Source organism: Myiozetetes cayanensis, unplaced genomic scaffold (assembly GCF_022539395.1).
Source record: "Myiozetetes cayanensis isolate MyiCay16 unplaced genomic scaffold, myiCay2020 scf33, whole genome shotgun sequence".
Taxonomy (NCBI): Eukaryota; Metazoa; Chordata; class Aves; order Passeriformes; family Tyrannidae; genus Myiozetetes; species Myiozetetes cayanensis.
The window spans coordinates 550,337-611,284 of NW_026087555.1; the positions used below are offsets into that span (position 1 = coordinate 550,337).

The window sequence follows — 60,948 nt, forward strand, 5'->3', positions numbered from 1 at the left end:
AGTACATTTAAAAATACAGGGCAGACCCCAAAAATGCTACAATTCTCTCCCTCCTATTGATGTTTTATGCTGTGGTCTGGAAGATGTGGATGTCTGAAATTACTGTATCAAAACAAAAACAAAACAAAACAAAACAAAACCACCTTTGAATTTGGTGATTGTGTTGTAACTTAAGTAAGAGAACAACCAAATTTAGGAAGTGAAGGCTCTCTGGAAAATGTGTACTGATTCAGCCTTGCTGCCTCCCAAGTGAACAGCCCAAGCAAATGGAACTCTTCTGTATAAAACTGGTTGAATTATTCATTATAAATAAATTATCCAATAAATGTAGCCCTTCCACTGATCATAAATAACCAACAAGCCAATCCTAATTTCAGTAGATGTCTTTGACACTCAGAAGTATGTGGGGAAGGGGGTCTTTTCAGGCTGTTTCTTTTTTGGGTACCTCATTAGGTGTTATTGTGCCATTTAGACTTCCTGCTTTTAAGATGAAAATAACATTAGTGACCAGTTGCTGCAAACTGGTAATTCAAGTTTTTCGCTGCTCTGTCTGGCACTTAAGCTCCCCAGTTTGCTCTTCTTCACTTCTTTTCCTCTAGTGACTTACCTGCTGCTCCATCACCTTGTTATGTCTCTGTATCTGTCAGCCCTGGCATGACTTGCCTTTCCTGGTGACTCCAGTCACATTCCCATGTCAAGTCAGAGTGGGAGAATTAGAGTATGTCCAACCCTGGTGGTCTTGAGCAATTATTCTAGTGGACTGACCATACTGGGAACATAAGTCAGACCATTTTCCCTGTGTGTCAGTGATTGATCCAATACCTATAGTCTAATAATCAATAAAAACCCTTCCTTATTTCTAGCCTGATGTTATGGGTAAATTTTAAATGTTGAAATTGTTAGGAATTTTAATTACAATACAGGTTTTTACTAGAAAAAAAATATCTGTCATGCCACATAAAACATAATTTGGATTACATTCTCCCCTAGAAAATTTCTCTGAGGGAGATTGGAATTATACATCCAATTTGGGAAGAGATGGATGATTAGCTAGAGGCTCAGCAGGCAAGGGTGTTTCCCAAAAAAGAAGGGATGTCTGTCCTCACTCCTCAGCTCTGATGTAGTTACTGACTCAAAGCTGAACAGCTCCATCCAGAGAAAAGTCCACACCAGAGCAACCTGCAGCCCAGTGGCAGGAGGTTGCATGGGAGGAGGGAGACATAGGTAGAGGTCTTTGTTTCTTCTCAGGAGGGATGATGAGGCTTGAGCCAGGATCCCTCACTTCCATGATCTCTTCTATCCGCATTTATTTTTTAAATAAACTCTGGAAAAAAAATGTTGGATTTGTCACAGTGTGGAGTGCAAAGTATTATGAAAGCTCAGTAACACATGCCAGATCAGAAATTACCTTCCCATTTGGTTCAGCACTCATAAGCACAGTACTGTGAAGTTTTTCAAATGAGGCTTGTTGTCTCTGTGAGTTGGCAATATCATTCCCAGGAGAGTGCCTCACCATTCATGAGTTTTAGTGGCTTCCATGATCACGCCTCCACCATGCACCATGCACGTGGACACTGAGGCCAGTGTTCCTCAAAGTGGAGCAGTGCAATCCTGGACTCTCTGTGAGGGGACAAGGGAAAGAGTAGCAGGAAACCCAGATGCCCAATGTCACAAACAAAAAAGGAATTTAAATAGACCAAGCACTGTATTTATGCCTTACCAGTGTAAAGCCAGAGGAGGTCCTGTAACCTGATTTGTGGAACTGACAACAAAATTTCTTCTCTGATACATACCTTATATCCTTATCATAAAGGGAGCAGTTAAGAGGTGTATAAAAAAACCTGTCTGTCCTCATTAAAGTTGAGTATAGTGTATTTTTGCTTTAATGCAGTGATCTAATTAACCTTTAGCCAGAATTAAAATGACCTTGAATTGGCCTTGTGACCTCCAATGCTTAATGTTGTTAACTTTAAACAAGCTTTTTGGGGTGGTTAGGAGCAGCATCTGTTAAAATGGGCAAAAGGTCGAATCCATTTAGTTAAATACTGCACGCATTGCTGGTGGATGTGCTGCCTGCGTTTATAAAGGGGATAGAAGACGTAGCTTTGAAAATAATGGGCAGCCTATTTGTGAGAAACAGTGTGAGGAGGGTGAAAAACAGCTCTGAAGATGTGTTTTCACCATCTCGTTTTACTTTCTCAAGCAGTAAGAGTCTCCGAGTTTTAATTTTGAGTTCTGCTGTGTGCAAAATATCACAGTGCAGAAAATAATGCTACTCGGTGGGCTTCGCATCTGGGGTCACTGTTTTCAGAGGAAGGTGTGAGCCAGGTGGCTGCTCACCCAGGGGCAGGAGGTGAGAGGTGTAGCAGAAGTGTCACGTTTTGGGCTGAGATTTACATTCCACTGGGGTCCGAGAAATACATGTCCAATGTCTAAGAAGAAGTAGATGCCCTGTTGAATTCCTGGAACGCAAGGTCACTGACGGAAATTACTTTCAAAAACAAAACAAAAGAAAAGAAAAACCAAACCAACCAAAAGAAAAAAGAAAAAAGCCACCACCAACAACAAAAAAACCCAAACCAACACACACTATCAGGGCGAAGAATTTAAAAGGCAACGTATAAGAAATTAGATGAAAACAATCTGTTCAGACTGATGGATAATTAGGCTCTGGGACGTTCTGTACAGAAGTCGTTTTGGCTCTCGGCGTCCTGCACGGCCCTGCGTGCGGCTCGCGTGGCTGCACCACCCTCAGCAGCAGCAGCATCACTGCCTCCCGCCCGGCCCCAGTAGTCCCGGCTGAGCGTGGGGGTCCCGGGTGGGTGTGGGTGCCCCGCGTGGGGAGGCGGCGGGGGCGTCGCTCTGCTCACTGCTATAGCGATATTACTGTCGTTAACGTTGCCGACATTCCTGTGACCGTCCCGGTTACCGAATCGTTTCTAGAGGCTGCTCGTTCCTTCCCTTGCGCTAAAGCCGACCCTCACACGCCGGCCGTTTGCAGTACATTACCATAGTACATTAACATTTGTAATGCGGCGATTATTTTACATAATCGATACCATCAAGTTCCTTTTCTTGGGGACCCTCGTGTTTATTTACACTTATTCCACACACGTCAGTTTCCATCAGGAGCAAAACCGATTTTCTTGTCCTACGTCTGCTCTCGGGCTAACCTTAATTCACCGTAAATCTATCCGCGCTCCCGCCGCCCGTGAGCCCGGTCCGATGGGGGGGCGGCGGGAGCGCCCCGGCTCCTCCGCCCCGAAGCCGGCCCGGAGCACAGCCGGACGGGAGGGAACAGGGCGGCCGAGATATTAATTGTTGTTATTATTGTTTATTATTATTTATATTGCGGCAGTTTCTGTTTATGGCGTGATGCATTTGAGCCCAAACACATTAGGTGCATTATTCATTGGGTACATTTGTCAGAACATGCATGTGTATAAAGAACTAATGATCCATATTAAATTAATGACGCTATAAAAAAGAAAAATACCCCATACATGCAGTTTATGACGGCAACTCCTGACTTTGATAAACCATAGAAAAGACTTAATCAGATGAAGCATTGGACTGTTCCGTCTCCAAAATTACATTTCTCGAAATGTGCTTGTACACAATGTTGGTTTTATTAAAACAAATTAATTCAGTCATTAAGGAATCATACGGCAAGTGTCTCATAAGTCAGGACCTCCAGTGTAACAAATTGATTAAATGACTGTGTAATAGTCTCTTTAAACAAATCTAGTGTAACAAGTTAATAGATCTGCTCAATTACCATGCTGGGGTGATGAGGATGTGGGCAACTCTCTCATTAAATCCGGGATAGAGTTGGGGGGGCCGAGGGGGCGGCACGGAGGTGAGTGTCGGTGGGGCAGGGCTGCGCTCCCACATCCCCGGCAAGGAAGGGACCGGGAAAGGGGCTGAAGCCGGCTCCGGATGGAGATGGCTCCGGGCTCTGGACAGGGCCGCCCCACGATCGCGCCGGCGGGCTCTTCCTGACACCCCAGCACCGGGGGCGCGGGCGGGAAATCTATTACCCCGCTGCCATTTTGTTAAGTGTTTGCTCCCCGTTGTGACCCTGCCACTTTATCTGTTGATTTTTATTTTCTGAGTGCATGTTGCCCATATGTTACTCTAATAGTTGCTATAATTCTTGAGCAATAGGGCTCGTATTTTACCGAGCTGAATTAAAAAGAATGCACTTTAATAAAAAACCCGAGCAATACACTAATGGCTTGACATTGATGTATTTGCATAAAGATGAATTATATGGGCTCGCTTGACACGACTTTTAATAAATGATCGAGGACGTTATTACAGGGATGCACTTGGGTGTGCGGAAGCGGGTTATTGCCGCGGGGCCAGTGCCAGGCGCTGCCCGCAGCCCGCGGGCCCCGGAGTGCAACACCGACACCGACCGGCCCCGCCGAGCACCTCCCGCACCCCCGGGGCCTCCGGGCAGGGGTTAAACCCCCGGGGGACTGGGAGCAGCGTGGTGCTGCCTGCTTGTGTCGTTGTGTCAATATCTTTATTCTTATCAATCACGTTTGCTGGAGCGCGGAGCCGCTGCCGGGCCCCCGGCGGGTGCGGTGCGGGGTGCGGGGTGCGGGGTGCGGGGTGTGGGGTGCCCGCTGCTCCCCGCGGCAGCGCCGCCCGCCCGCCTCCCGCTCCCCGGCAGATGTTTGCGTCCCTCACGGAGAATTGTAACCGCTGTTCGAGACAGCTGGCAAACGCTGCCAGAAACATGTATCTGGGAAATACCTACCGCTGCAGAAGGTAAAGGCGGAGCTGCAATTAGGAGGGAGCAGTTCATCTTACTTTTTAATTTGCGGGCAGCGGCGCCGGCTCTGAACGCGGGATCCCGCAGCAGGCGCCGATGCCTGCTTCCCAGCGGCCTCGATGCGGGGAAGGGACTCGGGAAGGGAGGGGGGCAGGCCTGGGGTGAAAGCCCATCACCCGCATTCTAAATAAACCCCGGGTTCTCTGGTCTGCGGGACGAGTCGTGTCCCGAGGGAAGGGGTGTCGAAAGCAAAGCCTCGGGGCGGCTGGCCCGGATACAACGAAAGTCCTGCACGAAACAACATCACGGTGGAAAACAGAGGGAGAACGAAGGGAAAACATCGTGTGCGTGATATGAGAAGCGTAACAAATTAATAGCACCGGGGAGTGATGGGCGATAACGGGATTTCAGGAGCTCATAACAGGAGACCACGCATGAGGGGAAGGGTGGGAGAGGTCATTGATAGCTGAAATTGTCGTGCTGTCCCGGTGTGGCTGTCGCTCCGAGCATCCCTCTGTCAGGATGTAGGCATTGCCTTGCCTGCTGTCTGCTCCAAGGGCTCTGGGTGGGAGCTGCTATCGGGATGAGAGAGCACGAGGACCTCGGGGCTGTGACAGCGTTGGTGTAGGGCCTGTCAGGGGCCGGGTGACAGTGGCGTACAGATTAGCATCCCCACCAGCGCACATGCCCCGAACCGAGCGGCCGCTTCATTACCCCACGGGGGAGGGGGGTTCTTCTTCCCCGCTCCCTGCGGCAGCTCCCGCCCGTCGGCCGGCCGCGGCCTTCCCCTTGTAACCTGCATCCCGCGGGTCGAAGCCCGGGCTGTCGACCTCGGAGCCCTGTGGCACTGCAGTGCGGATCCTGCTCGTATCCACATGTCCCGCATCCATATGCATGTCTCCCGCAGCCAGCAGCTGCCGGCCAGGAGCGGGGTGCAGGAGGCGGGGTGGCCCCTGGGACCCCCGTCCTTCCTGTGCTTCCCCTCTCTCCCTCCCTCAATCCATCCCCACAGCCCCCCGGTGACCACGGCTGTCGCAGGGCGCGGAGCGGGTCCTGCTCCTGCGGCGCTTCTGCGAGGGGGAGAAAAAAGTTTTTCCTCCGCCCGCGGTTATAGTCAGTGGGGCTGGGGAGGGACCGCAGCGGATTCCTTTTGCGAAGTAACTCGTCAAAGCAGCGGCCTTGGAAAAGTAAGGGGCATGCTTTGAGCACCCTGGGATTGGACAGCCAAGAACTTCTCCCGCGGTACCTTCTGCACCCCAAAGAATGCACCCTAATGGCAGAGACCGAAGCAAAGTAAACGCAGAAACAGCCGGCTCTGTTTCCCCTGCACCGGGAAATCCCAGAAACAGCTGCCTTTATTTCCGCTGAGCCTGGAAATCCCGCACACACACGCCGAAGGGAATGGGGGTTAAACCCAAGGGCTCTATGACAGAAAGAAGGGAAAGCCAAAAGCTGTTTGTGGAGGGAGTTGTAGGGACCGGCCTGCGGTGATCTCTCACCGCTTAGGCAGGGGCCGCCCGCTTCGCTCCGCGGCCGCGCTGGCGCCCCCTCTACCCACGCGTGTGCGCGGCCTCTTTCTCCCCGCGAGGGTTTCGGCCCGGGCCCGAGTGCGGGGCCGCTACCGGGGAGCGGCTCTGCTGGGCCCCCCTCCCTATAGACATGGTCGTGCAGTACTTTTTTAATGTCGTTATCCGGGAGTTTATACAGTCACGCAATAAATTCCTGCCTGTTTGAAAGACTGAACCGAAACTGCGGCTGATCTCGACCGGGCTCCAGCGCACGGGGGGAACCTCACGCCCCGTGAAGCCCGCTGACATTTTGTCTTCTAATTGTTCACTGCGATGTCCATGGCAGCGATCCCTATTGAATTTCTTCCTAAAAAGTCCTTTCCTGGAGGAGAGTGAGCCCAGCCGGCTTTGGCTTCCAAAACATGCCTCGAGAAGGGGGACCGTGAGCTCATGTGAATCTCCTGCTCTTTCCTCCAGCGCCCGAGACAAAACCAGCCTAACCAAGCGGGCAGCATTGGGCTCTTTTCCCTGCGATTCCACTTTGACGGTGCCAACTGCAACTGGTGGCCAGCTGGGTCTCTGTGCAGAAGTAAATTAACTGGAAAGCCTCAGTTGGTGCTGCAGTCAACTGGAAAAGGGGACGGGGAGGGCCGGGGGCGAGCGGCACTGGCGGCAGCCCGGGGGCACACGGGAGGGCAGGGCCGGGCCCGGGGCCGCGGCCGGGCTGCGGGGGAGCGGGGGAGGCGGGGTGGTCTCTGCGGGAGTGCAGAGGGGCTCAGCACGGCGGAGACCACCGGCTGGGCTCCAGCCGGCACCAACCGGCCCCCACCCCAGTGATTCAGACCCCGCGGTAATTTGATTTCTGCCCCGCAAAACCCGCGGGAAAAACGTAACGGCGAGAGCCGGCAGGGTCCGTTCAGTACTCCTGAAGACAACCGACCTTTCCCTTCCTGCCTTTACAACGAGTTGGGAAAAGTGTGGGATGGGGGTGGGAGCGTCGGTGGGCGATGGGTAGCCCCCGGCATCTCGGTCCGGGAGAGATCTTGGCCCGGCAGCCACGGCGAGACAGTCGCATAGCGCCGGGCTCACTCCCTCCTCCCGGCCTCGGCACTGTATAAGCCAAAAGAGGAATAAAATCCTGCTCCACTTTCCTCCCTCCCCCATTTAGAAAATTATGCTCAAACAGAATACTTATTTATTTATTTATTTATTTCCTCTAGAATAGCTGGTCCTTTTTTCTCCCATGTCAGCGATTCTGTTTGCTCTGATGGTCCCTGGGAGAAAAAACAAGTAAACAAACAAAAAAAATATTCACGATTGTTTCAGGACCGTTTAGGTATGGAAATGGTCGCGTCAGATAATTAGTTTCACTTTAAACCAGTTGTTTTGATATTGGGTCTATTTGTTCTAGACTCTTAGCCGGGCTCTTACTTTATTCAGTTTTCTTCTTGGAAGGTGGTTTCTTTCCCATAATAAAGGCAACACTCTGCCTTTAATAAAAGCCTGCATTGGCCGCCCGTGAAAAAGTTTAAACAGCCTAATTTAGGCTGAGCCGAACCGCTCCAGTGGCCGGGTAGAAAGTGCCTGTCCACTCACGCTACCAAGCAAGCCGCAGCTTATTTTGTATGTATCCTTCTTGAACCCCCATAGCAAAGTGGACAACTTCCATTCTAAAAAAAAAACCAAAAAAACCAAAAAAAAAACCACCAAAAAAACAAAACAAAACAAAAAAAAACCACCAAAAAAACAAACAAAAAAACCCCACAAAAACAAGCAAAAACCCCAAACCAACCAACCAACCAAAAAACCTAAACAAAAAACCCCCACAACAACAACAACAACAAACCAACAAAAAAACCCGAAAACAAAACCAAAAAACCCCACCAAACAAAACCCAAAAGAACAACAAAAAACAGTCCCCTCAAAAAACCCCAAACAGCAAAGAAAACCCCTCAACAAAAGAACCAACAAAAAAAAAAATCTACAAAGACTGAACAAAAGATCTTGAAAATTATCTCTTCTTCCCCCCCCCCTCCTCCTGTACCGTGGTTTCCTTATTTAATCTCTAATGAGATGAGATTATCTGTACCCTTTAGTGAATGCAGCAGACGTCTTTAAACTGGTTTAATTGATTTATCGTTTTGTTGGTTTTTTTTTTTTAAACAGAAAGTGCATTACATTTAACTGGTCTTGCAAAGGGCTTTTCTTCTCTTTACAAACCGAATTATTTTTAATATAAATTAATAAATGTTAGGATGCTATATCACGATATATCATCGTTATTAGCTTTTTTTTAAAAAAGAAAACAATTTACATTCTATAGTATTCCGTATGATACAAAAGAAAACACACTTTAAATTCAAATACAGCAACTAAATGAATTTTATATTTTGACTGACAGTGGTTGTGACAATTCCCACCAGCTACTTTTTTCAACACGCGGTTGATTGGAAACGGTGTAAATGAAAGCAAACTCTGTTCCTCCGCCCTCCCTCCCCCTCCCCCGCACGACGACCGCGACAGAAAGTGTTTCAAAAATACTAATAAATAGCACACAGGGCCGCTGCAGTTTCGGCCCGAGGGAGGGACCGGCGGCTTTTTCCTCGGCGGCCCCTCTGCCACCATCTCGGGCTCCGGGAGTGCCCCCGGTGCCGGGAAGCGCGGGGCGGGCGGGGTGGCGGCGCCCCGGGCCCCCGCTGTACAAAAAGAAAAAAAAGAAAAAAAAAAAAAGAAGGTATTTTACATTTTAAATATTCACAGTTAAGGAACGCCTATGGTCGCGGTGACTCACGGTTTATTTACAAAGGGACGGCAGGACGCGGCCGCCGCACCACCGGGAGCGGGACCGGGGTCGGGACGGCCCCCGCCGCTCCCCGCCGCCCCTACAACAACACGCGGCGCCGGGGGGCGGGCGTGCCCTCTGGGGCCCGCTTTCCGCAGTCCTCTCTGCTCCCCCTCCGGCTTCTCCTCCTCCTCCCGGGCGCGTAGAGTCTAGAAAAATAGATCTGTACATCTCCGAAAGCGGCGGCAGGCGGAGCGGGCTAGACGGAGGCCTCCCCCTCGGGGGAGTGCAGCAGAAGCCCGCCGCCCCCCGGCTTGTGTTTCTTCAGCAGCTGAGTTATTTTCTCGTCGTCCGAATTGGGGTCCAGGGGCTTATTGTAGTCGTCGTCCTCCTCTTCGTTCTCCGAGGCGCCCTTCAGCCGCTCCGTCTCCGAGTCCTGCTTCTTCTTCGCCGTCGCCATCTCCGCCGCGTGCTTCTTCCGCCACTTGGTCCGTCGGTTCTGGAACCAGACCTGCCCCCACCGCCACCGTTAGAAATCAGCATCACCATCACCGGCACGGGCCGGGTCGCTCCCGCCCCGCTGCCCCGCGCGTCCCCATCCCCGGCGTGCGGCAGCGACTCCCGCTTCGCCACCGATGACATAATTTCCCCAACAACGAAAAGCAGCCGAGCCCCGCGACACCGCGCTCCCAGCAGCCGAGGATTCCCGTCCCGGTGCCGGCCAACAGCCGTCCCCAGCCCCTCGAGGCCCACTCCCTGCCATCCTGCTTAGGGCGCGGAAACACACATTTGGGCTGATTCCTTCCGCAGCCCCCCTGCTCCACCAGATGTATTTACTCTCCGGCGGGCGCTGCCGGAGAAGGGGGCATTTTCATTGTAGTAGAAGCTGCAATAATTTATTCGCAACCATCGGGACGTATTTGCAGTGACAAAGGAGGGTCTGCGGATCAGATTGAAAGCGTGAGCACTGGGGAGAGGCCCCTCTGGCCAAGTCGGTCTAGCAAACGCCTCCCCGCACGTTCCCGGGGAGCTCAGCCCGGTCTCCCAACTCTCCCAACTCCGCTTTCCTCAAAGCCCAGAGTTTAAACAAAACGTAGAGTGACGGTGCGACAGTGTGACACCCCAGCAACACCCTTCCCCCGGCTTTCACAACACTTCGGCCACCGCCGTGGTGTTCAGACTACACGTGCCGGGCTTCTCAGTCCTGCTTGGGTTTATTTGGTTCATTTTTTGTTTTATTTTTAGTATGCTTTAAAAATAACCATCTCGTCTCCGCAGTAAGACAATAAGGGGCGAAGTGCCGGTAGCTGCCTCGGAAGCCCCAGTCGTGTGCCCGCAGGTTGGGTCGCCCAGGCCCGCAGCATCTCCACCCGACCCAGCCGGACCCCGTTTCCGCAGCGGGGCCCTTTTGTTCCCCTCTCCCCTAGCCCCGCACCGCTCCGTGCTTGAGCCGCTGCTCTCACCTTGACTTGGCTCTCGGTCATCCCCAGGGAATAAGCTAGCCGGGCTCTCTCCGGGCCCGCCAGGTATTTCGTCTGCTCGAAAGTCTTTTCCAGAGCGAAAATCTGCTGGCCAGAAAAAGTGGGTCTGGTATGTTTTCTCTTTCCGTCCTTATCCAGCAAAATTGAGCCTTGATCTGGCGAAGGGAGGGGGGAGAGAAAGGGAAGGCAGGGACAGACACGTTAATCTACGGATTTGGGAAAGTGCTTCGCTCTCAAGCGGCCCCGAGGGACCGGGGGGGTTCTCTTCGCGGGGGAGGATCTGTAACGAGACTGCTGCCTCGGCAAGGCGGTGGCTCAGGCCTCCCTGCTCCCCCCTATTATTTTTCCTTTAAGGATCCAAAATCTGAGCGGGCAAACAATATTGTTTTCTTAAAAAGCCGCAGCCGGTGTGAGCGGGAAGTAACGAAAAGTCCAGCTCGGGGAAAGTTTGTGCGCGCCCCTAAAGCCACTCCTGGCCGCAGAGTCCCCTGAGGGGACGGCGGCGGCAGCCTCCCTTCCCCCGGGGGCTCCGCTTTTCGCCGGCGATAACCGACTTATTACAGGGTTTCGCGTCGACCGAGGGGACAGAGAAAGCAAAAGAACTTAAGAAACGAAAACAAAAGAAAGCGAGGCAGAGCCAAGCCCCCTCGGCCGCGGCCGGGCCCGGTGTTGGGGGCCAGGAGGGTCTCGCCGCGATGCCAGGGCGCTGGGCCTCCCCAGCACCGGGAGCGGACCTCCGGTGGGGCTCCCCGGGCCTTTTCCCCCGCTGCCCCGCCACGCTGGGTACTCACGAGGGGCGCAGGCGAGGCGGGCGTCCCTCCAGGGCGGGCTCTGCATCACCCCCGGCCAGAAGATGGGCGTCCGTCCGGGCAGTTCGGCCAGCGGCTTGGGGTAGCGCCCGGCGGCCACGGCGGCCGCGGCGGCGGCGGCCCCAGGGCTGAAGTAGAGGGTGGGTGGTGGAGGCGGTGGGGGGCTGAGGCTGCCGAAGCGGGGCAGCCCGGCCAGCAGCCCGGCGGGCGCCGCCGAGGAAGCGGAGGGCGAGGCGGAGGCGATCGCGGCGCCCGGCAGGGGCATGGAGGGCCGGCTGAGGATGTCGTTGATGCCGTGCGGGGTGGCGGCCGAGAGCTGCGGCGGGGCCGTGCCCAGCGCCGAGAGCCCGCCCGCGGCGGCGGCGGGCGCCTTGAGGCCGGGGGAGCCGAGCGGCGGCGAGGGCGAGGCGGAGGCGGGCGAGGCGGAGGCGGAGGAGGAGGAGGCGGGCCCGGAGGGCAGGGGGTACGCGGGGTACAGCGGCGCCTTCATCTCGGCCATGCTGTGCAGGGCGGCCAGCGGCGGGCTGCCCAGCAGGAAGGCGCCCTGCCGGGGCGCGCCGTCCATCTGCCCCAGCGCCAGCATCCCCGCGCCGCCGCCGCCGGGCCGGGGCGGGGGGCCCGGCAGGCCCCTAGCGCCGCGGGGCCCCGGCGGCCGGCCCCGGAGTGCCGCCCGCACCGGCGACGCGCATCCAGCCCGCGGGGGCCACCGCCTCTAGCGGGGAGCTACGCGCCCGAGCGGTGGCCCCGCCGTCCCGCCGGGCATCAGGGCTGCGCCTCGCCGGACGCTTCCAGGGGCGGAAAGCGGTGCTGCTGCCGACCGGTGTGCAGATACGTGTGAGCGCGCAGTGTCCGTGCGCGTACACGTATATACCGCCGCTCCCGGTGCCCGCGGGCAACCGGGTGCTCACAGCGGCGCGGGGGCCGAGCTGCCCTCCCCTGCCTCCTCCCCGGCGCCCCGCATCCCTCCCGGCGCGGTTCCGCTGGCTGGCTGGCCGGCTGGCTGGCTGGCTGGCTGGCTGGCTGTCGGGGCTGCGGGCGCGGCTCGGGGCGCACTGCCGCGCCGCCCCGCTCCCTGCCTCCTTTAGCGGGGGCACGGCCGGCAGCGGGCGCGGCGGCGGCGGCGGCGGCGGGGCGGGGCGGGGCGGCGGCCGGCCCTGCCCACCCGCGCCGCGCCCGCCCTGCCACCAACTTCGGGCTCGCCTGGCTTCCCTCTCCTCCCCTGGCTTTTTCGTTGTTTCCCCCTCTTCTCTCTTCTCCTCACCCCCTCCTCCTTTTCCTTCTCTTTCCGTCCCCTTGTCCCTTCATTTTTCCTTTACGTTTTTCTTTTCCCTTTTCTTTACCCTTTTTCCTCATCCTTTTTCTCTCCCTTTTAATTTTCCTCTTTTCCTTTCCCTTTTTTTCTCTTCCTTCCAATTTTCTTTCTTGCTTTCCCTTCTCCCCTTTCCTTTCAAGTTTTGTTTTAATTTTTTAAAGTTATTTGTATTTCTCTACTTTTTATTTATTTTATTTATTTCTCCTTTTCTCTCCCTCGTTTCCTTTTCTTTTTTCCCTTTCTTTCTCTCTGTTTTATTTTCCTCTCTCATATAATTTCTCGCCCTGTATTTTCCTCCTCTTTTTATCTATTCATATCAACTGTCTTTCCTTCCTTCTTTCTTTTCCCTTCTTTTCTCTTCTTTTTCCTTTTTTTCTTTTTTTCCTTCTTTTTCCTTCTTTTCCCTTCTTTTCCCTTCTTTTCTTTTTCCTTCTTTTTCCTTCTTTTCTTTCTCCCTTCTTCCTTTCTCTCTCTCAGTGTTACTGCCTCTGTGCCCTGGGAGCGACTCCAGGGAGCGGAGCTGCTCGAGTCCCGGCCGGGCCGGGCCTGCCTCAGCGCCTCCCAGGGATGCGGGTGGTGCGGACCGACCCTTCCCGCACGCCTCTGGACCCGCGGGGGTGCTCTCTGTACCCGCTGTGCGGTAGAACCGCGTGTTTTTCCCGCCGGGCCGGCCACTGACCACTGTTGAATACCCGAGCCCCTTCAGACACTTGTCCCCAGCATCCCCGGCTGCTCGCGAATCCTCCCGTCGTCTAAGGCTAGGAGGGGAAAAAATCCCATGTGGCCCCTAAAGAGCGGTCCATGGAAAGAGGAGTGACGCAAAATCACCCTAAACAGTTTTTACCCTCTGCTTTCTGTGCCCGAAGTGCTTGTACCTGTGGGGAACTCGATTTCCTCGAGCGCGGAAAAAGGGGATGGTGTGGAAATTCGATTTTTAAAAAATATTTCTAAGCTGAAACACGGTGATTCTTTGCCTGCGACGATGTTTCCTTCTGTTTTTAAGTAATCCCTTGTTGCTCGGAATCCTTTTAGTTTAATTTACAAAGGTGCAGAAAAAAAGACACTTGGGGAAAGGGTGCACAGGGCAAGATCTTGCCTTAACTTTGACACAGTCACAGGAAGGACACCTCCGGGAAGGTGGGGTTAAGTCTCCGAGTTTGAATTTTTTGTTATTATTAATATTATGACTATTTTGTCCTTGGGTCATTCCTCAATTATTCTAAAAGTAAACCCCCCCAAAAAAAGTCCTTTTCCTGCCTGTTTGAGTGGAGCCAGCGAGCTCTCGCCCGAGGCAGCCCCGCACGACCGGCCCCGCAGCCCCGGGCGCGCCGAGGCTCGGCTCAGGCAGCGGGCATGGGGAGCGGGGAGCCTGCCCCTGAGAGCGACCGATTTGCATTTGAATTAGGGAAAGGGGAGAAATACTAAACCGGGTTTGGAAGCGCTGAGGTAGGCGCTGGGCGGCCCCGCTACGTGTCCAGCACCCAGGGGAGCCGCTTTCCCCCACCCTGCAGAGGAGACGGTGCGGGGACAGGGGCTCCCCGCATCCCCCCGGCCCCACTGCCTCCCTCCTCGGAGCGTCCCGAGGGAGCTCTGCCAAGGCAGCGGCGGCAGCTCCGGCCGCGGGTCCGCGCTGGCGGCGGGGGGAAGCAGGGCCTGAGCCCGCACTGAGGTCCTGAGGAGGCTGCGGTAGCAGCCCCCAGCTCGGCCCGCGGGCAGCGGCACCGCCTGTTCCACTCGTTCCGCTCCCCCTTCTCGACCCGGGCGGGAGTTCGGGGGAATTCTCCAGGGGAAGCAGAACAAAACTATCTCTCCCGCACAAACGCTTCTCCTCCTTTCCTACTGTAAGGAACGGATGGCATCTTGAAAAAAAAACACGGGTGTTTCTTTGGTGATCGCCTCCTGCAACTTCTTTCTTTCTTTCTCTCTCTCTCTTTTTTTTTTTTTTTTTTTTTTTTTTTTTTTAAATAGCATCGCAGGTCGGATGGCGCCCACAGGGCTGCCCGTGCATGAGGAAAGGATTCAAAAGCAGCAGTCAGCGTTACTTCCTCTCTGTCTTTAATAACTGTCAACCAGAAATATTCGAAAATATCAATATTTAGTTCATTTTCCATCCTCAGTTTCTGTTTTCCCTCAACTGTAGCCAGGCGAAGTTACTCAGAGGGCAGCCGGGGGCTGTGCGGTGCCGCTCAGCAACGGAGCAGCGGGTGGGGGTCACCGTGAGCACCCCAGGCAGCGGTGGGGGTGAAATCCACCTCAACAACACACTTCTCTAACCGGGTGAGCAAACCGCAGCCTGAAAACGCCGCAACCAAACTACTCCTTGAGCAGACGGGATTGGGATTACTGGCCCGACCCTCTGCTTACCAATACCCGTCTGCACTTCACCAGTTTCACTGGGTCTCATCGTAAACGCTTCACCGCTGCAGATAAAGCAACTACCCAGCCAAATAATGAAGGAGGGAGCAGCCGCCGGGCGAGCGGGGGGAGCGGGAGGAGAGGAGGAGCGAGCGGCCGACCCGCGGTCGGGGCAGCGGGGAGCAGGGGCGAGCAGCAACCCAGGAGAGGCAAAGCCACGAGAAGAGGGCAACTCCCCTCCAAAGCCCGCTGGGCCTCGGGGAAGCAGCCCCCGGGGGGCGGTAGGGCAGCCGGGGCAGTGGGGTCCCTGTCAGCGAGGGGCGGGGGCCGGCGGCAGGGAGGGGTTGAGGTGCGATGAGGACCCCGGTCACCGCGGACGGAAGCAGAGGTATGAATGAAGTCAGAGGTGCACAGAAGAAGCGTTGTCATAAAAATCTGTTTCTGGTTGGTTGGTTGCTCGTTCGAGGCGTAGGAAGTACGAGTACTGGCTCAGCTGTGCCTCCGAAATTCGCCTAGGAATGGTCCTGGCATACCTGAACGGAGAAAAAAACCAAACCAAAACAAAACACAAAAACCCCAAAAGCAAAATCAAACAAACCATAAGAACACCTAAAATTAAAAGGTCCAGAGTGCTTTGGCGTTGCAGAGTCAGATGTTCCTCAAGGTGATGTTCCAGGACCCACACTGCAGCTCAGTGCACCTCACCGCCTGCGGTGTCCAGCTGTGTACGGGGTGCTGCCTCCGAGGGAGCGCTGGCTCTACCCTACACAGAACTCTTCCAGCCCTCCAGCAGCGGCGACAGGGACCCCAACCCTGCCCAGCTTTTATCTCGATAAGTCATCGTGACTGGGAGAGGGCACTGTCTGAACTAAATCAAATAGTCCCTCTATTTAGCAAATAAACTATTTTGCCGTATGTTCCTCATTGCAAGCAAGCAGTCGGTTACTTTCCTAAAGTAATGGATAGGTATTTAGACACCTTTTTGTTGTAGCAGTACTGTAAAGCCACTGAATCATTTGTTGCCTGCCCTACGTGGTGGAAAGGAACTGAGCCAGGAAAGCCTAATGTTCTTCTGGGTGCTAATTCCAGCTCTTAATCAAGATCTGATTACCAAAAAGGAAGACAGAGCATAAAAACGCTATAAAGATTTAAATTTTTTCTATCTTGACCATAATTCACTCCACAAATGTGTCCATTATGGCATTCACTCTAGCAGGAAAATTGTGATGTTGTTGCAAGATTCCCTACAGCAGAGCTGCTGCCAATGATGATGAATAATCTCGGTCCATATGCTAACTCTATACATCTCTATTGTACCAGCCTGCTCTCATTCTCTTTCTGCTTCCTCAAAAACACGGAATATCTGAAGAACAGTAAAAGCTAATTAAAAATAGTTAATAGGTTAATCAGACTTGGTCTTATATTTATCTAATACAGAGTGCTGATTCTTTAGTAATGTAGCTTGAGGCATTACCACGAGCCAAGAAAATGAATCAGACATTTAATGGAGATGTGGAAACGGAAATTTCTTGTAAGACTACCAAGATCGCACGCCAGTAATACACTAAAATATAATAAAGTTATCATTAAAATTCCACACATGAAATGCTATCTTCTGTGTCCTCTCACTAGGCAATAAACTGAGACAAAGCTGGCCAGAAAAATTTTCAGGAGCCGGGCCTTTGGGAACATCTCACCTGCTTTTTAGCATTCTTGTCCCAGAGTGTCTGCCTTCAGATCTCTGGTGACAGCTAAAGTCAGAGGCATCACTTCGCAGGCGAAACGACTGCAGACTCCCTGTGTTGCTCTTCAGAGTGCCAAGGGTCATGAAATGCTGCCAGCTCTAGCTGGGAGTGTACTGGAGACGTCCTCCTAGGACTGGTATCGCTCAGCGTTACTTAAATGTTCTGACCGCGCAGGGATTGTTCCTGCGGGTAGCAGCTTTCCCTCTCCAGCCGGTGGCGGATGTTGCGAGCTCTGCCTTCCCCGAGGGCTTCCAGTCAGTTCTGAGGACACGCTCCTGTCACTTTGCCGCGCTAACACTGTGGTCCCTGTATCCTATCCGAATTTCTCATTCCATTTACACTGAAGTGTGTCCAGAGTAACTGGGAAGGGAGTCTGAGACTGAGTGGAAACAGGAGTTGGTCATTGCCTTTTCAAAACAGCTGCAAAGAGGAGGGTATTGCAGGCTGATGCTTGCAGTCACCTCTGTTCCCATTTCAATATTTCTTTTGCTTTTCTTAAATGAAATGTTCAAGTATTTTCTGTATCCTCAGTAAGGCAAAATATTTTTCTCCTTTCTGGAGCACTGACAATATTTGCTGCTAAGAGTTATTTTTACTTTTGATTTGTGATCGTTGGTTCAGCCTGACCCCTGCTGGGGGAAAGTCAGGAGGAGAGGATTACAAGTGCTGAGTGTGTCTCAGGGATCCACAGGTTCACCAGAAACCATTCTTGGTGCGGTCCTGCTCCGAGTGCCCCTCCCACCCCCAGTCCCGTTTCCTGCTTAGGCTCTGCCCTCACTGCTTTCTCCCCTCTCGACAGGACAAGCCTTACCTGAAATTTGTCCAGCTTACATCTCCAAAGACTGTCACCACCTCCACTGTTACAATGAGGTGTGGAAACATCATGAAACTATTTAAAGTGGCCGCAGGGGTCTGCTGCAGGTGCACCCACCACTCTGCTGGCATCCAAGCTCCAAAGCTCTGCTAGCAATAGCCCTGTGACATTAATAATTGCCAGGTCTCCTTTTATCCTAGCTAGTTAGTGAACAATAGATTTCTCAGCATTGCCATGTTTGTCTATTCCTGTGTGGTGCTAATGAGAACTGTAGTCACAGAATCACAGAATCAACCAGGTTGGAAAAGACCCCTGAGATCATCGAGTCCAACCCATGACCCAACCTCCATGTCAACTAGACCATGGCATTAAGTGCCACATCCAGTCTCTTCTTAAATACCTCCAGGGACGGTCATCACAGATGTGCATGTGATGTGACATGGCATTCAGACAAGGCATTTCCCTCTAACCACATACTTGCTGAGGACTGGTCCTTCTTTCCACTGGAAATGGGAGTAACAGCACTGGGGCTGTTCCATTTCGAGGTGTGCTTGGGGAACCCCATGAGAACTGGGTGCATAGGGCTGATCAGACACAAGCAGGGAAATTATTTGAGAAACCTGCTAAAGTACCAAAGTGGATGTGTCAGCCAGATGTGTTACAGTGGGAACAAGAAGCACTGGTGCTCCATCTCCCTCTTTCGTCTTTGCCTAAGGGCTGCAAAGGTGCCACACTTCTAAGGTTACCTTCATTTTCTCTTCCGTTGTGCACTGCTGCACAGAAATTTCCCACTGTGTGGTGTATGTGCATATGAGGTGGGCATAAAGACAGCAATTTAGATCTAACAGAAGTTTATCCACCATCCCCCAGCCCCGGCTGGCCAGCTGAGCCTTCCAGACATGCACAGGGCAGTGAGTGTCCCTACATCTGCAGTTATTGGGTATGGGTCCAGGCCCTACCCGGCATCCGTGTGAGCACTTTCTTGATATGGATAACCATGTATACTGTATGGCTAAGAATAATGTCTGGCTTTGGTTCCATATTAATAGAAACAATATATGGAAATGTAACTGTCATAGCTGGAGCTTTTATATAATTTCTTTCACTTTGTATTTCACAAATATAAGTACTGTAGTCCATCGCTGCTATCGATCTTTAAGCAGCCCCCCCATGGAAATCAGCAGAGAGAGCTTTGAAATTGTTGGCATGCGGTGGTCCAGTGTTAGGGAACTAGAAATCGTTAAAGTGATGATCTAAATGGGGGTGGGAGGGAGAAAGTGGTGGCAGTGGCTATCATTATGTGCATATTTTTATGATTTTTAGAAAATCATATGTCAGCCTTTTCCATCACGTCGAAGGCTGATGGGAGCACATTGATTAGCAGGCTTAGACTAAATGACGGAGAAATCACTGAGAGCGGAATACTGTGTAGCACGACTTAGTTTAAGAAAAAGATCTTGCTTGCTCCGTTTCAGTTTCAGTGTAACCGAAACAAGTCGGGGGACATCGGCGTTGTCAGGAGCACGAAGAGCTCTGGGAGCAGGGCTGGGACGCGGTGCGGCTCGGGGAGTCCCCGGCGATCCCGGGGCTGGTTTTCGGGGCCGGTTCCCGGGGCTGCCGTGCTCGCTCCGGCAGCTCCACCTAGCGAGGAGCGTTCCCAGGCTGGTGGCTGGAATCAACAGCGCTGGGTCCGCAGGGCAAGGCAGGTCCTCCGTGGCAAGGACCATCTATCTCAGGCACCCGGCTCTGCTGAGAAGGGTATGAGGAGCAATGTGGCAGCTTGACACTTTCAGCCTCCCTCTTACAGCCAGCCGAAAAACACACCTGGACTTGTCTACAGGGTTTTTATATCAATAATGGACTTTGTCTGACATTGTCACCTCTAAGCTCTTAGCTTAACAAGTGGATGGTTAGTTTTAGTGCACAGATAAATACTGAGAGGGGGTCACTATGTGCTGCCAAAGCCCGCCCCCTGCTCCAGCAGAGCAGCTGGGCAGACCCTGTGCTCCCCTTCCAATCACCACAAAACCTTAATACCTCATGACCTGCACAGAGGCTGGCTGTTTCCTTTGTGACTTTATTAGAATATAGTAAAGGAAGGTACGAATCTATTTGTATAATCACGAAGGACATGATCTTTCTGCCCTGTGCCAGCGGAGGCTGCTGTGACCTAATGGAAGGGGCAAGAGCATCCTCCTGGATGGGGCCAGGGCTGGAGCCTTCACCATTGCTTTTATTGTGAACCATCCCTTTCTTTGGGACCTCCTGGAGCAGAGCAGCCTGACAGCAGGTTGAGCATCAGGAAGGAGTTACTTCCCTCTGTCCCACCGATGTGTGGCACCATCCACAGCCCTGCAAACTCCGGGTCACCTCACTGGCCTCAACAATCACATGGGGTTTTGTTATGGCTATTGCGAGCACTGTGCCATAGACTGAGTGGTACCTTCAGGGGCCCCAGGGAATGTGGTGGCTTCTGCCAGGCTCAACCCCATTCTCTGGGGGAGAGGATGAAGTGCCTCACTCGCTGGCCCTGTGCAGGGAAGCACAGGGTGGCTGGACTTGCTCTCCAGAGGTGTGAGAGAAGGCAGAGAAAATGCTGAGGAGCCTGGGAGCTGCTGAGGAAGCAGGAAGACTGATGGTCAGATTTTTCTGTAATAAACTGAATCCATAGGAGAAGAGGATTGCTCAGGGTTTGGGGTATTTTCCCTGTGCTCTCCTCTCTCAAGCAAAGGATAGGAGATGTAGACCACTAAAAATCCTGCATCCAGGAGGGGCAATTTCCTACTGTGAGAGCTGGAATCCTACTTCTCACCTCAGTTTGCAGTGGCATTGCCAAGAACTCCTGGGATGAAGCGTACTGCCATTTCTTGCTCCTTGGTGGAAACTAATTTTCCTACAATTTTCTCCTCTACCAGCTCCTGCTCTGTTCACATTCATGTTTTCCTTTTCATCTCTCATAACCATGTTCTGCAGCTTGCATGAACTTCTAGTGGCAGTACAGACAGGGCTGCAGGGAATGCTTGGCTGCAGTAAGATACCCAGGTCTCTTGCCATACTATCTTACTTATTTCTTCCAGTACTACCTTTGGTTAGCTGTCATGAGGGCATGAAGGATGTTGTTCAGAACACATGTTGGTACAGCAGTTGGCTGAAAGTGAGTCTTCTTTTATTGCAAACAAGGAATTTCTTTAGTTTGCAATTACAAACAGTGGATCAAAGAGTGAGTGAGCCTGAAAATACAGTTCTGCTCTTCTTTCTCTTGTTTTGGCTTTGCACTGCAGGCTTCAGGTAAGCAGGCACCTGTCTGGCACAACAGTAGAAGCAGTAGAAAGCCACTTGTTGTTGTTGCTTTCCATTCCCATTTTGGCTCCTGCTCTTCTGGCAGTACCTGTTTCAGGACCAGCCAGTTTGGTCAGAGCCTCAGAGAGAGCTAAAAATGCTAAGAAGTAGAACTGATGCCTCTTTTGGGCAACCAGAACCCAATCCTTCTGGTGTTACAGTTCCCTCCTTCACTGTGATCGAGGCAGGTAGCCAGCTGAGGGGTTTGGGGGATGGGGAACAGTCTAGTTGACCCCAGATGCCTTGGACCTTTTAGCACACAAAGCAAGTCTCTAGAAGACGCTGTCCATGATCAAGTGCTTTTCCAATAAATCTGGCACCTTCAAGTAAGAAAAAGAGGCATAAGAAGAATTTGCTGACAGCTGCCTCTGCATATGCTGGTTACTTAGGGAGGAGAAAAGTGAGATCAGGAACCTGAGTGCTGTGGCATACATCCAGAAGTCACTAGTCAAGATTTGCTGAGAGGCTTTCAACCACAAGTCTGGAATCTTAAAAAGGAGAAGAGGCCATGAGTCTCTGTCTTTTGAAGCTCACTTTTTCTTAGATCTTTAGGTAAGGGGAAGACACTTCTCTCAACATGTATCCCCCTAGTAAAGAGCTCAGAATCTTGTTCCAGTCCACAGGGTTTGCAAAAAGATGGCAAAGATGCCAAAGGCATAGCCAGTAATTTCTAGTGAGTGTATCTTTATGACTATCCTCCTGGAAGATAACTCTCAGAGAATTCACCTAAGTGAATATACAGGAACACCTTTTTAAAGTACAAGTATGTACTTCAATCTGAAGACTACCACAAGAAAATGGCAGCAAACCAAGACTTTACTGGGCAACCTTTCCAGATCGTGACTGTAATACTTGGCTTAATTGCATCCTGTTGGCTGATCACCACTTATAAAATACACTTCAAGTGTGCCATAATGCTCCTCCCGTCCCTTGAGATAAGATAGTAAGATGATATTGCTGGCAGAACAGAGTGATATTTCATAAACTGCTAAAAATCAATGGTGATATGCCTGGTCATACCTTAGATGAACTTTTCTTATGAAGTCAAATGTAATAGGGTGGGTAATACTAGAGTTCAATTATATGAAATGACATACAACTTCTTGAAAGTGGTATAAAAAGGCGGTGGTGGGAGCAAATTCAGTGACAAGTGCAAGCTGTGCTCTGTGCACCACAAATCAAGTAAACAGTAAATACTTCACATGGAAACATTACTCTGACATGTGAATAGGAAATGTTGCTGAAACTGCCAAACAGTTTTGCCTCAGCATAAGAAGATGGCAAAATACCCACTGATGGGACCAGGGCTTGCCCTCATATCTGCCATGTGGGGGAGTACGTCTGTTGCCATAGAAAAAAATGTGGATTGCTCACAGTGCGGTAGGAAAGCCCATTCCCTGAGAGCCCAGCTGTCAGAGAGCCTTGTGGTCTGCTCAGTTACATAAACCAGAATGACCCGAGACTTAAGAGGGAAGTAAAGTTTGGGCACAAGCACACTTCCCTTGACATCATACAGAAGGGATTATCTCTTACAGCTGGCTGCAAGTTGCAGGAACTTGCAGCATTAAGGCTGGTGCCAACCATATATATATTAACAGAAATGGTCTTCAGCACCGGTGAAACTGCTGGGGAGTGCACTGGGCACAGTGGCTTTGTTTGGGCAAGATTCTGCTGACAAGAAGGTTTTGCCAGACAGAGTGATGGGAGCTGTGTAGGAGGCAACCGCTCTCCTCTGCCTCTCTCCTGACTGCTGCAGCCTGTGGGTTAGGGCTCCCAGTCTTGTCCTGAGTCTCCACCAGGCGTCCCAGCATGCCCTGAGTCTCCACCAGGCTGGTACCCCTCAGAAGGTGCTGGTGAGCTACTGTGCAGCAGCCCCAGCTGTGGGGACACCTGAAGGAATTATTGTGTATCTAGTGAGGCCTTTCTAAAAGCATCTTATAAAACTTTATGAAGTCTGGTTTGTTCTTCAGTCCTGCCCAAAGCACACACAGGGTAAGCTAGTTTCTCCAGATGCTTTAGGCCAAATCTGCAGGGGAACAGCCGATTCTGTCAGTGCTACCTTTCGTGGGACTTGTCCAGAGTGGAGCCAGCTCCTCTTTTCTCTCTGGCAGTCACTTGTGTTTTGACAGAGCAGTGCTGTTAGTCCCTTTAAACAATCCAGTGATTACCTCTTCAGCTGGAGTTGCAAATGTGTAGTCTTTACCCCTGGCATCAGCCAGTCTGTTTCCTCACCAGTCTTGTCTTCTCCTTTTTCTGCACCCACAGCTCCTTGCAAAAGGCACCACTGCCAGCAGTGAAGAGTTGCAAGCTAATAAATCATGGTATTCCAAACAGAGGTTTCTATGAAAAGAAAAGATCTGCATGGATAATATAACAAACATACAGTGCATGTGAAATTGCACAGGAAGGGTGTGTTGCAGATTCATGGCAAGTTCAGGCAGCCTCAACAAGTTCAAGAATTAATTTCACATGTAATATGAAAACAGCAGCAGCTTGCCAAGCACCCATCACATACAAACCCTTTTTTTTTTTTTTTTTTTTTTGAAAAAGCAAGAGCATCACTGGGATTGTGTAGGAAGGAAGGATCAAGAATAACTCAGTAGCTGTGCAATACTCAGTCATTTGGACCAAACAGAAGGTGACAGCAGCCTGGGGCAAAGCTTTCTGCTGCCAGAGCTTTCACAGCAGTCACTAGATTATGTTCCTCAAACTTCATGCATAACTTGGAAATAATGAGGTCAGTTTGTTTTATTGTTTTGTTTTTTCTGGCATACAAGTGGCCTGTTTTATAAAGTTCAAATGTGCAACTAATAAGCAAATAATCGACCACAAATACCATAGACTATGATGTTTTTATGCCAGACTAGCAAATGTAAACAGATTACATGACATGTTACCTAAACATAAAAGAACAACTCAGTTGATGTCAGTGGATTTAAATTACTAAAATATAGATATATGTACTCTATTCAGGATGTCTTGCCAAAGCATCACTGCCTTCTGACCTGTGTTAAACCCAGGAAGAGAGTATTAGAGTTCATGTTGTATTCATTTAAAGGGGAAAAAGCAGCCTCTTTATTTACTGATACAAGCCTATATTCCAGTGCAGCTTTCCTTTCTTTCAGCATGTGAGTCTAGGGCTTAGAGCTGGAGAAGGATTCATCTCAGAGTGCACATGTTGTGTAATAACGAGCTTCTGACCTGGAATTTCAGCTTCAAGCATATCCCAAGCACCTGGGCTCCCATGCCCTGCTCCCATGTGCCATCTCAAGGCAGCACCAGGCAGTGTTTTCCAGTTCTTTGTTTTGTCAGGGGAGCACAGGGTATTAATAGCTAGTCTTGTGCTTTGGAGAATAAATACACAACCTGATCTGAGCCTGTTGTATCACTGTTCCCTCTGCTTCTTTCTGGCTTGGGGTTATCCTCTTTATAATAATCTAAGGATGCAAAAAGATTACAAATTTATTAAATGCAGAACATTACAATACTGTTCATAATTAATGTTTTCTAAGAGGATACTGATCTGTTGTTGACATGGTTTGACACTGTTGTCTATACTGACCAGTAGGTATTGACATTTTCCATTTATCTCATTTCTGTGCATTAGTAGGAGTCCATTAAAAAAAAAAACAAACAACCCCAAACCTGCAAACCACTTCTGTTTCCAAGAATGCCAGCAATAGGGATCCTCAGTGTTACAGCTGCAGATGTGCCATTCTTTCCAACACATTTTGAGCTGGATATTTTCTGTTCCTCAGCACTGGAGCGGACAGGGAACCAGTTCCTTCCATTTTCTTCTGCTGCAGTAGCTATGAAGCAACTCTGCTCTGTTTGTCTCCCATGCAAGAGCCTTTCTTTTGGTCAGCAGAGACAGCAGCAGCCCCATGCCGGCTGCCTTTCTGTCTGGAGGCTGTATGCAGCTTGTGTAAGGGCTTATATAACTGTTTTAATGTCAGGGCTGTAGTTTTGCGTCTGCCTACAGAGAACTCCTCCTTCTGTACGTAGGTTGAGGAACAGAGCAGAGAAGCAGCTCCCAGCTCAACAAGGGAGATCTGCAGATCTGCCTGCTGTGGATAACTGGAGTGCAGGGCAGGGGGAAGCATGGCCGTGGCAGGTGATGTGTCTTAACTTTGGGCAGCTGGGGGAGGTGCAAGGATGTGCTTGTTATGGGCTTTCCTGCACAGATAATGTTGTGTAGGTAGCTGAGGTTTAGGTTGTTTACTGACAGCTATGAGCCACTAAATTCATGTGGGAATACAAGGAGAAAGCAAAGGCAAGACAGAGCAGCAAAAACACATCAAGATATTGAAATCTATCCAAGAGGGGTGATCATATTTGCATATCAGAAAAGTCAGTGGCTGACATGCTGATACCTTTGTCCACAGAGAACGTGGAGGTTTCTGCCACACGTTGTGAAACCACACAGGGTCACAACATTTGGAGAAGTGATATTACATTCCAGACAGTGTAGTTACTTGCCCCAAAGGAACCTGAGTAACAGGGTGTTGACTTGGAAAATTCCCATCCGACCAGTCTAACCAGCTGCAACTCAAGAGATGTACTGGGCTCCCATGACTGCAAGGTGCTGCAGCTGAGAAGCACGACAACCACACTCCCACCATCTGCTTTATCCCTAAGCCCTCTGACTCACAGCTCTTCTGGGCACCCCCTGCCTCTTTCCTCTGAGAGGCTTGAAAAACTTTGCTGTGATACAGCTACTTTTGCTGTCCCTCCTCACATTTCTGAGCACTCCATGGGTGACAGCAGCAGGAACACCTGTCCAGGAGAGAGAAGGAGTGAAACTAGGGATGGACTCTCACCTGATCCTGCTGGGGCCTGGTCCTTGTTTTTTATTTTCTTTCTCCCAGTGGCCCTGCCCAGAAGATTACTCACTCCCTCACCCCACTGTCACCAGTTGTGCATTGCTTGCTGCCTTTATTATTCCCGAAATGCAGTGACTCATCTTCTTGCACTTACCTTGCCTCTGCTCATTAATATGTTTTCATATTTTTTTTTTCCCCTTTTCCTTCTTTACTATTATTTTTTTCCTTCTTTACCATTATTGTTACTTTCTTCCATCACACTGCTTGCTAAACAACTATTTTTTTCTTCTGAGCTTTTCTTGGTAATTCTTTTCCCCTTCACTGTTTAGGTTAAGGACAGAGCAAAGATATAGGAGAGATGGAGGCTCTTACTCTTCTCCTGGATGGGATGTAAAGATATACTTGATGGTCTTTATGCAGGTATTGAAGTATTGTCTCTGTCCTGTCAACCACAGAAAGGTCTTTTCTGTGGTGAAAGCATAGCACCTAAGCCATAGCATTCTAAGCCCTGTATTTTTCAGGCCAGGTTTACCAGGAAGGGCTATAACAAGACACAGACTTCTTCATCTACACTCAGCTGCTCCATGGTGAATGTAGCTCAGTTGGGGTCCATCCTAACCCAGACTACTGACCCATATGTGGGACCTGCATGCCAGGGGAAATAGCCTGGATGTCTGCTCCACATGTGCTGCAGCCACCATGAGTGGCAAAGCTGCAGAGACCAGACCTCCTCCCATTTTCAGGGCCAACAGGGTAAATTCACATTTTGCACTTGAAGTAAGGGAAACTGGTTTCTTCTGAGAGTTTTGCAGGAAGAACACTTGCAAGAGAAAACTCAATAGCAGAAACATACTGGAAGAGGAGAGAGTGGAAAGAACACCTCATTATCCACTGGGGTCCACTGTGCTGATCCTGTATGGTTTAGGTTTCTTACCTTCTGGAGAACTGTTTCCCACTCTCTCCTATTCAGAGAAAGAAGAGATGAGTTTTTCCAACAAAATTTACCCCCATATTATTTCACTTATGGAGAAATACATTAAATTTGTACTTAGCAAGAGTGAAGTGCTGGAGAGTCCAGGTCATGTGGCCATATCATTGAACAGCAGTGGACTGCCACTGTCACCTTCGTCCATAAGGGACCCAGTGTCAAAAACTGTGCCTCTGGGGTTTGTCTGGCCTGACGTTGTGTCTCTGCTTTGCCTTGTGCTGGAGAAGCCCTTCTCTTAGCACACCAGCTTTTTGCACATGCTTGGGGATGCTGCAGGCATGCTACCTCCTGACATTGTCAGCAGAGCACAGGTAAAACCTTTCACAGAAGCGGCTGTTCTTGCTGAATACCAGAGGGTCCACATTTTTCAGCAGCAAGACTGTAGTCGGTTTACCAGTGTCATAATCTGTGCCCATTCACAGCATCTCACTCTAACTTCCTGAACCATGGCATTTACACCAAAAACATGCCAAGCATACCTTTGGAGGGACATAATAATAGTGTTGTTTACGTAATGAAACAAAACCAATCAAGCTCGGTGAAACCAGTCACCATATGGATAATGTAGGTGACAGCAGGAGCAGCTAAACATTGCCTTGGAAGAGATGCTGGTCCTGTGTTTGCAGGCACAGTAAGCCAGTGTGTGGACACTGAAGTGACATCTAGACTGTGTCTTCATTGGAATACACCAGGGCAGACAGCTGTTGCCATGGCCAGGCAGAGAGTAGGCACAGGCACTGTAACAGGGCTGCTGCAGGAATTCAGCACACGTAACTGGCCTCGCAGGACGTTTTTCTTGATTCTGAGCTTGTGGGCAGGTGTGTTTAGTTGCTGTAAGTGCCGGTGGTACCATACCCGGCAAGGGCGCTTGGCATGGTAGGGCAGGGACGAGCCAAACACCGCAGCTGTCTTTATAAATGGGCACAGAGCAGGTGGGCACGAGTATCCCTAAAGGAAGCGAAGCACTCCACAGACACCCAGCGATGTCCGGCGCGGGCTGCAGCACGGGCGTCCAAGGCCGCTGAGAAGGAGCCGACACCAGGGCTCCGGGGAGATTCCTGCCGCGGTCTCCCAGGGGATCCCACCGACGCACCCGATCGCAGGCACGCAGCGCGACCGCGGCCATTCCGGCAATCAGGATGGAACAACCTGGAGCTCCACGCCCGCGGGGCAGGCGGGGGGGTTTGCGGGCGCCCACCACCACGGCCACCCTGCCCCTGGCGCACGGGGCGCCCCGGTCGGGCACCGAGCCGAGAGCTACGGCGGTCCCGGCCGGCCCCCGCCCGCCCCGGGGCGGTGCCAGCGGCGGGGGCGGAGCGCCGGGCTCACCTGGGCCACAGCGCCCCGCCCGCTCCGCTCCGCCCCAGCCTCCGCCGCCGCCGCGGGGACGCGGCGCTTCTCCGATCCCGGGCCGCCGGCTCCGGCCGCGCCCCCGAAGCCGCGGCGGCGTCCGCAGCCGGAGCACCGCCTTCCCGCCGGTGGAGACAGCCTCGGGCTCCGAGCAGGAGGAGAAGGAGGAGGAGAAGAAGGAGGAGGAGGCGGCGGCGGCGGCGAGCGGGCTTCGCGGCGCGGCCTCAGCGCCCTCCCCGTCCCGACCGCGGCCCCGCCTGCGCCCGCTCCCCGCCGGGTGGGCGCTGCGCTCCCGCGGCGCGATGTCGGCGCGGCGGCGGCGGAGGGCGGCTGCCCAGGAGCAGGAGGAGGAGGAGGAGGAAGAAGAAGAGGAGGAGGAGGAGGAGGCGGGTAGCGACAAGGTGAGGACGCACGGAGGGAGGGTGGCACTGGCGGCTTTTGGGGCAGCGGGGCGGCGCTGCCTCCCCTCCGCGGGCCTGAACCGCGCTGCGCCCCCGGCCCCGGCACAAGGGACTCTGCCCGCTCCCGGCCCGGCTACAGCACCGCCGCGCTCAGGGCAAGGGGCGGAGTGCCAAGGGACCGCAAGGTTGGGGCCCACGCGTGTTCTCACACGCTGCCGGCCCTCCGCTGAAATGGCAGCGTCCGCGCTCTCTCCGGGCCCGCAGCGAAAGCTCAGCGCCGCTGAGCTGCGGGGATGCGTGTCGTAGTTCACCCCTTGGAAAAGGACCGGTGGCTGAGCTCACACCCCCACACTGCCTCCCGGCCGGTGGAATGGCGAGGAGAGTCGGGGAAAAAAAGGTAAAACCTCTGGGTTGAGATAAGAACAGTTCAATAATTGAAAAAAAATAAAAAGTGAAAAGGAAGACAACAAAAAGACGTATAAACCCCAAGAAAGCGTGAGAGATGTACGATGCAGCTGCTCACCACCTGCTCACTGATGCCCACCCCAAGATCGAGCAGTGATCAACCTCTCTCAGCCAATTCCCCAGATATGCTGGGCATGACACTTTATGGTAGAGCCTTTGACCAGTTCAGATCAGCTGTTCTGGCCCTGCTCCCTTCTGGCTTTTTGTGCACCTCCTCACTGGCAGAGCATGGGATACTGAAAAGTCCTTGACGTGGGGTAAGCACTGCTCAGCAACAGTCAACATATCAGTGTGTTATCAACATTATTCTCCTGTTAAATCCAAAACACAGTACTGTACCAGCTAGTAGGGAGAAAGTTAACTCTATCCCAGATGAAACAAGGACACTGGACCAAGCAAAGAACACACTTCAGTGTGGCTGGGCTAGTACAGTAGCACACAAACGAACACAGACTGGTGATCTACTCAAGTTAAAGGCTGTGTCAGCGTTTCCCCAGCAACTGTTTCTGTTTTATGACCTTTTAAGTGATAGGCTTTCACCTCTGGCCTGGAAAGGACTTACAGTATGACATTTCTGCTAAGGCCAGAGATTTTTGAAATACTAAGTCTATGCATCAGGTTCATTACAGTGGCAAAACAGCCACAGTGCTGTTCTTTTGTTTGCTGTGCAGTTAAGGCTTATCTCTACAAAAGCTAAGCACATCACCACATCACAGTTGCTAATTGTTTGAACAAAATGAAAGAGGAGGTCTCGATTTGGTAACTGGAATTCAAGAACAAAAAAAGCTCTCTGCTAAATTAAGGTAGCAATACATGGTGTGTTTACTTCAATCAGTAACCGTTTAAACCTTCATAGATTTCGATGTTGCAGAGTGTGCAGTCTGCCTTAGGCATTGGGATGAGGAACTGGAAAGTGAAACTCAATAGTTTTTATTTTGTGCTTTGGTTGCTTTAACTCAAAGCCAATGAATTTGAAAATTTGTAGTGCTATGCTGCACTGAGGGCTGTGATCACACAAGGTAACGTTTAGACTATAGCTGTGCTGAGACTATTTCTCTGTAGATGAGAATTAACTTTTACACATCGTTTCTTGTAGAGATATCCTCAAAAAGCTCTTTTTTTGTGGAGCTATTCAAGTTTGCTTTATTTTGCAGGCTAAGTTCATTTCTGAGGTGTGCAGTGAGCTGCCTTCAAAGAATTCTCCCTGTTCAAAACCTCTGCTCTCCAGATCTCAAAACGGTGCCCCTAAAACTTGCTAATCTTATTCTTGGTTTACCTGTGCTGATTTTCAGAGAGGAAGATGCTGTTCTTGCCTATAGGCCTCCAGGGCTTTGACTGTAGCAAAGTAGCACAGTCTAGTGTTTCATCCAGTTTCGGAATGATGTTGAACAGAAAGGGCTCTGGTGCTGTGTATGCAGTTAAGATGTTGGATACAGGAGATGTATTTCAGTGTGAATGCATTTATGCTGATCTCTTGAACAAAGGTTGTGGAAAACCGTTTCCACTGCACAGAAGACTTTGGGAGGGATTATTTGGGGCACCCTCAGTGTTCCCACTACAGTTGTTCTACCTGTCTGCAATGTACACAGCACCAGTGCCCCTTGTCATGGCTCACAAATGGCAGTAAGGATTGATTGTGCATATTAAGCTGTCCTTAGTGCCATTGGTAACTGTAGGGATAAACCAGTATTCTGTACTGCTTCTCATCAGTGGGTCGCAGTTGGGACTCCGTTTTGAATATGAGCACACAAGTAATGGCTGCTGTAAATGATTTGATAAGAAACATCTGGCCATCTGAATTCACAGATGTCACATTATACAGCTTCTTAGATGGTTATCATTCTACTCTGTCTCTTGCCTGGCCTTAACAATAAGTGGATACCTTAGTATCCTGTGACTATTTTGAGCTGACCTATTTGGGATGGTAATTGCATATATGGACTCAAAACTGGTTCTTTGCTTCATAACTACTCAGGATGGCCATGATGCAGTGGGTTTACACTGCTTTCTAGTATGCAGCTCACAAATATCACCCTCTTCCTCACTTGTAATGAAGGAGAAAACTTGTTTGTCTCTGTTCATATGGTGTCTGCTCTGTGCTGCTTCTGCTCTTGTGATCCAATTCAGATTTCCAGATATATAAAGGCAACATGCTTTAAAGCACCTTGTTGGCCCAAGGAGAGGACTCCTTTGTGTTTGCTGAAGAACTACAGAAACACTAAATATTTCTGGAGGGTTTTCTATATTGTACTTTTAGTCCTGTTTTCACTATGGTATCTGGTACTTTTCATGTTACACTTACTATGTCGGTAGATGCCCTTGGTTAATTTTCTTCTTCAAGTTCCCAAGTCTGAGGTGCTCACTAGCTTATTGAGCTGATGACATTTTTCCAAATTCCCGTGAACATGCCTTTGCCTTGTAAGGCTTTGCAACTTCATAAGTTTGTTGTTTCTTTATGTTGTACTGTGGCAGAAGTTGTTTTTTTGTTGTTGTTGTTTGTTTGTTTGTGTTTTTTTGGTTGTCACTGTCTCACTTCCTGCTGCTTGCCCTGGGTGCTTTTTTCCTAAGCATATCTGGTCAAAGGGCCTTCATAAATAGTTTGCAGCCCTTGAAAACAAGAGGAATGACTTGGCATTCAAATACTTCGTATGTGTAAATCAGTTAAAGGTTTACATATTGATGTGCATGTGTTCATGCTTCTCTTAAAATTTGAGTTGTTTGCATTCTTTACTAGAGAGCAATTGACTCTTCTTTGAAATGCTTCCAAAAAATTAGTGTATCTTAGAAGTAATCACACAGTTATTCCTCTTTGTACTGTACAGAGCTGTCAGAGTAGGGCAGGGAGGGGGAAGTGGAATCTTATTGCTTTGCTTACTGTGGGAACAAGTACCTGTGCGCCTAGGGTCATTGTTAATTATTTGTAGGTTCAACAAGACTGGAATCACTGACCACTGTTTCTGCTGTGGTATTTTGAAACAACTGTTTCTGTTCCATGGGACAGCCCTTCCAGGGAACCGATTGCTGGATAAGTTGCTCAGACCTGTGAAGCTCACTGGGAGACTTGGATTTTTGATGTCCAAAATGTTGCAAACCTACTGGGAGAAAAATTAAATTCCTGATGGCAGTATGGGTTATGGTGGATTTATCTGTCTGTCGTGGATCACTTAGTCACTTCATTTGACTGACTTCTTTCAGAATATCCAGAAAATGGATCAGTTTAATTTTCATGAAGAAGTCTGACCTCCATACTGTCTACTATAATCATGGTAATAATAAGGGCAGACTATTTCCAAACCTCTGTTTTCTTGGAAATGTTGGTGAATTAGGACTAATGCAGAGAGGAAAGGGCTTGTAGGTTTCAGCCTTTGATTCAGTATGTGCAGGTCTCTCATGTGTGTTTCTGCCTGTGTCAGGCTTTCAGTTTGGAAAAAAAGGTTTAGTTATTCGGGATCTTCTGATACTTTGGTATCTTGAGTTTAGAGGAAGGTATCAAGTTACATCTAATTAAATACGCTCCAATGTGTTCTAACTGAACTATTAACTTCACTGTAAAACTTGTGGGAGAGATTGCAGAAAGGTCAAAGATGGAGGAGAAAACTTTAAGTAAAATTACACAGACTTATAAAATGGCAGTAACTAAATTCTTTTGCTTGCTAACTTTTTCACGTAAGTTGTTCAATGATGTCTTAATTTTCTCAGTTAAGCTTCATGGAGATGCCACATTCTCCAAGAAAAACGTATTTGTTTTTGTCTGCTTGGGAATTCCTTGTTGTGTCCTGGGAGAAATGCAGTGCAAGGGAAACACTGCAAGTGCCTTTGTAACTAGAATAATCCTGGTGCGTGGTTCCCTTGGCACGTGTTAATTGTAGTGGAGGGCATGTGGTACACAACAGTAATTCAGAGGCATATGGCCTTTTAGGTGATGAAAGATTGACATGTCTATTTTTTTAGGCATGACACATGGCTGTATTTTGTGAGCTGTTGTGAAATAGCCAGCAAGCAGAAATCCACATGGAAGCTTAATTTGTGGCAAGATGTCACATGTTCTGAATTCCTGTTGTGGAGGCTCAGGCTCTTGACTGGTTGAGTTCCTCCTTTGTGTGACCAAGCATTTGTGGCCTTGTACAGAAGATTTAGCTTAAGGTTGAAAGACTTGTCTTTTAAGAGTACGAAAATGAAGACAAATCAAACTCCTACAACTAAATAAGCCTTTGTCTCAGGGTACTTTGGAAATGATGAAAACTGATGAGCACTGTAGTGTGTCAGATAGGCATGTTTCTTATGTGCCGAGCTTTTTGTGGTGTGTAGATAACTGTCATGTTGCCCTCCTTCCCTGTTCTTGTTAGTCCTGCATCATCTCAGTCTCGTTGGACTCGTATTTTGTGAGCTGATCAGATGGGTTCTCTTGAAGGAACATGTGCCTTCAAATGATGAGAAGCAAGGCAGTGGTCTTGTTGCAACATCTGCTCATTACAGGCACTTCAGATGTGAATCAAGCAGACAGGAGTGGCACATTTTCTGCAAATAGAAGGCTCTGACACCTGCAGTTTGAAAACTCTAGGAAAAAAATAAAAACAGCTTGGATAAAACATTTAATTTGGAGTTGGGGTTGAAAGGTGTCTTAGTCACTTAGGACAGTACAACCTCTGATGTTTTCAATTAACCTTTGAAAACCTTGCAAATACCCACTTACAGCATGAAACCCATGGAATTTCCCATGGACCTTCACAGGTCCTTGATGTGACTGTGTATTCAGCTTGGCCAGATCTCAAACCTGAAGAGCAGGCAAATGAAGGGGTGCTTGGATTTGTACTAAACTTCAAAACTGCTTCTACAAGGTCAAGCTGCAGTAGCAAGACTCTTGAATTTTTTTTTTTTTTGAGTGCTTTGATAATGATTAACTTAGTGTTCCCTTCCATAATGATTGTTATTATTTGTGGTTATAAACTGGAACGTTTATAATCAATCAGGTAAAATAATTTAGAAAACAATTAGCAAGAAATTCTTGTCCCCCAGTGATGGAGTTCTCTAAGTGCTTAATGACACAGAAGACAATGAACTAGCTTTTAGTGACAGACTTCGTTTTTGGCTTCTGACTTTACAAATGAAATGCCTTATTCAGGAAATTGTTGTGACAGTGATAGCAGTTAACTGGAAAATAAAGTGTTTAGAATGATTTTTGATGTATGTTACAAAGGGAAGTTGAGATAGCTGAGGTGTTGATTCCCACTGGTTATTGTAGCAACGTAAGACTAAAAATATGCACCAAGTTCTGTGCAACTTGCAGGTTGCACCTGCCAAGCTCTCAGTAGCAGCAGGATGAGGCAGGAGCTACTGAAAAACACATTGGACAAACACAGACTCCTTCTTCAAAATGTTTAGATACTCTGAAAAATGCCATGCATCTGTGCATTCAGGTGTTGGAAATAGCAAATTTAAAACACTGCTTATAATGAGGTGCATAAGTGAAGGTTGTATGTTAAAAATCACGGGGATAAAACTAAGTTTGAATTTTTTTTTAATTGTTTAAATACCAGTGGAGTATGGAAATACTCTCTGAAATACCAAAATAGAACAAAAAAGTTTGAAGGTATTAGTTCTGAGTGCTTAAAAGAGAGAACGTCTCTGCTGTCTGCAAGCGGGGATTAATAGTAAAGATGCTAAGTCATGGTTTTAGGGCTGGGATTACTGCCTGTCATCTGTGCAGTGAGTACCGTCTCCTAGAACTGTATAGATAGCTTGCTGCATTCCAGTACAGGTCACAGGAGTTAGAACATGGCTTTGGGAGGGAGCTGTGATTCCCCCTAATTGCATCTACACTTGATTTCCCAAGTTATGGTGCAACATTATGAGAAACAACTTTAAATAAAAGGTGACAGTCACAGTTATTATTTATTTATTTGTTTGCTTGCTTTTTCAGGCTTTTTTTTTTTTCTTTCTGAAGTCTGGACCACAACTTCTTTGCTCTTTTTATTTATAGTACTTATAGATAGTGTCTGTCTAATAATTATTCAGCTTTGGAGTTTTCAGGAATAGGGAAGCATTGGTTATGTTTGTTAGAGAAGAAATGGTGTAAAATCGAGAGTTTCATCCTAAGCACATGTGTGGTACATAAAGTGAATGAGAAAAACCCAGGCCTAACATTTAAAAAAAGGATATTCTTCCTGTTGTTACCCCTTTTTCTTATGTGTGTGTATAGTGCCAGCTCACCTTCTCATGTTCTAAAAGGTTAAACCCACTTTTTTAAGTGGAAAGAGTGGTTTCTTCCTTCCCATCAGTGTCCCTGGAGAGCCTCGGGAGGGTCCATGGTCGGAGCCCGCCTGCAGCACCCTGGTCAGCTCCTCGCCCCCTGCCCCTCCACGGCCGGCTCTGCCCAGGCCCTGGGCGTGGGCTCGGCCTTTGGATTTGGGCGGCCGGCTTTGAAAAGCCTTATCTTCTCCTCTGTGTTGATTGAATAGCCCAGTCACTGAGACGGAGGTTGTACTGAGGTGTAGCTTCCTGGAAAAGGCGATGGCGTGTAAACTGAGTAACCGGGTGATCCGTGACTGGGATCCATGGTGCCTTAATTCTGCCGTGTCTTATGGAGGATAAGAGAGGGAGGATACGCCTCTTCTGGCTTCCAAAGTGACAAAAATACTCAGAACAAGGGAAGAAAAGAATAATATTGAAGGAAAAGTAGGGGGGAAAGTGGAAGTTTCTAATTCTTGGAAATAGATTTAGGAAAAAGAACCGAGATGAGGAAGTTGGAAAGAGAGGGAGACAGAGAAATAGCATACAGTGGTTGAGGAGAAAATTTTCAAGCACGGTTACTTAACAGTTCCAAGAACTGTTAAGAGCTGAACCTGAGGCAGCAGGGCAGGCTGGAAGCTGTTTGGGATTGTAAGGAGGTGAGGCAAGTCAGGGAGGTCAGGAGGAAGTTCAGGTCTCAGGAGAGCTAGACACTGAACTAGAGAGTGCTCTCTGCATTACTGCTGTGCCAGGGCTGAGTACAGCTTTCCAGCTCCCTGGAGCTGTGGTGTTTGCAACATTAGAATGAGTGAAGTCACCCTCGGTGTTGGCTTCAGCTGACGGGGAAAAAAAGTCCTGACAGTCTGCTCTGAGAGTTGGTGACAATTTGTACTTTGTCACCAAAACATGTACTGCCTGTTTTGCATTTGGGTTAGACATGCAGTTTGTCTAGCTGATGTCTTCCCCAGCGGTTGTTAGTGAATACTGAAGAAACAATTGCAGTGCTGCAGTCATACAGAAAATTTTTGAGTAATACTGGGCCCCTGAGACACTTGGTCACTTCACAAGTTGTGTTTGGATTATTCCTGGAGGTTTTGGGGGTTTTTTGTGGTTTTTTTTGGTTTGGTTTGGTTTTTTTTTTGTTTTTTGTTTGTTTGTTTGTTTTGTTTGTTTTTTTTTCTTAATGTGGCATTAAACCACCAGAAGACCTTTCTCCTTATTCCATAAAAGGTTACTTTGAGATGTAGGTGAGGGAATACGTTAGAGGGTTGGGGATTTCTGTTAAACTTGTTTGTTCTATGTTAGCTGCAGTACTTCTGGAAACATATATCCTTGAAAAAGTGGTGCCTAGAATGTGGTTTCTTGAGCACAGCAGGTAAAGTCACATCATCTGAGTACAGGCCTTTTTTTAAACATTTTCTGGCAGACACTTGTCTCCTACAACATTTACAGTTTCACTTGTACTCCACTGTTGTCTTTTAGAAGGTAATGCAGATATTATCAGTTCCTAAAGTAATGTTTATGAATACTGTTTTCTGACACAATAGCTAATAATCTTTAATGTCATGTTAGGTTTTTGGATTTTTTTTTAATAATTTTTTTTTTTTTTGTGCTAGGAAGTTGATTTGGAAGAAAGACTTTGTGAGTTGGACCTTAGAAGTGATTCAGATGTTCCTGATGTTCCTCCACCAACAGACAGCACTCCAGAAATCCTCAAGAGAGCTTTGTCAGGCTTATCTGCCAGGTATAGTAAAAATGAAGAGCTCTCAAATTTAATAGCTGGTGGCTAAAATTCTTACAGGTTATGTTGCAGTTTTAATTCTTACAAATTGTACTGCAGTTTTAAACTTCATATGATAGACATGAAAGCTCAAGGATAAATTTTTAGTGGATATGATTGATTCATTCATGCTGCAATAGTCCTTTTACTGTGATATTTTTTGCTTGTAGATGTATATTGCCCATTGCATACATATCTAAGTAAACACAGTTTACATAAACATGTGCCATTGCTTAGTCTGAGCAGTTGCAGTAAAATATCCTAAAGAATAGTCACTGGGTTTGAATTACAGAATAATTATTTCCGGGTGTTATAATAAACTGATTTCCTACATCCAAGGTTAAAAGAGGGTGTTGGTATTTGTGTATAAATGAAAAGATGTGTACATTCTCAAGGTGAGGTTTGCTAGATTTTTCTAACATTTCCACTTCTAAGTAATTTTCTTTACAGCTAAATACAACATAGCTTCTATTTCCATTTTTTTTAAAGCAACGTTTAATTTTTTTCTGCTGTTTCTTTTAAAACCTAGGTTTCTACCTCCAACCTCACAGAAGCTTAGTGGCTAGGAAATGTGGAGGAATGTGTGTGGATATAGATAGACAGATAACAGACCTGCATACTCATGAAGGCTGTTGGATAGAGTTCCTAGTATATTTTTTTTTATACGGTCCCTTTACAACACTTGATCAGTCAAATCATTTTGGAGCCTGCAAGCTGCATTATGTTTTTTTCACTAATGCAATGAAAGAGCATTTATGTGATAGATCATATGCTCAAAAAACTACTAGTAAAATGATGCATATATACAAGCAATATACAAAGCAATATAAAAGCAAGTGTATATTTCAGATGCAAGTTGGGTCTCGCAAGAGTCAGAAGAAGTATCTGTAATCCACGCTATGATTTAAAAATTTCCAAGTCCTTGTAAAAAATTTGATCTCCAGCAGATATCTCCAATAGCAGTGTGAAATGATAGTTTTTTTGCCTTGCTCCTTTTCTAATCTGTTGTCTGTTTCAGTTGTGATGTCTGTGAGCTATAAACAGATGTAATGTTTCAAGATTTCAAAAAGCATGTTTCTAAACTGCACTGGTTGTGAGCAGAATGTGATGTTCTCTATTGCCATCACACTGCAAGGAATGTCTAGTTTCAGAGTTCCCTCATCATGTTAAGAGTTGTGGAAGTCTCCAAATCAGACTTGTTCCAAAGGGCACGGTGATACCTCAAAGCCTGCAACTAAGAGGGGCACGTGAAACCTTTTCTATTTCACATGCTTGAAATTCTTTATTGGAGTGTTTGCACAAAGGTGTGCAAAGGTGCTTTGAGTGAAAAATTCTCAGTGCTTTATGAATGTTAGATTCAAAATTCTCTGTTGCTTTAGTAGCTAGCAGACCCACCAGAGCTGTTGTTATCATGTGCAATGAGTGAGTTGCACTGTAACTCTCAGAAATATGGTTTTTCTTTGTATTTGAACTTTAAAAGAAATAGGATTTGTAACTTTATAGCAGAGAGGATAAAATAAACTTTTCAGGTGGCTTCCTAGATTCTGGAGCTTGTCTTACTGAAGCTGTCTTTGTAGTGCTGCACTTGCCAATACCCTCAGCATACCATGTGGTATTTTAACATTATTCTTAAAGGAAGCTGAATTCTTCTACAGGACTTTTGCTCACTATGGATATGTCACTAGGAGAAAGTTGCTACTGTGTAGCCCACATCATAGAGGAACAAAAACCATGTTTTGATGAAGCCTGTCGTGCCGCTGTTCTGATACTTAAGGCAAATCCAATTAGTGGCTGTAGCTGACATTAACCTGCCACTGAGAAACACCCTTGAAAATCAATTTAATAAAGTTGAAGTTTACATTAGAACTAGACTGTGATGCAAAACTAACATTATCCCCTGCATCAGGTGTATCTCCTGATGCAGCAACGAAACACAAGACTGATACAAACTGAAACATCAGTAAGAATTTCTTTAGGCCATAGTAGGGGGCTTTGTGTTTATCAGTAACTTGTGATTAGTTGGCTCAGCATACATTTAGAGGAGATGACCTCAACTTGCATCAGGGAAGGTTTAGGTCAGATATTGGGAAAACTTTCATTAGGGAAAGGGTTTGTCAATCACTGGAATAAGCTGCCCAGGGAAGTGCTGGAATCACCATCCTGGGGGTATTTAAAAAATATGTAGATGTGGCACTTAAGGACATGATTTAGTGGTGGGCTTGGCAGTGCTGGGTTAATGGTTGGACTTGATGATCTTAGAAGTTTTTTCCAACCTAAACAATTCTATGATTCTGTGGTAACAGAAATTTTTATTCAGTTTGCCTTAGATAGCCATAAACGTCTGTAAAGATCTACAAGGGCAAAAACGTACAGCTAGTTTGACCCATCATCCCCCATTGCCACATATTGTCCTGTGCTGGTTCCAGTGCTCACAAGAGCACAGGACTGCTTTCAATAGATAACCCTCTGCCCAGCAAAAGAGCTACTTTGCCTCTATGGAAAATTGGTGATCACCTCTTGGGGTTTTTTGTGTGTCTGTTATTCCTCAAAGAATCATATGTATTTTACCTGGCAGCCCTTTTTCATACACAGACCCATACATGGGCTGGGCTCCCATCAGTCTTGTAATGTGATGTTTTTTGAGAGTCCTGATGTATTTTCACAGCAGCTTCAATATGGGGTTGTACCATTTAATTGCAAATGACATTTGGCACGGTGGGGGCAGCATGAGGGAAGAAGAAAGATGGCTGATTTTAATTTCTTTGACTGTGTATCCTCTTTAGTTGGATAGTTGGTTGATTCTGTGCTTCTTGCTGAATGTTTGATTAAACATAAAAAATTTCTTCTACTGTTTCTGATACACTTTAATCTCTAGTTAGCAAACTAAGTAGCCTTTCTTTTCATTTATAACTGCTTGCTTTTTATTATCTTTTTTTAATAGATGGAAAAATTGGTGGATTCGTGGAATTCTCACTCTAGCTATGATTTCTGGTTTTTTTCTGATCATATACCTGGGATCATTTATGCTGATGCTTCTGGTAAGTTTAAGTATATGCTTATGGGCAAGAGTTACTTGGTCTCTTCTTTCATCATGCCTACAACAGCTAGAAGCAAACTGCACAGACAATTCAGAACAACTTGTCTCTTATTTGTATAAGTGTAAATACTTTTGGAAAATGCTGGACACAACTGGAACTTGTGTATTAAGGAGTTCTTATATACTGTAATTATTTTATTTAAAGTGGAAATTAAAGTAACTCTAAGAAGTTGAATTACTGTTGCCTTACTAAACTATCGTCCATTTCATTGACTAGTTTCTATCATCTACTATTGCATACTTTGAGTTTGTTTTAAAAAGTAAACAAACAAAAATCAAAACAAAACCAACCCCAAAAAACCCTCTGGACCCAAAGCCACCACCAACAACAAAAAATCTAAAAAAAACAAAACAAAACAAAAAAAAATTGAGACAATTTTAAATTTGAGGCTAAGGAAAGCAGACAACTCTGGTCTGCTGTCTGTTGACCAGCACTGAAAGGCTTTTCTCAGGCATGCTTCATTAATTGCTATATTTCTCTGTGGAGCTGCCTTGTGGCCTTGGGTTTATCTGTAGATTGGAGCTAGATCCCTTTCCAAGGTACAGAGATAAAGTGTGTTTTATTTTACTGCATTTCATGAAATGAAACACTGATGATGAAAATAATAACAATAATTATAATATTCTTCATACATGCTGCATAACAGGTCAGTCTTTACTGTTTCTTTCTGTCATTTTTATTGCTGGTATTTTTGTTGAATAATGGTTTAATTATTTTTCCCAATCATGGCAAGTAACAGGCAGGAATGTGGTGCTTAAAACACTGAAATTGGTGTTCTAGGTAACTGCTCTGATTTTTTTACTTTAAGATTGTTTAACTGTCAAAATGTGCTTTTGCTTTTTTCATGTCCTCCTGTGAAAAAAATTTTGGATGATACTCCTAGAATCATTTAGATTGGGAAAGACCTTTAAGATCATTAAGTGCAACAATTAACCCAGCACTGCCAAACTACCACTAAACCATGTCTCTAGGTGCCATCTGTACATGTCTTTTAAATACCTGTGGGGATGGTGACTCAACTGGCTGCCCTGGACAGCATCTTTCAATGCTTGATAGCCATTTTGGTGAAGAATTTTTTCCTAATATCCAGTCTAAACCTCCCCTGGCACCAGTTGAGGCCATTTACTCTCACTTGTTACTTAGGAGAAGTGATTGACCCCCACCTGGCTACATCCTCCTTTCAGGTGGTTGTGGAGAATGACAAGGTTCCCCCTGAGCCTCCTTTTCTCCAGGCTAAACACCCCCAGCTCCCTCAGCTGTTCCTCACCAGAACTGTGCTCCAGACCCTTCACCAGCTCTGTTGCCCTTCTCTTGACACGTTCCAGCACCTCAATGTCTCTTGTAGTGAAGGGCCCAGACTGGACACAGCACTTAAGGTGCAGGTAGAGGGAGATGATCACTTCCCAGTCCTGCTGGCCACACTATTGCTGATAAAAGCCAGGATGCCATTGGCCTTCTTGGCCACCTGAGCACACTGCTAGCTCATATTCTTCAGCTGCTGTTGACCAGCAGGACCTCCAAGTCCTTTTCTGCTGGGCAGGTTTTCAGCCACTCTGCCCCCAGGCCGTAGCACTGCATGGGGTTGTTGTGACCAAAGTGCAGGACTTGGCACTTCACCTTCCTGAATCTACATTTACAACTCTGGGGCCCGGCCATCCAGCCAGTTTTTAACCTAGCAAAGAATACGCCCACCCAAGCCATGAGCATCCAGTTTCTCCAGGAGATTGCTGTGAGAAGCTGTCAAAGGACTTAACTGATATCCGGGTAGACAACATCCACAGCCTTTCCCTCACCAACTAAGCAGGTCACCATGTCAGGGAAGGAGATCAAGTTAGCCAAGCAAGAATTTCCTTTCATAAATGCACGCTGGTTGGGTCTGATCTGCTGGTTGTCCTGTATGTGGCATGAGATGGCATTCAAGATGGTCTGCTCCAGGACCTTCCCTGGTATCAAGGTCAGACTGACAGGCCTGTAGTTCCCTGGATCCTCTTTCCAGTCCCTCTTGTAGAGAGGCATCGCGTTGCCTCATCTCCAGTCAGATGGGACCTCCCTGATTAGCCAGGACTGCTGATAAATGATGGAAAATGGCTCAGTGAGCATTTACATTCACCTCAGTACCCTTGGGTGCATCCCATCCAGCACCATAGATGTGTGTGTGTCTGTGTCTGTGTGGTGTAACAGGTTGCTGACCATTTCCCTGGATTACGGGTGGTTTATTCTGCTCCCTATCCCTGTCTCCCAGCTCAGGGAACTGGGTACCGAGAAAACAACTGGTTAAGCTTACCGCTAAAGGGTAAAGGAGGCATTAAACACCTCCGCCTTTTCCTCATTCCTTGTCATTATGTTTCCCCCCATATCCAACAAAGAATGGAGATTCTCCCGAGCCCTTCCTTTGCTTCTGATGTATTTATAGAGGCCATTTTTTTTATTGTCTTTTATGGTAGTAGCCAGATTAGATGCTCGTTGCGCTTTGGCCCTTCTAATTTTCTCCCTGCATAATCTCATAACATCCTTGTAGTCATCCTGAGTCACCTCCCCCTTCTTCCAAAGGTCATAAAATCTATTGTCTTGAGAGACTGGAATGCTGTTTCACCAGCATTATGGTCTACGTTAGAGTCTCTACATCTGAATTAGTCTGGTTTATATTTCCTGTGTTCAGATGAATGACATGACAAACTAGTAATCTGTTGTTTCATTAGTGGATGATTTTCTTTTTTGGGTGTGAAGAAACAACAACAAAAAAAACCCTTTTAAAGTGTAGGTGATTGGAGAGATTATTTGCACAATCTTTAGCGGTCTGTTACATTTGCAAATGATGATTATGAACAAAAAGGACATAATCAGTTTGCAGGGTGATTTGGTGTATTCATGGTTTACTCTGAGATTGCAATCATGGGCAAAGCTGTCAAGTTTTTGTCAACCAAAAATAATGAAACTTAGTATAGAATTGGAATAGAATTCTTCCTCTGTTATACCATAAAGCAAAACCTTTGTCTTTTGATATAATGACTGTTCATAAAGATGATATTTGAGACTAGGTAAAAAGGAGAATGGAGGAAAAAAAAACCAGTTTTGTTCATGAAATATTTAATTCACTAGAATCAAATAACTTATATTTAAATAAGAGTTATGCCAAAACTAAATATTAATACTGAAAATGCCCAGAGGCTTGTAGGAATAGTAATCCAGTGAGGTTTGGAACACAAGCCCTGAGACTGCTTTAAAGAGTTGGGAGGTATGTTTTACATTTGCCTGCTGCTCAGGTAACAGGCACAAGATTCCATGCCTTTGGACTCCAGTGCCCTTTTCCACTGTAAGGTGCAATCCCTTAATGTTGCTCTTGCATTTAGAGTTTTATAACGCAGGGCAAGCAGAAGAAGGAGCATGAGATAGGGGAGCTTCAAAATTAGCTCGCTGAGGTGGTGTAAGACTGTTTCAGTCTGTGTTCACACATTGAGCAAGATGAAATGTATTAATGAATGCAGGTGGTAAGAGAATGCTGCAAAGCCTTGCATGCTGATGCGCGCCACCAGCGTGGGAAGGTTCTTACTCCTGCCCCTGCACGGGATTACCGACGGCCTGTGTTTGGCAATACCGTGTATCTGGATAGGATGATCTGCTTGGTGAATGTGGATTGGACAAAACTGGCAGAGTCCTTTGAAGCCCAAAGACACGACAGGACATACAGCCAGACTCGCGCAGACGAAGCAGGGAACTAGTGAGATCAGCAAACGAAATGAGGGCTGTGGAGGGTGTGACATTCAGACCTCAGTTAGATGAGCTTTGCCTTTAATCATAAATGCTAATTGCCCCTAATGAGATGCTTTGCAAGTGAAAGACCTGGCTGCCCAAGGTGTGTTGCACAGCTAGTTTTTTCCATTGAGCCTAGGAAATATTTCTTGAACTAAATGTAGAGATAAAACTGAGCCAAAAGAAATGGGAGAGCCTTCTTTACAGGCAGCACTCCTGATCTGCTGCTGTCAAACTAATTTAATTAAAAAAAATCAGGAGCCTTTCCTTGTTTCACAAGTACATTCTTGCAGCTAGCCCAATGTGGGGTTTTTCTCATCACGTGTAGTGGTTTGGAGATGTTTTTAAATTTTAAATGGAGCTTTAGTTTTCCTTGTATTTGCTTTGATGCTGTTTTCTGAGTGGAATTTCAGTTCAGGATAATGTCTATCCTTAATGCAGCCTGCATTGCTACTCACTGCCCGTAAGAAGCAACTGCAGCATATTTACATAGTTTTTTATTTCTCTTATTGTAGGTCTTAAGCATCCAAGTGAAGTGTTATCACGAAATCATTACTATTGGTTACAGAGTCTACCACTCCTATGACTTACCATGGTTTAGATCTCTCAGCTGGTGAGTAGCAAGCAAGAACATCAGTAAGTCAGGATGTGAAACTTAAATCTTCATCTTCTTCATATCCTGTTGTGGTGGAACGATAGCTTTGTGGGTCACGTGTGGACATAAAACTTGACATCTGTCTCTAATATAGAATTCTGTAGTTGTGTTCCACCTATGAACTTGGACAAGGCAGCTGACCTTTTATTACTTCTAGTTTTTTCCTTGTTATAAATACGTATATATCTACACATATATGTTTGCATGCGTTTTTGCTTTAAGTCATAATTAAGCTTGTGTAAACTAAAGGTGTGCATAGTCAAATAATCACCTGATGTGTATTACCTGAACTGCTTTGAATTTTTTTTGGCTGTTAACCTTGCACAAGAAATTAATAGAACATGTGTCTTAAAGGCTACTCTTCACACACAGAGAGAATTAAAATAATTGCACACAAGTTCTAAACCCTTTCCAGTCATGCACCTAATCATAGGACTGCATAAATATAGTGTTGGAGGAATCTTCTGAAAGCTAGAAGATGAGATTAATTTTTATGGCAAATCCTGAACACCTATGAAATGTCCAGTTTGTATAGGGCTGGATAGAAGTGGGAAAATCAACTCTTCTTCTGAGTTCTGGGAGGAAAAATAAAGGCTTCTATTAGTCACTATTATGGGAAGGTGTTGGGCACATGTAGTCTTTAGGGCCTTAAGGAGATAATTTCTTAGACATGACCTGTTGTGTTGCCTTGGTTTTGTGTTGTGTCAGGTTTTTTAAGGAATTGAAATATCTAGGTTATTCCCTGTCTCTTGTCACATTGCTTCTTCACTTCTAGAAGCAACTTTACTTTGCAATCATACATGAATGATTCTGCAGTCCTGCCAAAATTTTTAGAGGAGGAAATGTGCACTTTACCACGTATTCTACTTTGGCACTTGACCAATGTCACTTTCTTATGTGGAGCTCAAAATCAACTCTTCTGCACTGCCACACTGGTTAACATCAAAGCTCCTTTCAGTCTAACATCTTGCCACTGATACTAAATACTAAGATACTTCAATGAGATTAGAGAATCCTGTTAATAGTTTGAACATCGACTGCATTTGCTAGTTAGTTGATGGATTTAATGCTGTAAGATTATGGCTCCATCAAGAAGGCTAAAAGGCAGAGTGCATGGTGGAGACGAGCAGGAGATGCATCAGAAACGCTTTCAGATGACAATCCGCAGGCCAGATGGCAAGAGCATGGTTGTATTCAGATCTCAAGCCCCATGTCGGATTCACTGTCATAAAACCTCAGAGGATTCATTTTGCAAGTATCTTTTTTCCAGTTTCCAAGGCAGAAATCACAAACTACCCTTTTTAGGATACAGGAAAAGAATACACAAGACTGCTTGTGCCAGTATTGATGGCAGATACTTGTTCTCTATTTTAGAATATTTGAAATGGTCTTGCATACATGTGGAGTATTCAGTGCCATAGTTTAGGATACAAAGAATTTTCCAACTGCATTCTGAAAAATGTGTGTTTCTAGTGTCATTGCTTTAGAAGAAGTAAATTACAAAAATTGGCTTCTGAGAGGAGACACTGACCCATAAAACTGGATTTATACTTAAATTTTGGTTTTATTGCATGTCTTTTCTACCCTTCTGATTTTTATTTTGTGTGATCTTTTTTGTTGTGGGTTTTTTGTCATTTTTGGGGGGTTTGTTTTGATTTTAAGACTTGCACTTAATATATATTATTAAAATAGTTGTTAACTGTTGCATATTGCAGGTACTTTTTGCTGTGTGTGAACTACTTCTTTTATGGAGAGACTGTAGCTGATTACTTCGCTACATTTGTACAAAGGAGAGAACAGCTACAATTCCTCATTCGTTACCACAGGTTTATATCTTTTACACTGTATTTAACAGGTAAGTGTAGGAAATCACAAAAATGAAAGAATTTTGTGCTACATTTGTTTCTGTACTTATTTAATTTAAAAATATGTATAGTTGCTCCCTATCTTTATGTACTTTCAGCTTCTCTTTCTTCATAATGTCCAAGGAAATTGCATGTTTGCAGTTCCATTTTTTCTGTGAAAAGATGAACACAAAATTTGTGTTCACCAAGAAGAAGAAAGCAGCCTAAACAAGTAGATGATCTTGAGAAAGTTGAGCTAACAGTGCTGAGAAAAAGTTGGCAAACAGTGTCTGTGATCACTGAAGAACTGGGGCTCAGTACCTGAATACATGAACACTATTTCGGCAGACTGTGGAGATGACTTGTATATGTAATTGCTCTGCTGTGTTGATGCTTTACTGTGCAAGTATTCTGCTAGGTCTACAGTAATAGGATTTACTAATATATTTTAAACTGATTAGTCAAAATGCCTGAGTCTTAATTTTGTCTGCAAGACATTCAGATGCTTGCCTTATGGATACATTTCCTCCCTGTCCAAAGAAAGACTTTTTAAAAGCTGTCTCTCTAGGAAGAAGTTACACAAGCTGGCACTCCTGTGGGCTATTGCTTTGTGAATGTGTAAATACAGTCTACAGTGTGTTCAGCAATGCAGTTATTATAACTTTAGCATAAAATTAAATCAACTGAAGACTCAGATGGGCTTAAGGGACAGGGGACTGCTATGGCACAAATACTTATGAAGTGTACTGAGAAGCCTGATCTTTGATGAACTGTCAGTCTGTCTAGCATTTGTTTGTTTTTTTTAAACTAAAGAAAAATTCTACTCAGTGCTTAGATCACAAACTTGAAAACAGCGTTGCAGAACCTGACCTTTTTCAGCTGACTTTGGCTTGAGGAAACTAACTTAACTAATGCCTCATGACCCAGTGAGGGGAGAGATGAGGCAAGCTAGTCATGAGCAAAAGTAAGAGGCAGAGTGTAATTTGCCCTTTGGCACACTGGGACTGGGGAGTTACTAAGGCTCTATCCCCAGAGTTTAGGGTCTTTTGAGGGCCTCTGACCCCTGCTGGCACAGGAAGTTGCCATAGGAGAGAAGAGGGGCTCTATTAGCCACCCAGAAAGTTTCTTTTGGTCAGCTGAATTCTTCAACACCTGTACTTCATGCTTGTGTTGCATGTGGCTGTGTGCTTGTCTGGGGGGAAAGGGGCAAGCTGGTCCTCTTCCTTTTGTTTATTTCTGTTGATTATTCAAAAGCATTTTTTTGACCTGACTTTTGAGTGTTTTTTAAAAGTGATGACCTCCTCCACTAAAAATGGTGTCCATGATGAGACCTTGTATGTACTGAGATGAATGTTCCTTACAGATGGTAACTAAATCTGTGTTAACTAAATCATAATCTTATATGAGAATAATTCTATATGTACGCTTAACTGAATATAAGCAAACACTCCTAGCACCAGAGGGATTAAAAACTGCTTCGAAGGAAGAGAATTACTGGTATATCACAGTTCAGTGTCATTGAATATAAGATGGTACAAACTACACTTGCTTTGTTTTACAGGATTCTGCATGTTTGTTTTGAGTTTAGTGAAGAAACATTATCGTCTGCAGTTTTACATGGTGTGTATTACCCACTTTGCTGTGGTCATTCACGTTATGAATGTCACTAGAAACAGTCATATCCCTGTGTTCATAAAGTAGTTCGGAAGAGAGGTGTGGAAAATGTGCTTAAATTGACAATGCCATGAAATCAAGTGGTGTTGGAATGTTTGGTATCTGTTCACTTTGCAGATTATTATTTTTGTATCAGGGGATGTGACCTTTCAGTCAGTACAAGCTGTCCTTGGTGAGGCCTTGTGCGTGTACAACATGATATGTTTCCCTTAGTGATAGGCTGATACTGAAGAGATTCCTGGAGAAAGGGATATGCATCTGCCTCCCAGGTCTGAAGGCAAACAGTTCAGGGCAGTGTGGGAAGTGGTTCTTGTGACTCAAGTGTTGCTTTGTAGAGGCTCCGCTGAAGTACTATGAAGGGAACTTGATCTTAACCCCTGTGTGGAAGACTTATTCTGTGATACTTCACAGCTGCCCTGGTCTTCTGCTCTGCTATTTCCATAGGTCATTGGTCTATTAGATGAAACCAGCATTCTCATCTCTTGTATTTGTCCACCTAATAAACAGCATAGTAGCTAATCAAGAGCATGAACCTTTTTCTTATATGTATCTTATAGGTCAGAAACTAATTTTATAACATTACAGGTTCAAAACAAACACACAAACAAAAAAATGACCCTAAACAAACTCAAAACACTCCACTGACACCATTCCCACTTCTATATTGGAATAACTAGACACCACAGTGAAAAAGTAATGCAGTGCAGCTCCCGTCTTTAAAGAACTTGAGCAATCAGGGCATTGCACAACCTTAAAGATTTCCTAAAGCTCTGTGGATGCAGTTAACCCCTCCATTTCTACATTGCTTTAGGTAGCACTTTACCACTGAGGATCCCTAATTCTAGACAGGGACTTTACTGAACCCTGTATGAACATGGAAAAAAATCTTTTACTCAAAATAATGTAACCCTGTTTGTGGGAGAACTCTGCTGTCACAAGATGCATTTTTTTTAGGAGAGGGAGTCCTTACCTTCTTTTCCATGATATTTTTTCCTTTTTCCTCTTCTGGAAAGAAGGTAGAGAAAGTGTGGTGTCAGTCATACAACTTGGTGTCTGCCAAGAAAACTTTAAAGTGTGACTACCTAAAAATTGCAATAAAACAGAGGGAAGCCATGCGTCCATGGTGTGGCAACACAATGTTTGGACAGACAAGGAGAGTCTATCACATCCCATGGGAGTGTTCAAGCAGGCTGGATGGGGCCCCAAGCAATGTGGTCTAGTGGAAGGTGTCCCTGCCCATGGTGGGGAGGTTGGAACTACATGATCTTTAAGGTCCCTTCCAACTCAAATCATTCTGTGATTCTCAAAGAGTAGCCATTTGGTTTTATGTGGTGTTCCAATATAACTGTACAAATACTAAAAATTTAGCAGCAGAGCTCCTTTAATTAACCAACAGGTGATACATTCAGAAACCTTTAGCAATTTCTTGTACCCTTCCTTTCAGCGTTCTCAAGTTGTCTTATCTGGAAGTAGAGTCTCGTCTGGCTGCCATGGGAAAACACATGTGATAAGAAAATTAAAGAAGTAGGATATTAAGAGTGTTAAATGGCCCAGACTTTGAGTGCTTAAATTTGGTATATCATAGAAAAACTATCAAATCTTGACTTTAAGTGTTTGGAAAGTAAAATCTATTGTAGAATCTTTACTGGTGAACTGTTTGGAAACTACTTTGTTGCACGCTGGTGCTACAGATTAAATACCAAGTACGTACAGTAATACTGAGGAAAATGACTGTGCACTCAAAAACTAACACTTCATTTTCACTAATCCTGAGAATTTTCATGTTTTGTGAGAGTATTCTGTTTTGAGAGATACCCACATGTGTGTAACATGACTCTTTCATGAGTAATTCATTGCCATTTTATTGTTACAGTTCTAACATGTCTGTTATATGTATATACAGAATATCACATTGCTTACATTTCTTTGCTGCTTTCATGCTGAAGGTGTATGTCTTATTAAATCAGGTGTTAAACTGCACATTAAAAAATTCTGGGTGGAGGTAAGTGATGGGGAAACCTGCTGAAGTTTCAGTGCTTGCTTCAGAAAGCCAGCTAACTTGTGATATACTGTATGCACACATCTCTTGCATTATCACTAGAACTGGTCTTCCCTGTGAGCTCCTAAATAGCTCCTCTATCTGACATGCCAGTATTTATCCAGGTGTATGGGTCGGTGTTTTCACTAACTGTTGTGTTGTTGCATTGTTAACAGTTCGCATGGACTCATGTCACTTTGCTGATCACTGTAACTCAATCTCATCTTGTCATCCAAAATCTCTTTGAAGGCATGATCTGGTAAGGGGACAGTAATAAACTGATTTGTAACTCTATTGTGTTGAAAGGTTGGTTCTTTTACGTGGATCTGGTTAGGGAATAATCGAGGGAACAGTTAAAGCAGTGCAAATTAAAGGAGCGTTAATCTCTAGTTGGAAGGGGAGCTGAAGGAATTGGGAGTGATGAGGTAAAGGATAGAGAAGAGAAAGCAGAAACCTCTTTAGATTGACAGACATGAGTCGGATCATGTCGAACAACTGCTTCATTTACTTGCAAGGAATAATGTTGATTGCATACTTGGTCAAATAGTTTCTGTAGCATTTTGCTGAATGGATAAATATCCAGCAATTCTTTTTCAATTACTTGGGAGCTTCAGGTTGCTCAAAGCTATTGAAGATGGACCATTTAATTTGAAAGCCCCAATCTGGCCATCTTCCCTGCAGCCTTCCCTGTTCAAATAAATGCAGAGTACTTAAAATATTTTGAAAGTTTTAATCTTGGTTATTGCTGGGTCATCTTAGTGCCCCAGTTCCAGCGATACATGAAATTCTGGCAATGCAGTTAAACTTGATTACTTAAAGCCACTCCTCAAAGAGATGGTATGTTTCCCTGCACTTCTTCAGGGACAGGGTAAATCTCAAGTTGGGAAACAAGGAAGAAGCGCATGAAGGATGGTTTGTGTTCTTCTGAGGACATAATGCTCTATGTTCTCCTTTTTGTTTTCCTGATATATGTACATGTGGAGAGATTATTGCAGACAGGGTTATATAGTTAGAAAGAAACCTCAAAGCCTTTGACAAAGTTTGTATATAGAAATTCTTTTCATAGGGATTATGTTCATGTGCAAAAACTGATTATATTTGCCTTGATAATCTAGTATTTCTTATTGCTAGTCTTGTTAGGTAGTTTGGCAAATGGTCACAAAATCTGACTTTTAGCTTATTAATACATCCCTGCTTTGAAAAGGGGGGAAAAAGAGCTTAATGGGCTTGAATCACAAATACAAATGCAGTCTGCATGCAAAGAACACTTAAAAAGCTAACACAGGCTGCTCCAAACTGATGGGGGGGGGAGGAAAATTATTTTTTTAATACATTTAGCTATCATTAAACTTTTTAAGAAATTTGCTTGTCTTGCTGTTTTCAAAAACATTAACATGTTTATATCCATTGATTTCTTCTTAATCGTGGTACCAGTCTTCAAGCCTGATAGGAAAAAAGCCAGCCTGTTCTTTTTTTAACTCATGCACCAAAATAATATTTTAACTTGAACTAACATGAATCTGTAATGATCTTGTTTGGCTGAAGACTAAAACCAGTATAACTAAATATGCTGCTCATGGGGGACAAGGCAAACACATTATGAAACATAATTTCTTCTAAATATTACAGAAAAATTTCCCAGAAGGAAATGTTGCTGTTTGAATTTCTGTTCTGTGTTTAGGTTCAACCAGCTTTTCTTTCTCATGAAACATTTAATGTCTTCCTTTAGGTTTCTGGTTCCAATTTCAAGTGTTATCTGCAATGATATTGCTGCTTACATTTTTGGGTTCTTCTTTGGCAGAACTCCATTAATTAAGGTAAGTACTTAGGCACTTCTAAGTTTTTACGATTTATAGCAATTTTGTTATTTGTTCAAAAACATATTAATACTTAATACTGAGCTGCATGATGCACATCTTTACTAAAAAAGCCCAAATTGACTACCCTCTTCGTGAAAATTTGTAAATGCAAATTGGGATTAATGTGAATGCAATTCACATTACAGGTAGTAATGCAATTGGCATTACAGGTAGTACAGTTCTAGTCTATTGCAACATCATTGATAATCACATTCTTTTTGGGTTTCATATGCAGGTTTAACTGCATGCTTACTGTACAGAAACTGTAATCTGAAATAAACCACTAGGGCATATATACCTGTTCCTCATTTGGTCTCATTGATATAGCACTGAGAAGGGCTCAAGCATTAATCTTGCCATTCTGGTAGAATATGCAAGACTCCATAGAAAACTATGAATTATTGATTAGCCAAGCTGTACACAGGAAGCTGGTGTGTCCTGAGGAGTGTCCCCAGCAGTATTTGTGTCAGACTTCTGGCACGATCCAAATGGGCACTTTCTTACAGAGGTCTCCACAGAGCCAAGATATGCTCCTGCAGGTTTCCCAGTCTTTTGCTTCAAAGGAGCTCAGCTGCTTAGTCTGGGTCAGGTGCCACCAGAGGCTGCCTGCAGAGGCAGCAACACATGGGATGGGAGCTCTCCCTTCCCACAAGCTGCCCAGTGGCACCAAACTGTGGCTCTTTCGCTCCTTGCCTGGGACAGGTCCTAGCCATACTCCTCTATTTACTACAGTCAGCAACTGCAGCTGCTGACATGCAGTTACTTCCCACATACCTTTGAAAAACCAAGTAGGAGCATAATTTTCACAAACAAGGTCAAGAAATAAAGTGATCAGTGATGCAACTGATGGACTAATTCTATCACTTTTGTGCCTAGCTGTCTCCCAAGAAGACCTGGGAAGGGTTCATTGGAGGCTTCTTTTCAACTGTTGTATTTGGATTTATTGTGAGTAACCACAGGACATTCATAGAACCATAGAATGGTTGAGGTTGGAAGGGACCTTAGAGATCATCTTGTTCCAACGCTCCTGCCATGGGCAGGGGCACCTTCCACTTTCATCCAACCTGGCCGTGAACATTTCTGGGCATGGGAATTTCCTTGTATAGATTCAGTCTTCATATGTTTTTACTTGAAGCAAAATTACTGATAAATTTGGTCATCTCCAACTGCTGAAAGCCTTAGAGTTAGGGTTTTTTTGGCTAGGGAATTCTGCCAATTTGTAACTAGCTGGAAAGGGTAGGCAAGGCTTGCATCTCTTTGAAACAGGTTATATTGACCATTTTCTACCACTACTGTTACTATATCTGGAATAGTTTTATCTGTGAGTTGCATCCCTATTTTGAAACTGAAGTTTATTGCTAGTATTATTTATGCTTTGCAAAGTAGTACTTTTGTATTACATACTTTATAAAGGCATCTATCCTGGAAAGGAGCTTATACTGATGATATGCATAGAAGATAATAACAACATAAGTAACTGTTGTGATAATTAATTTATCACCAAAGTCAACAATAACAGCCAAACTTGGTAGAAGAGATAGTTCAAGTTTTAATGGAGAAGTGAACTGCAAAAAAAATACGAGTAGTTAACATTTTGGGATGTTATAATGCAGAAACATCCAGTAGATATGAATCTGAGAGATATGAAAAGGAAAACAATTTGGGAAATCATCACTAAGTGCATTGAACATCTGCCTTGTTGAGGCATTCTTCAGTTTAAACAGACTGACTTTACTTCATTCTGGGTCTCCTTCTTCTTAGGAAGGCTTTTATTACCCTGAGCTTGTGGTGACAAACCCATTCATTAAAATATGATTTTCGAGTGTAACAACAAATACCTAATTCAGGAGACCTTGTTTTGCTTTTCAGTTTTCCTATTTTTTGGCTCAACATCAGTACTTTGTCTGTCCCGTGGAATATAACAGTGAAACCAACAGATTTGTGACAGAGTGTGAACCTTCAGAGCTGTTTCAAATGAAGAAGTACTCTGTGCCACCATTGCTTCAGGCTGTGTTGGGATGGGTAAGGAAAAACAAAGGCTTTGGCTAAAATTGAAATCATACTTCCCAGCTTAATCAGGTTTCCTAAACCATTTTAGGAGGGTATCTGAATGCAGGTAAGACTTGAAGGATAAGATCTGAATTGATACCGTGACCATCTGCATTGCTCATAGAGGGGAGTTGGTCACCCAAGAGCAATTGAAATGCACTGCTCTAGTCACCCGAGGGAACCTGCCTGTGTTCTTTTTATGCTGGAAGTGGATGATGCTCAAGAATTTTGCAGACAAACCTTATTTTTGAAGAGAAACCTTTGAATTTTTGTTGAAAGTGGGCTTAGGCTTGTTAAGGTCCGAATTAGTGGCAAGCTTAAATAAACTTGCAGAACTTCATTCTCTTTTCACCTAGTGTGTAACTGCATTAGGAGCAGACTTTTACTCTCTTCATCACCATAGCATTGTGTGTGTTAGTACCATTACTTCCATGCTTAGAAGAACTACCAGCAATAGTTCCATGTAATGTACTCACCAACCCTTTAAAATGTGTAAGACTGAAATGCCTACAATCAAACTGAAATACATTGTTAATTATTTTTCTTGCAGGAAACGGTGAATATGTACCCATTTCAGATGCACAGCTTTGCACTGTCAACATTTGCCTCATTAATTGGGCCATTTGGAGGATTCTTTGCCAGTGGATTTAAAAGAGCTTTCAAAATCAAGGTGTGTAATGAATCCTGTAAGATGGTTTTGGTTTGACTTTCTCTTCAAATTAGATAAATTGGTGGGGTAGGGTTTGGGGGTTTTCTAGATAATTCATTGTAGTACTTAGTGTTTCTACTAAGTTGTAATTATGTTTGAGCTGTTTTTTACCATCAGGACTTAGTTTTATCAGAGATATATATATGTGTGTGTGTTATTCTTTAAACTTTGCATGATCAGCATGTGACTTTACCGCTGGAAATCTAAGAATAATGTGGTTTCATAGTTTGGTTGATAATTACTCTTCCAAGTCACATTACAGAAGTGGTTTAGACAAGCAAGATGTGAGATATTATACTTGACATGAAAGGCAACCTGTAGATGCTTAAGAACTGCTGACAGTGATTTACCCTTCAGATTGTGGCTGGCTGTGTTTTAGCGATGGTATTTGTGTGTTATGCAGATGCTGGTGTGTCAGGTTCACCAAAGCATGAGATGATTGGCTGCCTTTGCCAGTACGGCGCTGCCTTGTAACAAGTGTGTGTATTGGCAAATTATGTGATGTGCTAACCTCTGTTTATTGCAAGGTGTGCGCTGTCGCTTGTGGCAGTGTTGTCCCTGGCTGGTATTAAGTGGCAGCAGGAGTATGGGAAGAGGGCAGCCCCAAATTTTCTCCCGACCTCCTTTATGTCTTGGTAGGACTGCTGTAATTCTTACCCTGTTGCTTGTCGTTGTTCTTGTTGTTCCATATGCCCGCCAAACTGGCATGTGCTTTGCACAGAAGTGTATAAAACCCCTCTGTTTGTGCTGAACTCCTGTACGTGTGCTTGTACTTACCCCTCTTTCTTACGCTGGTCTGAGCAGCTTGCCTGGCACTTTGCAAGCCACAGCCTTGTGCGCTGTCGTACCTGTATGTCCAGGGAGCAGAAGACTGTGTGTGAAGCAGGGATTTGGGGGGACAATTAATGCTTCTGGAAAGCATCACGTATTCTCAAAAGTAGAACGTTAAACAGTAGGTTCTTTTAAAACCTGTGGGCCTCAAGATGATGACCAAAGGACTGTTGGGAAGTCACGGTTATTGTGGAATTGCTACTGAAGGCAATGTGTAGGTGAGGTTAGACGCTCCATCCCTACCCAGCACTGGAGAGCTGGTGTGGCACCAACACAGGATGCATTTAACTTGCTGGCAGTTTCCCCACATGACTAGGGTCAGGGTTTTCACCCCAAGAGTACACAAGTGAGTGTGGATGACTAAAAGGATGTATGAGGGTATTTTGATTGATAAAGCTGTTCTACAGGCAGGATCAGGCAACACAAAAATAGTGTATCAAGCTTTGTTTGCACCAGGAATGTATTTTTTTTTAGGTAGCAATGATTTTTTCACAACAGGGTTTTTTGATTCTGTTAAATATATTTATATTGCATTATGGTTTTTAAGTATGGTTACCAAGAACCCAGTGAGAAAAAGGGCAGGTGACTGGGCAGGACTGGAGAGTCCTCAAGTTACTGCTTCTCTTGCAGCAAATATACGTTACCTGGTAACAAGTGCTTCAGCAATACCTACCAGTAGAGGATAAAGCAATAAAGGTATTAAAGAGGAGAATTAGATTCTGAAGAGGCAAGAAGCGACAGCCATTAGCTTAAGAGGCTCGCCACAAAATGAAGTATGTATAGGCACGCAAGTGTTCTCAGTACTGCCACACCTGCACCTGACCTACCGCTGTCCTCTTGTGTGATACTGTGGACAAGTTGCTTCATCTCTTCTTTTACTTCTCACCCTTTGGCTCCCCTTTGAAGTTAAAAACTCCTTTAGGAAAGGAGCCTCTTGCTAACTTTTGGCTCAGTGCAGTGAAAACATAGCTTACTTGCAGCCTTAATGTGCTGCTTCCAAGTGATATATCATTAGGGTGTTTTGTCGGAACCACTGACCTTTTTTTTTCTTTTTTTTTTTTTCTCCCCTCCTGTTCTTTACACCCAAAAGGATTTTGCAGACACAATCCCTGGGCATGGAGGAATAATGGATCGCTTTGATTGTCAGTACTTGATGGCCACTTTTGTTCATGTCTATATCACCAGTTTCATAAGGTATGGGCTTTTTACAGTGTTAACTCCTTAAGCACGTGTAGGAGCTGTACTATAATAAATGTATGGAGTCATGTTAGTATAGCAGAGATTGAGGGTTTCTAAATATGATTTCTGCAACGATTTCAAATACAGAACTATTAAGAAAACATATGTCACTGTCTAGGATTTGTGTCAGGTTCGAGCTGTGCCCTAATGTTTCCATGACTGCTGTGAAAGGTAACCCGTGTATTCAAAATACCACAAAGTTTTGTGTAGCAGCTACTAGCAGTTTTTTTAGAATTTACTAATTACAGGAAGGTATAGGATGGGGTTTCAGGCAGGAGGGTTGTGCAGCATCTGCTTTTCCTGTGTGGTTCCTGAATAGCTTGTAGGTTGCAAGTTCTTCCTGTAAGTTTTAGTATTTCTCAGCTGCTTGGCTTGAGATATTTAAGATGAAAATGCAATGGTTAAAGAAAGGAGACAACTTCTTAAAAATCCTGCTCATCTTTCCTGAACCACACCAACTTTCAAGAAGAAATCATGGGAATCACAATTCTCTTGCAGTAGTCATTTTAGTTTTTAGAGCAGGGGTGGGTCAAGGAGCCAAACCGATACAAGCCCTTAGTTTTCTAAGTGCATATGGTAACATGTAAATGCGTATCAGCAGCAGATTCTTTGCCTTATATTTGGTTCATCTTAGTAGATTGTAACTAGGTGGCTAGCTAAAAATGAGGCTGATATTTAGAAAAACTTGCTTTAATTTGCAGTTTTCTTTACTGACTTGGCCAAGTTCCCATTTAGTTCAGTAGTACACAGCTTATCTGGCTGGCAACAGACACTAAATGAAAAAAGATCTGTTGATGAACAACTTTGATTAAGGATGAATCAGTGAGTCTTGTCATAAGTTTTCTCAGTATCCCCATTTGACAGCAAATAGAAATGCTTTTAGTTTCTGTTCACATTGAACTAAGAGTATGCTTTCCCAGTAATGCTGACCACTGCATCCTGAGGAGGTAGACTGGGAGGAATCCATAACTCAGTGTCCTCTAAAAAGGGAAGGCATTGTTTGTGCAGCAAGAGGAAAATGGAAAACTATCTAAAAAGATTCTTTAGAGTTGTGGTCACAAAAAAAGAAAAAATTTCTTTTGTTTTCATTGACAGGGGTCCAAATCCCAGCAAATTACTGAAACAGCTGTTGATACTTCAGCCTGAGCAACAATTAAGTGTATATAAAACCCTGAAATCTCACCTCGTTGAAAAAGGGATCCTTCAACCATCTCTGAGAGGGTAGTTTGTCAAAGCAGAGGACCAGAAGAAAACTCCATTTACGAGAAACCTGTGGAAAAGCGTTGCAAATGTGCACATAAATAATAGCTATAGGACGAGTAGTTCGTGGTCTGGAAAAGGTGAATGTTTCCTGAAATGAATGTGAATACTATGACTTCTTACTAGGACACTAAAGATCTCTTACTCCTAGAATAATTCAAATGCTTACAATGTAACAGTACACATGCTGCATATTTTAGTTCCTGAGGTGGATGGGAGCAGTCTTCCTCCAGCACCCAGCCTGACAGTCTTTGTATTTAAGAAAAACAATAATGAAATTCACTATAAGTTTTTAATGAGTTATTTAAAACTGTATATCTTAGGAATACCTTTTTGGTCTCCAGTGGTTCCGGAAGCGAGAACACATGAGGCAGGCAGTTACTTCTGTGTAGGCTGTTGCTGAAATTACTATTGGCCAGAAAACACTTGTTAGCCTAGTCGAAGTAGTACTTACAGCCTGCTGCATTGGACTACTTGTTTTTTCTAAACCATTATGAAGGTTAAGCCTAGCTCTGTTTTTAATTTAATAGCTTTCTTATGAAACCATTTCATGCTTTCAAGAGAAAAGTACGTTCATCGAAATATAGCTGGGCGGGTTGGGCTGTGGAGCTGCTATTTTTTCTGGTTAAGGTTACAGATTATAAACAAGTGTGTACATCCAGGAGTAGAGATTACCCGAGAAAATAGAATTCTCCTACCCAGTAAATGAATCAGGGAGAATCTGGAGTTTAAGTCCTTGGTTTCCACGGCCTGGTCAGTGTCTGAAGTCAGTAATTCAAGCCTTATTCCTTGTGCCTCTTAACTGCTGTGTAGAATTGGGGGTATTTCCTTCTTTTTAAAAGCACTTTGAGGTTCTGAGTAAAAAGTGAAGTTTAAGTGCTGTGTATAAGCATGTTTCTCAGTGAAGGCAGAAACTGTTAGCTCCTGAATGTGCACAGTGCAAGACAGGATGCATGGTTTTTCTGCTGTTTGTTTTTATTTATTAAGAAGATCCTCAAGCGAGCTTGGGTAACCACAGAGGTGTTTGAATGGAGAATTTTTATAGAAAGCAGCTATTCTGTTGACTTAGGGGGGTATATGAGGAGAATTAATGCTCTATAATTCTCAATCCTAGTTGTTTTATAACTTTTTTCATCATGTGACATATCTTGATGCAAATAAAAATATAAACCCTTTTTGAAATGATGAAAATTACTCCTGTACAAAGAGAAAGCACAAATGCCAATTTTGTTTTCATATACTGTAACTTGATACGATTTCATTTTTCCAACTCACTGTAAATAAGTTTCTCCTGCGGTGAATGTACCGAGACTACATCTATGTGTGTGTGTATATAAATTATTAAAAGATATATTTATATATATTAAAGATTAAAACTTTAAAAGGTTGGTGCTACTTGAGGATACAACCATGGAAAAAATCACTTGGGTGGGTCATAAGCCATATCTGTAAAGTTCAAACTGCTTTTTGTTGAACACCATGTAGCTGAGACCACTGCACTCCGTTTTGCACTTGGGCCGTAGTACCGTGTGTACAGCTTGTGTATGGAAAAGCATCCCTGTATGTTGAACAAAATTCAGGTCTAAAGCAATTCCTGTTGATGTCAGGTATTTGACAGAATTAAAATGTCTGACCTGGAGATTGCAGTACTGTATTGAAGGAACACTCCAAGAGGTGAAAAATGCCACCTGCTGCTTGGCCATAAGTGGCTGTGTGACTTGGCTTGTTAATTGGAGGGGACTGAAATTCAGCCCTTACTCCGGATAGGGCACAACCTGAAGTTAAAAGGTAACACAGCTACCTTTGGGAATGTGCTTTAAAAAGAAGGGAAGGGCAAATGAGGTGGTGACCAAAGTAGAATACCTGCAAAACTAGCTTTTAGATGAGGCTTTGGTTATTTATGGGACTTTGGTAGATGTTACAATAAAATGCAGCCATACTGGAGCTAGCATATCTTTATCCTGGGTATTAAAAAAAAAAATCTAAATATTTAAAAGTTATATAGAGAATATATATATAGAAGGGTAATTGTTACTTCAGAAACTTGAAATTTTTAGTGTAATTTTATAGCATGTATAATAAGGAAGTTAAAATATATTTTAGTATTTAATACAACAGAGCATTTGAAATTAATTGCTATCTATGTGCACAGTAGAAAATTCAACACTGCAATTCTGCTTTTCAATGTTAAAATGAAGAAGGGATGAACTGTAAACTCACTCATCAATTTTCTAGATAGAGTAATATCTTCCTGCTGGCTTAGGCTTGGTGTAAATAAAGCTGAGCAGGACCTGTCACTGTGAAGTGATAACTACGCTTGGTTACAACCAAGAGCATTTACCCCACTTGCCACTTCTGTTAGTTCAAGCATTGCAACATCATAAACAGGAAAGTTTAACTTTTTACACCAGTCAATCTTTTCACTTAGACTTTTGTCCCAAGTTGTTATAATTACCCACTGAGCAAAAAAGAAAAATGTATATTATGTAAATATTGTAAATGGTATGAGCATATAATGTCTGTTTTAGTTTGACTGTTTCAATATTTCATTGAAGCAGGCACTGTAAAAAGAAATAGTAAATAAATAAAATTGGGACAGAAATCCTCCAGTCTTGTGTTTCCTATAGCATGCACAGTGGGTGGAGATTTCTTAACGGGAATTTATATTCCTTTATGTTATACTTTAACTTTGTGTTCTTAATAGAAAAGCCTGCTATTAATTTCCTACCTTTTGCCCCTCAAGGCTTCAGGCCATCCTTGTTTGTTGCTGAAATTGTGCAATGTGTCTCATGTCCAAAGATATGCAAGCTTTTCTGTCTTTTCCAAAAGGTGCTCATTTCAACAATACTGACACAGGCTTGTCAGTATTGACCATGTGTGGTGATGGGGTGGCAGCTGGCAGCTACCTCTCCCCTGCTTTCCTGTTCCTTCCTTTTAAATCTTGGATCTGAGGCCCTTCACCTCCTGCAGCCTCAAACA

The 60,948-nt window shown here is 45.4% G+C and overlaps 2 protein-coding genes across 3 annotated transcripts; one reads left to right on the top strand and one right to left on the bottom strand.

The window, feature by feature from the left end:
- Window positions 1–8,332: 8,332 nt before the first annotated feature.
- On the bottom strand, window positions 8,333–11,946 carry NKX6-1 (NK6 homeobox 1). Of its 2 annotated transcripts, none has more exons than XM_050327327.1 (3): window positions 11,346–11,946; window positions 10,537–10,638; window positions 8,333–9,584 (listed from the first exon to the last, which is right to left on the bottom strand). In XM_050327327.1, the coding sequence occupies exons 1-3, from the start codon at window positions 11,944–11,946 to the stop codon at window positions 9,445–9,447; spliced, it is 843 nt and encodes a 280-aa protein (XP_050183284.1). In that variant the 3' UTR covers window positions 8,333–9,444. The 2 variants fall into 2 exon arrangements, with proteins under 2 accessions (XP_050183284.1, XP_050183283.1); XM_050327326.1 differs by having other exon boundaries at window positions 10,537–10,709.
- Window positions 11,947–28,142: 16,196 nt separating this feature from the next.
- Window positions 28,143–60,561, top strand: CDS1 (CDP-diacylglycerol synthase 1). Its single transcript, XM_050327313.1, has 13 exons — window positions 28,143–28,490; window positions 36,800–36,927; window positions 39,905–40,001; window positions 44,327–44,424; window positions 46,182–46,321; window positions 47,872–47,930; window positions 50,199–50,281; window positions 51,752–51,839; window positions 52,758–52,826; window positions 53,751–53,903; window positions 54,481–54,600; window positions 56,561–56,664; window positions 57,805–60,561. The coding sequence occupies exons 1-13, from the start codon at window positions 28,392–28,394 to the stop codon at window positions 57,932–57,934; spliced, it is 1,368 nt and encodes a 455-aa protein (XP_050183270.1). The 5' UTR covers window positions 28,143–28,391; the 3' UTR covers window positions 57,935–60,561.
- The last annotated feature ends 387 nt before the right edge of the window (window positions 60,562–60,948 follow it).

What these genes read in the sequence shown, in the direction of transcription:
- NKX6-1 (XM_050327326.1), bottom strand. Translation starts at nt 11,946, where the DNA reads ATGCTGGCGCTGGGGCAGATGGACGGCGCGCCCCGGCAGGGCGCCTTC. An exon ending in CCGCCTCGCCTGCGCCCCTC is followed by an intron (nt 10,710 to 11,345) that starts GTGAGTACCCAG and finishes TCCCTTCGCCAG; the next exon opens with ATCAAGGCTCAATTTTGCTG. An exon ending in TGACCGAGAGCCAAGTCAAG is followed by an intron (nt 9,585 to 10,536) that starts GTGAGAGCAGCG and finishes CGGTGGGGGCAG; the next exon opens with GTCTGGTTCCAGAACCGACG.
- CDS1 (XM_050327313.1), top strand. Translation starts at nt 28,392, where the DNA reads ATGTCGGCGCGGCGGCGGCGGAGGGCGGCTGCCCAGGAGCAGGAGGAG. An exon ending in TTGTCAGGCTTATCTGCCAG is followed by an intron (nt 36,928 to 39,904) that starts GTATAGTAAAAA and finishes TTTTTTTAATAG; the next exon opens with ATGGAAAAATTGGTGGATTC. An exon ending in CATTTATGCTGATGCTTCTG is followed by an intron (nt 40,002 to 44,326) that starts GTAAGTTTAAGT and finishes CTCTTATTGTAG; the next exon opens with GTCTTAAGCATCCAAGTGAA.